The 71,639-nt window shown below is 32.2% G+C and overlaps 10 protein-coding genes across 13 annotated transcripts in view; 3 read left to right on the top strand and 7 right to left on the bottom strand.

The window, feature by feature from the left end:
* Positions 1-2,962, bottom strand: part of LOC115723302 (caffeic acid 3-O-methyltransferase) — a 4,101-nt gene extending 1,139 nt beyond the window's left edge. For all 4 annotated transcript variants that reach the window (XR_009684593.1, XR_009684594.1, XR_009684592.1 and 1 more), the window contains exons 1-2: positions 2,498-2,962; positions 365-675 (exon numbers count right to left, since the gene is read on the bottom strand). Coding sequence is in view for 1 of the 4 variants with exons in the window: in XM_030652742.2 (XP_030508602.2) it covers positions 365-675; positions 2,498-2,910 (724 nt within the window). In the remaining 3 variants the exon portion in view is untranslated. The remainder of the gene's footprint in view (positions 1-364; positions 676-2,497) is intronic.
* A 3,439-nt stretch (positions 2,963-6,401) lies between these two features.
* On the bottom strand, positions 6,402-7,205 carry LOC133031572 (uncharacterized). The gene is made up of 2 exons (XM_061105105.1): positions 6,567-7,205; positions 6,402-6,476 (listed from the first exon to the last, which is right to left on the bottom strand). The coding sequence occupies exons 1-2, from the start codon at positions 7,203-7,205 to the stop codon at positions 6,402-6,404; spliced, it is 714 nt and encodes a 237-aa protein (XP_060961088.1).
* Positions 7,206-12,745: 5,540 nt separating this feature from the next.
* LOC133031573 (uncharacterized) lies at positions 12,746-13,924 on the bottom strand. Its single transcript, XM_061105106.1, has 2 exons — positions 12,911-13,924; positions 12,746-12,826 (listed from the first exon to the last, which is right to left on the bottom strand). The coding sequence occupies exons 1-2, from the start codon at positions 13,769-13,771 to the stop codon at positions 12,746-12,748; spliced, it is 942 nt and encodes a 313-aa protein (XP_060961089.1). The 5' UTR covers positions 13,772-13,924.
* A 4,854-nt stretch (positions 13,925-18,778) lies between these two features.
* Positions 18,779-19,943, bottom strand: LOC133031574 (caffeic acid 3-O-methyltransferase-like). The gene is made up of 2 exons (XM_061105107.1): positions 19,555-19,943; positions 18,779-18,818 (listed from the first exon to the last, which is right to left on the bottom strand). Exons 1-2 carry the CDS (start codon positions 19,941-19,943, stop codon positions 18,779-18,781), a joined length of 429 nt encoding a protein of 142 aa, XP_060961090.1.
* A 7,002-nt stretch (positions 19,944-26,945) lies between these two features.
* On the top strand, positions 26,946-28,789 carry LOC133031097 (uncharacterized). The gene is made up of 2 exons (XM_061104401.1): positions 26,946-27,888; positions 27,965-28,789. Exons 1-2 carry the CDS (start codon positions 27,017-27,019, stop codon positions 28,770-28,772), a joined length of 1,680 nt encoding a protein of 559 aa, XP_060960384.1. The 5' UTR covers positions 26,946-27,016; the 3' UTR covers positions 28,773-28,789.
* A 157-nt stretch (positions 28,790-28,946) lies between these two features.
* Positions 28,947-32,224, top strand: LOC133031096 (uncharacterized). The gene is made up of 11 exons (XM_061104400.1): positions 28,947-29,079; positions 29,166-29,384; positions 29,463-29,555; positions 29,639-29,749; positions 29,854-29,966; positions 30,044-30,575; positions 30,844-31,151; positions 31,232-31,420; positions 31,522-31,623; positions 31,703-31,877; positions 31,977-32,224. Exons 2-11 carry the CDS (start codon positions 29,226-29,228, stop codon positions 32,073-32,075), a joined length of 1,881 nt encoding a protein of 626 aa, XP_060960383.1. The 5' UTR covers positions 28,947-29,079; positions 29,166-29,225; the 3' UTR covers positions 32,076-32,224.
* An 8,744-nt stretch (positions 32,225-40,968) lies between these two features.
* LOC133031098 (caffeic acid 3-O-methyltransferase-like) lies at positions 40,969-44,951 on the bottom strand. Its single transcript, XM_061104403.1, has 4 exons — positions 44,499-44,951; positions 42,382-42,692; positions 41,908-41,972; positions 40,969-41,747 (listed from the first exon to the last, which is right to left on the bottom strand). The coding sequence occupies exons 1-4, from the start codon at positions 44,906-44,908 to the stop codon at positions 41,448-41,450; spliced, it is 1,086 nt and encodes a 361-aa protein (XP_060960386.1). The 5' UTR covers positions 44,909-44,951; the 3' UTR covers positions 40,969-41,447.
* A 2,819-nt stretch (positions 44,952-47,770) lies between these two features.
* LOC115724038 (uncharacterized) lies at positions 47,771-48,574 on the bottom strand. Its single transcript, XM_030653492.2, has 2 exons — positions 47,933-48,574; positions 47,771-47,845 (listed from the first exon to the last, which is right to left on the bottom strand). The coding sequence occupies exons 1-2, from the start codon at positions 48,572-48,574 to the stop codon at positions 47,771-47,773; spliced, it is 717 nt and encodes a 238-aa protein (XP_030509352.2).
* A 7,619-nt stretch (positions 48,575-56,193) lies between these two features.
* LOC115724041 (uncharacterized) lies at positions 56,194-57,076 on the bottom strand. The gene is made up of 2 exons (XM_030653495.2): positions 56,367-57,076; positions 56,194-56,262 (listed from the first exon to the last, which is right to left on the bottom strand). Exons 1-2 carry the CDS (start codon positions 57,054-57,056, stop codon positions 56,194-56,196), a joined length of 759 nt encoding a protein of 252 aa, XP_030509355.2. The 5' UTR covers positions 57,057-57,076.
* Positions 57,077-64,463: 7,387 nt separating this feature from the next.
* On the top strand, positions 64,464-65,715 carry LOC115724042 (uncharacterized). The gene is made up of 2 exons (XM_030653496.2): positions 64,464-65,337; positions 65,463-65,715. Exons 1-2 carry the CDS (start codon positions 64,531-64,533, stop codon positions 65,529-65,531), a joined length of 876 nt encoding a protein of 291 aa, XP_030509356.2. The 5' UTR covers positions 64,464-64,530; the 3' UTR covers positions 65,532-65,715.
* The last annotated feature ends 5,924 nt before the right edge of the window (positions 65,716-71,639 follow it).

Here is a 71,639-nt window from a genome sequence, read left to right on the forward strand (position 1 = left end):
TATTACCACTATTGTTGTAACTATTTTACAACCTAGAAGTATAATATTACTACAAAGTCGTGCCCTTGAATTGTTATTGAATTGATGACTTGCATATATAATAATTACCAATAATATTATCAAATCCTGCCCTCCAAGATGTGCATAATTTGGTAGTTATAACAGTTGAGGAAAATGTAAAATGTAGTAGAAATTTGGGGACACAGTTTAGTAGTACGTAGTTATGGTTAGGGGAAACTCAAAATCATAAATTCAAGTGCAAAATCAATTGGTAAAAAAAATCTTACATGACAACTTCATAAATATATTGATATTCTATTTTTTTTTTTTATTGAAATGGTGAGGCTCTTATAGTTGTACGTACCGGGAAATGGAGGCGCGTCTTCGATAACATGATGCAAATCGAAGTTAATGCCTTTAATAGAAGGGTACTTAGTGACAATCATGCTAAGAACAGCTCCACTGCCACCCCCAACATCGACCATCGAGTTAAGACCCTCGAAACCCTTGTAGGTTTCGAGGATTTTTTTCATGGTAATGCTAGAGTGGTCAAACATTCCTTTGTTGAAGATCTTATTGAATCTTTTATCTATTTGATTGTACTTAAATGCTGGCATTCCATGAGCCTTGTCGAAAGCTATTCCTCCATCAAGTATTGCATCCTTCAAGTGGTACCTATATAATACATATTACCAAATAAATAAAGTATATATAGTAACTTTTTTACACTTTTACTTTTAACTTTTTTTTTTAATTATTATAGTATTTTATAAAATAATAATAAAAAAAAAATAAGAAAACCACGTGAAAGTAATAAAAATATAAACAGCATAAAAAATAATATACATATAAAAAAACTACAAAATAATAAGAATACAATATAAAAATACATCAAAAGACTTTATTTTCTGTAAATAAAATCTTAAAAATTGTAAAATATTTAAAATTCTGTACAACTGTATTTTTATAATTTTTTTTAGTTGTTTTCGAATATTTTTGAAATAATCCCAATATTATTAGAGTAATGGTACTAGACACTATTAATATTCAGTACCATTTAGGATTGACTTAGGGGTGTTCATTGGATCACATCCAATGGATTTGGACCCATCCGATCCAATCTAATTATTTATTGGATATTGAATATGTCATCCAATCCAATCCAATTGAATTGAGTCATCCGATCCGATCCGATCCAATGGATGTATTCGATTGGATCGGTTCCATCCATTGGATGCTTTAACTGGTTTTTTATTGGATTGGATTGGATTCATCCAATGGATCCAATGGATGAATCCAATCAATTTTAGCCACTATTTAGGGTGACTTCATTAAAAAGAAAAAATATATGAAAAAATATAATTTAAAATCTAACAATCCAATAATAAACAATAGTTTAATTCAAATCCAACCTAATTTTCATGATCCCATAATAAAAATATAACACAAATCTAATTTAATAAGCAAAAGTCATAACAAACAAGTCCAATACATCAAATGCAAATATTATATAAAATATTAAATTAATGTGTGCGGGTGCACAATAAAACCTATTAATAATTAATATATTTTTTTAAAACAAAATAATTAAATGTATAAAATTATAAATATTAAATATAATTGGATAGACATTAGATGATATTGGATTGGATCGGTTTGGTTATCCATTGGATCGGATGTGTCATCCAACATCCGCTCCGATCCAATTATGATTGGATATCCGATTCTATGGGATTGGTTCGGATTGGATCGGTCGGTTGGGATTGGATCGGATGACTTTCTGCATACCTCTAGGATTGACTGTGTACTTTAGTTAGCCTTAGAAAAAAGTAAAATTCTATTTAAAGAAATGCTAAGGGACACCGCAAGAAGTGACATATTGTTATTAATAAATTTTAATATCATGTCTCGTACGTTTTAATTTAATAAATGATATAAAAAATCGTAAATTTATTTTAATAATGTATATACTTTACAAAGCAATTTCAATTGGTTTCTCAAAGAACATATATAGTATAACCAAGTAGCATATATATGGGTAAATACTATTTTGGGTCTTATGTTTTGTAAAAATTATTAATTGGACTCTTTATTTTGTTAAATAATAAAATAGACCCTATATTTTCTAAAATAGTAAAAATAGGACCATGAGCTCATTTTTCAACAATTTTATTTTTTAATATAACCAATTTTAAGATAATTTCTAACACGAACAGATACAGAAAATATAATCAGTGTTGTCATATTAACATCTCTAGATCAGATTATTATTAAGTTTTAATTTGACAAAATAAAATCAGTTTAGGGTCATATTTGTACAATTTTAAAAAATATATGATCTATTTTGTCATTTAACAAAACAGAAGGTCTAATTAATAACATTTTCAAAACACATGATCCAAATATTTACCCAATGTATTATATATAATCTTAAACATCAAACTAAATGTAATATTTTCACAAATTAATTTCTCATTAATTAATTATGTATACGTACCAACTCTCCATAAATACTTTATCTTGGACCATGAGACAAAGAGGAGCAATGGAGGCTCCATCTTCATTCTTGGTCAAGAATTTGCTGAGTGGAGCCAGACCATACAGTCTCTCCACTAGTACTTTCCCATTGCTTGTGACTTTATCACGAAGCAAGTAAGTAAGCACGTTGTAGCTTGCCAATAGTCTCAACATTCGGTCTAGCATCATCGACGCATTAGGGTTATTTGTTGGAAGTTGTGCAGCGATGTCCGAAGGGGAAAGGAACGCGTTGGGACCTGCCATAGCTATGATCTCCAAGAGGTCGAGCTCCAAGGCGGTTTTGAGAACCATGGGGAGTATTGAAGAAGTACCAGCTAATTGCATGGCAAATAGGCTGGCTTCTAATTCCTCAGAAATTTGGGTTGGTGCCATCTTTAATTTTATCTAATCTTGTAGTTGAGTAGAGAATATGGGATTTAGCTATACATATATATAGTTGTTACCTAACCATTTTACTTAATTTAATGATATCATCTAATTATAAATTTCAGTTAGTTCAAAATATAGCTATTTAATTATTGAGAATTTTTTAAAAATACATTTCTTTATGTTTTATTATAATTTTACAACCTAAAATTTTTATTTATAAAAATATGGTTGTAAAATTACAAAACTTCATTTTACTTAGCAAAAGATAAAAAAAAAAAAACTAAAAAACAATGAAAAATTAACCTCACGACAACTATATAAATAAACTATAAACAACAAAAAATAACCTCATGATAATTATAATAATAACACAACTATAAATAAACTATAAAATAATAAAAAGATTGTTTATTTTTTTTTATTAAAGAGGTATTTTTATAAATAAAAAAATTCAAAGCGTAGCAATAAATTTTTTTCGGTGTTGATGTATTTTTTTAATTTTTTTTTTAAATTTTTAGTTTATTATGTAATTTTTTTTTATTATATATTGATCATTTGGTAATATAACGTGATTGTTTAAAAACTTATAACGTTGTGTAAAGAAATATTAAGATTGAATATATTGTTAATATTTCAATAACATTAACATTTTTTATCAAAAAATAATATTAACATTTTTGTGAAATATTAAGATAAATTATTGTGAATATGTTAAATTAATTGTATTATGATTGAAGAAAATACTTAAAACTCATTTTTTTTCAAAAAGAATTAAGATTATTTCTCTCATGGCCGTAATTTTATCTCGAAGGTAATAATTTTTTCTTACTTCAAAAAAAAAAAAAAAAACTCATAAAAATATAAAAAGATTTTTTTTTGGTAAGGATAAAAAAATAAAAAGATTGAAGATTATAGGATTAGAATATAGTATCTTAAATTCTTATATTATTTTATTGCTACAAGAAAATATGATCTTTACGAGTATTATAAATATTTAAAGACTATTTTTGTCCTTGATTGGACTAATTAAAGAATATTTTATTGTATGTGCCTAACTTGAATGTATAATTAGTTGTTACGAGAAGTATTACCGTTAATCTCTTGTTACAATCTCTTAGTCAATCTTTATGCCCAAAAATACATGTTAGAATATTTTTTTTCAATTATTCTTTTTCACTGTGGTGTTCGTTATATATGCATGCTTACAATATCATCACGATATTTTTGAAATATTTCGAATAGTTTACCGTATCGAAAATACGTTTGAAGTTTTAATTTGAACACGCGTGGTAAACTGGAATATCAGGAATTCTGTTTTCGGTACTGTAAACTATTCAGAACTTTTCAAAAATTTACAGGAATGATACTGTAACTATAACGAATAACGCTATGGAAAAAAATATTTCGGTGCGCATGTGATTTCGGATGTGGAGGTTGACAGTAGGGCTGTACAGAAATTTTCGTAAACCGCCCAACCCGAATAACCCGACTAAACCAAACCGACAAAACCGAAAAAAAATACAAACCGACATAACTTGACAAAATTCTAAACCGCCCAATCTGTAAATTGGGCGGGTTGAATTTTGACCCAAACCGCCCAATGAACCCGCCCAAACCGATTTAACCCGATTAAGAGTATTTTTTTTTTTATATATATTATATATTATATAATATATAATAATATATAATATATATTAAAAAAAACCCAATCCCTAAATTGAATTTAGATTTGGAATATTATGTATTTAATGTTATTAATTTTTATTTTAGTTGAATCTGAAAAAAAAAAAAAAAAAAAAAAAAAAAAATCCTAATTCGGTTTGGGCGGGTTAACCGCGCCCGGCTTAACGTCCGGTCGGAGTCCCGAGAATTTTTTTTTTTTTAAATTGGGCAGTTTGCATGCAGAATTTTATAACCCGATCTTTATGTCGGGTTGGAAAATATATAGTATAAACCGACTAAACCGACCGATGTACAGCCCTAGTTGACAGTGCACACCTAAAACTAAAAGTATTCCAATGATACACTCCTTATTTATTTTGATATCGGAAAAATTTATTTTCTTTTATAGTCGTATATATGTTATAATTTTTTTAAGATATCTTGTAAAATTTTAATAAATTTGAAAAAATTTAACATGAAAATATTATTAACAAAATTCTTATAAATTCTAAAACATATTGAGGTGTATTGATGCACAAACAAATTTTAGAGGGTAGATGGTAAAATTTTCAAATATTATATATATTGTTCCTAATGTATCATAAAATTTCTTAAGCCTTCTTAGAAAAAAAATCTTAAGTTTTGTTGTTGTAAATTAAATTAAATTATTTAAAAAAGATTAAATAAAAAGTTTAATATGCAAAAAAAGTCAATAAACAATTAAGATGATAGTAAATGTTTATATAGAAGAAGCTAGTACCCTGAAGACTATTTAATTTATTTGAAAGCCTATATAGTTCTAAATCTATCTTTGGAACTTGGAAGTTGGTAGGAAAAAGAAAAGTAAAAATCAATTACTCATGTTTGGTATGGAAAGAAAAATTAATTAATTAACAAAAGTTTTCATACCAAATACCAAAAAATGATTTTTTTTGCACACTTTTTTTTTTTCGAGCATTGCTACTAGGCACCAGTGGTACCTAACACTTTTGCGATATGTCGCGTTGCGATTAGCTAGCGATACTCCCTAAAAATTATTATATTAAATTATATAGGACCCGATACTTAGTTGGACCAATAACAATATTGACACATAAGAGGGTGCTAGGCACCACTGGTGCCCTTTAGCATTCTTTGACTGCTATTTAATCAGACAAAAGATATAGGAAGAAAGATTGATCAAAACTTCACATATTAGCCACCAAATTAGATCACCTTGCAGACATGCATGTTAACAAAAGGTACTCCCACCCTAATTAACGAGTTCGTGACTTAATTTAAAGGACAAGATTGGACAAGATTGGATTTGAGGGAGAGTGTCAAGATGAGCTACTGAACTGTGTTAGTTAGAGTTAGTTAGGCAAGTTGTTGTTAGTTGTTAGTTGCTGGTTATGGTAACTAACTTGTAACTTGTATCTTCAAGCTATATAAAGCTTCTACACTATACTATGTACTACTCTTAATGATTCATTTATGAAAAACAGAGTATAATTCTGTTATTTTCCTTTTCTCTCTAAATCTAATATAGTTTTGTTATGAATAAAAGTGACAATGATCAGTAAAGGCTTTTATTTGTAGTTTGTTAATATTGGAGACAAGTAAATCTTGTAAATATAATAATATATATGCATGCAACGAGAATAATTAGAAAGAAATGAGATCATCAAAGTCTTTAACAGAACATCTAATATATAACCGATCAAAAGCCAAAGAAACATACTTGAAAAGCATTAATTAATACTAAAGGAAATATATTAAAACACTTGAAAACTAAACTCAAAAGATTGATGATAATGATAAAGACTCCATGAACTTGTTCCCTTTGATAGATACTATTTATTATTCCCCAAGAAGACATGAGTAAGAACTCTTTTGGTTTGTAGAGATGCCTTCAAAATATTCAATCCCTATTCATTAAAAACAAAATAACAAAATTAATAAACATACATATAATTAAAATAATGTAATTATAATTAAACTCTAAATTAAAAACAAACCTCATTGATACCAACAGTAACAGTCTTCTCCTGAAGAGCACCAACCTCCTTAACATTGAAAGTGTTGAGCATAGCAATGCTTGAGATAGTAGACATGGGCTTCACTTGAAGATCGTCCATAATCATATAAGTAACCACTCCTTTCACAAACCCACCTTCAACCTCAGCCCCAAAAGATGAAGATCCTCCAACTTGGGTAGCCATAGGTAGCACATAATTTACAACCCTCCCAATAGTACAACAGCAACTAGGGCAAGTAGCATTTGAAACATCACTCCCATAATTATAACAGCGGTCACATAAGTATAGGGTTTGTTTGGAGGTGGTATCATCATTAGTCAAGGAGAAAAGTGTTGAAGAGCCTCCAAGGGTAGCACACTTTGGCTTAAGAAGGATATTTTTATCCACATTAGTTTGGATGTAAGTATCACCAAGATTTTGTAAGCTTTGATAAAGGTTACCTAATGTACCAACCATGCCTTTGGTAGAGAGAAGCCTTATAACAGTCCCAACTGGTATTGATAGAAGTGAGAAGAGGAAATCTGTGAAGTCCTTTCCTGCTTCGGCAAAGAGAACCATTTTCTCCTTTGAATCTATCAGAAGTTTGAGAGTAATAACTTTTGGAGTAGTAGTTGCCATTTTTAATTTGCTATAGGTTTTTTTTTTCTTGATAGGTATGAACGTAATATATGAGTTGTAAGAATTGAAAGTTTATTATATATATAGGGAGATTTATATATGGGGAATAATAGCTATTTTGAAATTTTAATTAATTGGAGTTTCCACGTACTTTTGGAAGCGGCTAATAATATCACATGCATGCACGCATGCACGTCTTTTCGTTTTTCAATATTAATTTGTGGATATATGATGCGATGTATTTTCAAGATATATTTGCTTAATGTATACATCATTCCCCATAAAATATTATCACAATGATCGAAAAGAAATTAATGTTAACGTTTGATAATATTAATGTTACACATGATAGTATATTTATGAGTATTAAAATAATAAAAAAAAAGAGATATTTAGTTTTTACCTATTTTTTTTTCTTCATATTTTTAAATTAATATTTAAATTTAGGTGTTTAATTGAATATTAAATTAAACAAACCGATTCAATCTAATTAGTAATTGGATTGAATTTTGGGGTCTAATTAAATTAGATCGGATGATAATTTTTCAAATTTAATTACTGATTGGATTGAATCGAATGATCATTTTTGTGACATTCAGTAGTCCCGTGGACGTTTGGGTCCTTACACCCACAGAATAATGACTCTTATACACGAGTACGTCACTCTGGCTGCTTCATGGACTGATGACTGGCCCTACAGACCAACAGGAGTGTTTCCAGCATGCTTTGTCCTCACTCGCACGCTTCCTGGGAAAACTTTCTAGGAGGTCACTCATCCTGAAATTGCCCCAGGTCAAGCACGCTTAACTGTGGAGTTCTTTCATGATGGACTCCCGAAAAACAAGATACACATTGTTGATATAGGTAGTACCAATCAATCTATCTTCAACTGTGCAGTCCCATACCTACACAGCCTTAGAATCATCCCACTTGACTTTCCCCAGGCGATGTGAGATTGTACAACTTACCCGGTATTTCCCCTTATGGATCACGGGACTACTGACTGTCACAATCACCCCCCTCACGGGGATTCAAGCCTCTATTGGGTCCTTACACCCACGAAATAATTGCTCTTATACATGAGTACGCCACTCTGGCTGCTTCCTGGACTGACGACTGACCCTACAGACCAACACGAGTGTTTCTAGTGTGCTTTGTCCTCACTCGCACGCTTTCTGGGAAAATTTCCCAGGAGGTCAACCATCCTGAAATTGCCCCAGGTCAAGCACGCTTAAATGTGGAGTTCTTTTGAGATGGGCTGCCGAAAAACAAGATGCACCTTGTTGATATAGGTAGTACCAATCAATCCATTTAAGCCCTCTCCAATTGTGTAGTCACATACCTACACAGTCTCAGAATCATCACACATGACCTTCCCCAAGCGATGTGAGATTGCACAGCTTACTTGGTATTTCCCCTTATGGATCACGGGACTACTGACTGTCACAATCACCCCCCTTACGGGGTCCGACGTCCTCGTCAACCACACTTCTGGCTGGGTCAAGGCTCTGATACCATTTTGTAACGCCCCGATTTCCCGAGACGTCACACTTATTAGTCAGTTTAAAACTATTTAAGATAAAGACAATAAATAAATAGTTTTAAACGGACTAATAAGTGTGACGTCTCGGGAAATCAGAGCGTTACAATAAGCGTAAGGGGGGGGGGGTGATTGTTTTAGTGACAAAAATGAGTCTATTAAAATAGTAATATTAGTGAGGTTAGAGTGTAGCTATTGTACTTTTTATTCTTAATATTGATATTGATTCTTTTGTGCTTCATGTCCATATCTCATTTATTAAATTGTTCTTCATCTTCTAATTTTTCTTCCAAATTTAATAGTATCTTTTATATAAGTACAGTCATGCTTTTCTTATGTAAGTTAGGCTATTAATATTTTGGTATATTTATTATATTGTATGTCGTTTACTGCATTCTGCCAACACTGGTATTTTGTCGATTTAGGATATATAATATGATATGCTGTTAAGTTAGAGGTGAGATTCAATTTATTTAAGATTATTTAATTTGTGCTCATAATATATATATATATCTTCCAGTTGTAATTAATGGTGTAGAATTGCAACTGTGTTTTGAATTAATATCGGTATTAGAATAAGATTTGCATAACTACATTTTTACCTTACTAAGCTCTTTATCTGATCAACTTTCTCATCTCATCATTTTTCTTATTTTTAATTCATTCACATTTTTATCATTTTCTATTTACTTAATTAATTTTTAGTGGTAATTTGCCTCCCTGTGGATACGACATATAGCCCGTTTACTACCGCGACCGCAGTGTACGTAACTAATTGGGCGACATCAAACACATTCCTTTTTTATTTTCTAGAAAATTTGGCAACATAACAGCTGTATTTTGAATTAACACGAAAATCATAACCTGCATAAATATTTGCACACAAAAAATATGTTTGGCACTCAGTGCCCTAGAACAGTCCAAAAAAATATGCAGATTAAGTTTTCAACTTTTCAAACAATTTGTAAATCATAAAAATTGGAATATGTCCAATGTTATACAACCCATATAAAAATCAAGTTCAATAATTAAGTTGAGTCCTTACCTCTCCCGAGTCGTTAAACTTTTTCCAAAAGACAATCTTAAGCTCTTAAGTCCCGAGCTCCAATTGTTTAGTCCAATCTTACATATTACTCTCACCTATACCACCAAATGGTTAGATAATTATCATTATCGCATTCTACATTCAAAATCGAGTCCAACAACATATAATATGACTATATTTGAAATTTGTGGTTCCGAAACCTCACCTAAGCGGTCCACATTAACAATCGGTGGCGGTAAAAATTGGAGTACCGGAAATGTCACTGAAAATAGGGGTAGTGTATATTAAAACAACCACCTCGACGAGTAGATCACACCCATGCCAACCGTTTGTCAAAACGGTACACGATGTCACCCGAAAGTCGCCGAAAAGGGGCGTAGCTATAAAAATATCACCGGAAAAAGTAGCGAACCGGGGAAAATGGTTTAGTGTAGGTTGTTCTCCTCGACGAGCTGAGTTTAGTGGTGAAAACGTCTCGTTAAACGGACGCTGGAGGTGACCGAAAAATCTGTTCAAAGTTTGAACTCCCAAACTTTGACTTGCGATCCCAAGCTAACGACGGCGAGAGAAGCGGCGCCGCTTGGACGGTGCGGTCGCCGACACTTGGGCTTTCGATTTGTCGGGTGCGTGGGGTCGGGCGGTGGCCGGAGGTGGGTCGCCAGAGTGTGGTGGTGATGGTGGTTTGTGGGTTTTCTTGCTTTGCGTTTGAAGAGAGAGAAAAGGAGAGATATAGATAGGTAAAGAGAGAGGGGGACGAAGGGTTCAACTTTATTGTATATATATATATATTTTACATATATATATTATTATATTTATTTATTTATTATATATATATATATACTCGGTTTGACTCAGTCAAACCGAGTCTTCACAGTGCTTGACTTGGAGCAATTTCAGGATGGGTGACCTCCTGGTAAATTTTCTCAGGAAGTGTGCGAGTGAGGACAAAGCACGCTAGAAATACTCGTGTTGGTCTGTAGGGTCAGTCATCAGTCCATGAAGCAGCCAGAGTAACGAACTCGTGTATAAGAGTCATTAGTCCGTGAGTGTAAGGGCCTAATGGAGGCTTGACGCGGGGACGTTACAATTTTCAACTATCCTCTCTAAACAGACTTCTTAATTAAATTATAGAATTAGATTTGAAAAAATAACTTCTAACCATACAAAAAATGACTCTATAATAGAAAATTGAGTAATTTGCGGCAAAACCCCCTCAACTATCAATTTACTTACAAAAAACCATCCAACCTCATATTTTGGTGGGAAAACCCTCCAAAGTACTGTTTCGTTTACATTTTTAAGGTGCCGTCTATTCAGTCTCCTTAAGTCCTAATTTTGCCCACGTGGCAATGACACGTCACTAAAAAATTATCCTTCGTGGCCATATTTTACAAAATAAAAATTAAAATAAAAACACAAAATTTAAGAGTAATTTGCGGCAAAACTCCTCCAACTATCAATTTACTTGCAAAAAACCATCCAACCTTAAAGATTTTTGGATGGTTTTTTGCAAGTAAATTGATAGTTGGGGGAGTTTTGCCACAAATTACTCTTAAAGTTTTGTTTTTATTTTGTAAAATATGGCCACATAGGATAATTTTTTAGTGACTTGTCATTGCCACGTGGGCAAAATTAGGACTTAACGAGGCTGGACAGACGACACCTTAAAAATGTAAACGGAACAGTACTTTGGATGGTTTTCCCACCAAAATATGAGGTTGGATGGTTTTTTGCAAGTAAATTGATAGTTGAGGGGGTTTTGCCGCAAATTACTCTAGAAAATTCATAAGGAGCTTCCTATTTTTTGGAAAAAAAAGTTGATAGTATTTTAAACAAATTCAGTATTCTTTTTTTATTATTTTATAAAATTAATTTGTATTTGACAAATTCAAATTATAAAATATTATTAAAACAATCAAATACTAACCAAACAATAAAAGTGATTCTATTTTTAGCTAAAAAAATGAGAATTTCTAAAAAAAAACCACTAGTGTCTAGCAACCTCCTCAGTGTCATACCGCTATCGGTATGTAATTAAGTATTGAGTTTCATATAACTCAAACAAATAGCTTGTAGAGGGTATCGCTTACCAATCGTAAGACATCACCTATAAAAAGTGCTAGACACCAATAAAGTCAATCCTCTAAATAGAATACTATATATTGGAGATGATCTATTAACTCTAGTCAAATCTGTATCATTGTTTTTATTCATTTTTTAGCTTAGTATTGTTTAGAACGATTGTGATGACAATGGCTTGTGTAACTTGATTTATTAGTCTACTGGTTTTGTTTGTTGTCATTTGTTGGCTCTTTTTATAAAGAATGAATATTTTTTATTTTAGCTTATATATGAATGATTGTTTGTAATGAAGATTATCTGTAGTCTATTTGAGATAAAATATTTTTGTAGTTTCATTGTTATTAAGATAATAATATTCATGCATAATTAATTTAAATTTACATTACTTTTGTAACGTTGTCACTATATAAATACGAATTCCATATTACTTTTAAATTAAAAATATGACGTCTAAAAGGAAATTTGTATGTTATCTATTTTTCTAATTTCTTTCTTTTGTTTTTTTGAAAGAAAACTTTTTTTTAATGACGTGGAAATAAAGCCCAATTAAATTTGTTTTTCTGATAATGTACTTACTATCTTTATAATTAGTGCAAATAATATTATAAACTGAAAACTGTTGAAAATAAAATTATGTTGAATAACAGTACTGGAAGAAATTATCTTAAATTAAGATATATATATATATATATATATATATATAATATTAAGTTGAAGCTCAACCATTTTAAATAGTTAATTAAACAAAAATATCTTATAACTAAGAACATACAGAATTAAAAACATAAAACAAAAATATATAGTTCAGCGAATATTAATATTCAAGAAATGGGTGAACAAAAACGTAGACTTTGACTTGAGTTTTAGATTTAGCTAGATCCTTCCTTCTCCTCCAAGAAACACATGAGTAAGAACTGTTTTAGTATGCAGAGATGCGTTCAACATATTCAATCCCTGCATATGTACATAAATATATATTAATTAAAATCAATTTATTAATTATAAATAATATTACTGATTTATCATTTAGATAATTACCTCTTTAACGCCAACAAAAACAGTCTTGTTGTGAAGAGCACCAACCTCCTTAACATTGAAGGTATTAAGTAAAGATACCATGGAGATATTAGACATGGGCTTCACTTCCAGATCGTCCATTATCATATAAGTAACCACTCCTTTCACAATACCATTTTCTTTCTCAACAGCTCCAGGTGGCAGCAGTGGTGGCGGAGGAGGCGGCGGTGGCGGTGGAGGTGGCGGTGGCTGAAGGCCTAAATCAAAATATTTGCCACAATTATGGCAAATGTCATTTATTGACCACAGATGTTCAATTATACAGGAAGATTCGTGGCCTCTTTCTGGATGATAATAATAATGGCCACAATTACGGCAAATGTTATCTATTGGGCGCGGATATTGAACTGAAGAGTCGTGGAGTCTTTTGCTAAGTCGACCTGATGATGATGATGATGATGATGATGATGATGATCTTGTTTTGGTACCAACAACGGCCGGTCTAGGAAGGGCATCATCATTAACGTTATTAGTATAAGATTGGCTTAGGTTGCATTTGGTTAAGGAGGAAAGGGTCATGGTTTGATCATCATCACCAATATGATAATTTTTATTGGTGTTAAGAAGGGCATCTTTATTGCGATTGGATTGTATATAAGTAGGGTTAAGATTGTGTAAGCTTTGATGGAGTTTGGCTAAGCTACCTACCATACCAATATCATTGGAGGATAAGAGTCTTATCGTTGTACCAATTGGCAATGAGAGAAGAGAGAAGAGGAAATCTGCCAAGTCTTTTCCTGCCTCCGCAAATACAACCTTTTTCTTCTTTGTATCGATAAGAAGTTTGAGCTTAAACTCATTATTTTGTGTTGTTGTTGCCATTGCTGCAAATTTTGATTTTTAATTTGGAGATGAGCAGCTTGTTGTGCATTTATATATATATATATATCTAAAATATAAAATAAATTGGATAATAAAGAAACAGTTGCTTTATCAATAAATGTTAATTATTTATATGCATGCATACGCGTTTTGATCTCGTCTTTCAATATATTGTTGATTAATTATATGATCATTTTCGAAATATTACTTTACATGCATATTAATTACCAGTGTCGATTATGCTACTACGTACCTGGGGAAAAAATAAATTAATTAATTTTGCATGGTGAAAATATATAGATTTCAATTTGATAGAAAATGAAAAACCGTGTTTTTGCAAATGTCAGTTGTATATACGAAAATATAAAAACTGTAAGTGTTTGCAGCAGCAGAAAGTAATTCTGCTATAGCAAAATTGAACAGGCAGAATATAAAATATTTGCAGAAAAATAAATAACTTGACACAAGAGATTTATACGTGGTATCAGTGTTCTCACGAACACTCCTAGTCCACGGGGCCACGCCCAGAGAATGAAATCAATTAATAAAGTATCAAAATTACAAAGACAATTGACTTAAACAAGTTTAGACTCCCTCTAAAGTATTGCCGCAATCCTTTGTAATCCACTTTATGAATCTGACTTCTTGAAACACCTTCAAGCCCGAACTCCCTTCGTCTTTGAAGTGTGAGTGCTTACTTCCTCCCGAAGTAAGGCTTTAGCAAGTCTTCTCCCGAAGACCAAGTGCTTACTTCCTCCCGAAGTAAGGCTTTATCAAGTCTTCTCCCGAAGACCAATCTCTTGTTCAGTCAAGTAGTTCTTCACAACCTCTAGGATAGAGTAAGAACAGAAATAGAACAACTAGAACCTAGGTGAACAACTAGGCTCTCACAAAACAAAGAAACACTCTCTTCTCACAAAAGATAAATGCAAAAAATGAATAATGGAAGAGGTAATCCGAATGGTTGCTCTCTAGGCTCTATTTATAGATCATAGAAACCAAAGAGGCAACCACAAGTTCGAATTAGCAGCTGTACAAAAACTTTCCAAAAACAAACACGATCTGCTACAACAGATTCGGTTGCTGACGAAGCAGATCTGCCCAGAAACGGGAAACTTACTAAAATCGGGTCCGATCTTCTTTCAAAGCTTGATTCCTGCCAAAAACAGATTATACATTCTGATTGTATCAAGATACAATCGAAATTAAAAAGGAAAAGGCAATAATCAAAGTTTCCCTTAAAAGGACAACTTTCCAAAAGAGAATTTCTTCTCTTTTGAGAAGTTTTCAACAAAGGAAAGTTCAGCTGAAAGTGCAACTTTCCAAACAAGGAAAATGGCAACTTATAACCGAATAAAAGAGGTAAGATTTCGAAAATGAATGCATAGCAATCTTACCATAAAAAGGAAAAATTATTTTGTCACCTAACTTACCAAAAAAGGACTTTACAGAAAAATTAAATATTTCCCAAACTTTTCTTCTTCTTCTTTTTTAAATGGATATTTCCTCAAAACATTAAAATAAAATATTATACCCTTTAATGATAATCTTTGAGAATTATTTACAAGCATTACGTACTTTTAGGCACATTGCAAATTCTGCCTTGCAAACAGTTAACAAAATTCAATAATATGTATTAATTAAAATAAAATTTGTGGTCAAGCTACCATATTTGATTGTACTAATAGCAGTATAATCAATTAGAGCATTGCTGTTAGGTACCAGTGGTGCCTAGCACCTTCTCGACATGTCGCATTGCAATTGGCTAGCGATACTCTTTAAAAGTTATTATATTAAATTATATGGGACCCGAAACGTAGTTGAACCAATAGCGATATTGACACATAGGAGGGTGCTAGGCACCACTGGTGCCCTTTAGCATTTCTCAATCAATTAATAGTTGATCGGCCTCGGAAGATGGCTGAAACCTATTGTTAGGTTATTTACTATTATTTATGTTATTTTTAGAGTTAATTTTCTTCTTTATTGTCACTTTTTAGAATAGAATTACACTTGTTTTTTGTTTTTTTTTTATATATGCGGTACAGGGGGTACTCGCACTCTGTACTTAGACAAATTTACATTTTATTTTGGACAAATTCATATCCTCGCGGGGATATTTAATGTTTAACATTTTCGCAGTACACGGGTACTCGCGTTTTAATATCTATTCGACTTTAATTACAGCCTGGTGTACTAAGTAGAAAATCTTACCAGACTTGAAAAAATTTGTTTTTTAAACTTGAAGAATTAACAAGAATGAAGCATTTCCTTTATATAATCAATAGTACATTATGGTATATATACCCCCTATACTTAGGATTTTTTTTAATATATATAAAATGACTAAGTATAAGTACAAGACGTACACAATTTAGATAATGCGAGTACTATTGATAATAAAACTTTAGGCTTTCGCCATTCCAAGCTCGTGGAATCGCAGTACCATCGAGTGCTGCGAGTCGGTATGTAGCGTCACTGATCTTTTCTGCGATGAGATACGGTCCTTCCTAATTATCCCCGAAGACCCCATGCGCTGGGTTCTTGGTATTTGGTATTACTCTTCGAAGGACCAAGTCTCCTGTTCGCAGGACTTTTGCCTTGACCTTGGAATTGAAGTATCTTGCAGTTCGCCGCTGGTAAGCCGTATTTTTTAAGTATGCATGATCGCGTTTTTCTTCCAGAAGATCGAGGTAGAGTGACTGTTTTTCTTCATTCTGCGAGATGTTGAAAACATCTCTTCGAAAGTGTTAGATATATGGTCGGTTATTCTGTTAAGTCTTACCCTTGACAGTTAAGTTTGTTAACTGTCAGTTTTGACACCAAATGACAAAGCTATCAATACCTTTGTCTAACTCAGTTGTAACTAGTTTTTTCAGTGAAGACACATATTGTAAATACAAGATAATTCATTCAATAAAGGAGCATTACTGCTCAAGGTTTTTCTAAGTGTTCGAAACTGGTTTGTGATTGTTCTTGGATCAGTGTGTTTGATTGCATAGGAATCGACTCATTTCTTACAAACTGGTATCAGAGCTGGACGGGTTCTTGAGTCTTGAAGAGATAAGCTCAGCGTGATAGAACGTGAAGAACATCCAGGGCAACAATGGGGAATGCGAAGTTCGATTTGGAGAAGTTTACAGGCAAGAATGATTTCGGATTGTGGAGGGTGAAGATGAGAGCTTTGTTAGTGCAGCAAGGGATTCAGGAGGCTTTACTTGGTGAAGAAAATATCAAGGAAAGAACAGAGAAGGAGAAGACTGAGATTCTTGATAAGGCACACAGTGCCATTATACTCCGTTTGGGTGATAAAGTCCTGAGAGAAGTGTCGAAGGAGACAACTGCTGCTGGCCTATGGAACAAGCTGGAAAGTCTGTACATGACAAAGTCCCTAGCCAATCGACTGTTCTTTAAACAAAAGTTGTATGCATTTAAGATGCAATCTGGAAAATCAGTTGAAGATCATACGGATGATTTCAACAAGATAATCCTTGATCTTGAAAACATAGGCATCAAGATTGAAAATGAAGATCAGGCCATAATTGTCTTGAATTCTTTACCTTCAGATAATTATGAACATTTCTTTGATATGATGAAGTTTGGGAGGGACTCTCTGACATTGGAAGAAGTGCAGAGTGCTTTAATGTCCAAGGAGTTGAAAAAGAAACAAGAACTGAAGGAAGAGAATTCTGCAGATGGCTTACTGGTATCTCGAGGAAGATTTGATCAAAGAGAGAACAAGAACCATGGGAACATGAACAAGGGAAAGACTCAGTCAAAATTCAAGAAAAGATGTTACATATGCCACAAAACTTCTCATCTAAAGAAAGACTATCCAGAATTGAAAAAGGGAGATCAAAGAAGGTATGGAAATGCAGATGTGGCTTCAGATGAAGGATATGAAAGTGCTGATGTAATGGTAGTAACTAATGGCTCTGTGAAGTCAAATTGGGTGATCGATTCTGGATGCTCTTTTCATATATGTCCAGATAAAGAACACTTCCTTAATTATAAGAAAATTTATGGTGGAACTGTAAGGCTTGGGGATAATAGATCATGCTCAATAGTTGGGATTGGATCTATACAATTGCAATTATCAGGGGGAGCCACTATGAAAATTCATCAAGTTAGACATGTGCCAGACATTAAGAGAAATCTGATTTCTGTGGCAATGTTAGACAATGAAGGGTGTTCTATAAGGGTTGAAGGTGGAATTCTCAAGGTACTAAGAGGATCAATGGTAATGATGAAAGGTTCAATGATCAATGGAGTTTATGTACTACAAGGAATCACCTCAAGCAACCTGGCTTCAGTTGCTTCAAAAGAAATAACCAATTCAATGTCTCTATGGCATAAAAGACTAGGACATGTCAGTTTAAAGGGATTGGAAGTGTTGAACAAGAAAGGACTGTTGGGAAAAGATGCCATACAAGATTTGGATTTCTGTGAGCAGTGCATTTTGGGTAAGTCTACCAAGGTTAAGTTTGGGACAGGGAGACATACAACAAAGGGCACTCTGGACTATGTTCATTCAGATCTCTGGGGAGCTTCCAGGATTGTGTCTCGAGGTGGAGCCAGGTACTTCCTAACCATAATTGATGACTATTCTAGATATGTCTGGGTATCAATTTTGAAACATAAGCATGAAGCCTTGAGTACATTTAAGGAATGGAAGACACTGGTAGAGACTCAAACAGGGAAGAAAGTTAAAAAGCTCAGGACTGATAATGGACTTGAATACTGTTCTGAGTTGTTTAACTCATTCTGCAAATAAAATGGGATTGCTAGACACAAAACTGTGCCAAGAAATCCACAGCAGAATGGTCTAGCTGAAAGACTAAACAAGACCATCTTGGAAAGAGTAAGATGCATGATAATCTACTCTGGTGTGCCTAAAAAATTTTGGGCTGAAGCTGTTGTGACAGCCTGTTACTTGATTAACAGATGTCCTTCAGCTGTAATCCAAGCAAACACACCTATAGAATTATGGTCTGGACACCCTGCAAACTATGGTACTGCATCAAGTACTGCATCTTTCATGTGGTACCTAATACATATTACCAAACACAACAATTATTATTATTGTAATAAATATTAATGACTCTAAAAACTCTATATGATATTAATTTTATGGTTGGTTATGTTTCTCTTTTTTCATAGTAAAATATATAAAAATACTACTTATATATAAATATATATTAATAATAAAAAGAGTAAATTGTGATATATGAAAATCTCTTTTTTAAATCCGTGTTCTATTAGCAGTTTGTTATTTCCATTTAAATTTGACTTTTATTAGCCAAGTTGTATTGTCCAAGTGTGTACAGTTGATTGTCTACGTAGACATAGTATACACATGTTATATTTTTATTATTTTACGTAAATAAATATTTTAAAAAATAAAATTTAAGTAAATTAGATTAAAATAAATAATACAAAAATTAAAGGAATTGTTTTTTCTTTATTTTTCTTTTGTACTATTTTTTTTCAATTTTTTATTTCTTCAAACTATTAACACCACCGAGCCGGCCACCACCTCCTATGATCACCACCACTGAAACCACCACATACCGTTGCAAAAGAAGATGGCTAAAATAAATGTAATTTTAAATTTATATTACTTTTGTTGACAAAAAAAAAAAATTAAGTTCAATTTTCCAATTAAAATGTATTTTGTTGAATGGTATGCATTCTAAATAAGCTTAATTATACATTAATATATAAATCAATTCAATAGGAAAATGAAAATAATAATAATAAAAAAAGGGTATGTAGGTACGTACCAACAGTCTATAATAACTTTATCTTGATCCATGTGACACAAAGGAGCAATGGACAATCCACCTTCATTCTTGGTTAAGAATTTGCTAAGTGGAGTCATTCCATAGAGCCTTTCCCCATCACGAATCGAGTAAGTGAGCACGTTGTAGCTCGCCAGTAATCTCAGCATCCGGTCCAACATCACCGGGGCGTTAGGGTTCTTTGTCGGAAGTTGTGCTACAATGTTGGAAGGTGAAAGGAACGCGACAGGACCCGCCATAACTATGATCTCCAAGAGGCCGAGCTCCAACGCGGTTTTGAGAACCATAGGCAGTACTGTAGCACTAGCTAATCTCATCGCAAAAAGGTAATTGGCTTCTAATTCCTCAGACATTTGGGTTGGTGTAGTCATTTGTCTTTGTAATTTAGCTAGGTTTAGCTAAATATGTATATATATATATAGTTAGTTGTTACCTAACTATTTTTCTTAGCTACTGACATCATCTAGTTATTAGTTTAATTTAGCTATTTAAATTATTTCCATTCATAATTATTATAGTTGATTTTTTTTATTCAATTACCGTTTTAGGGTTTAATATAGGGGAATTATTCCATATACTGTTTTTTTAACTTTTTTTTTTTTTCAAATTTACGGTTTGAGTTTCTAAAGTGTGGTTGCAGCGCTAGTTGCAATAGGGGTTTCTATACGATTTTTTGTTGCAATTTAGGTTGCAGCGCTAGTTGCAATATGAGTTTCTATGTCGAATTCCGTAAAAATGTAAAAAAAAAAATTATTTTGAAGTGTAAAAATAAAAATGACCCTTTAATATTTTATTTTTTCGTATTAATTTTTAATAAATTATCAGTTTTATTATGTATCTTATTAATTATTGTTTTTTATTTGTTTGTTGTGTTATTATTCTATATAGGTTATAATTTAGGAGTGCATTTTCTATTTTTCCATTTTTTTTTGGGAAATCAGCAGTGTTTTTCATTACTCCAAAAGACTTTTTACAATCCATTCAACACCTTTTATAAAATAAGGTCTGATCTTTTCCTTCTAAGTAATTACATTTGGTTACAATTCATTAAACCATGTAGTATCCTCTATAGAAACCTTCCTAGGCCATACACTTTGTATCCTAGTTTTACAAATATTTTTAATCCTCTGTACAATAGACTTCGGGTCTTCCTTTGTTTGCAGCCACAATACATTGTTCCTTGCTCTCCAAATAAGGTAAAGTAGAGCTGCACAAGCAGTAGTATATACCTGTCTTCAGAAAGCAGAGATGGATCTCTTCTCTATGACTCGCACCAGATCAGTTAAGTTAGCTGCTGGGGTCTTCCATCCCAACCAACTCTTAACTTGATTTAGACATTCAATAGAGAAAGGGCATAGAAAAAACAGATGCTCACAAGTTTCTGCACTCCCTAAACAGAGCAAACATGAGGGATCAGTTGCAATTTGAAATCTGAGCAAACAGTCTTTGGTTTTCAATCTATTTTTGATAGCAAGCCAAAACACAAAACTGTGTTTGGGAGTATTTAGCCGATTCCAGACTTCCTTGCTCCAGTTGACCCTATTTACCGTAGGACACAGCCACTTATAGCCATCTGCTACTTTATATTTCGTTTGAGTGAATGTGATAGGGTCAACTAAGTTCAGCAACGTACCTTTTAGAGCTACGATCTTCCTCCAATACCAGCTGCCTGTTTGGGGTATCTCATAGCTCCACCAATCCTTGCCTTTGATGTATACACTATGTATACACTATTTTTCCATTTTTACGTTCATTTTGGTCTGTTTAGTATTAAAGTGGACTGTAAGGGTTCGTTTGGTATGTCGTATTACACCGTATTGTATTGTACTATAGTATTATATTGAATTGTATTTTATGCAATATTTTTAAGTAAAACTATATGTAGTATTAACTTTTATGGGCACCTAAATATATAATATGTTAGTATAAATTAAAATTTAACTTAGTATTATATAAAAATATGATATAATCCAATTTAATATAACATAATATAATACAATACGACCTAATACGACGTTCTAAATAAGCCCTAAGTCTATAATTGTATATACAAGTGTACAGGTGACAGATTTTTATTGATCCAACTAATATTAATAAGAAAAATTTACATAATAAGCCAAAAATTTGAAAGAAATCAATTTTAATTTTTGAACTTATTTATTTATAAAACTATCTTTTTAGTAAAAATAATAAATCAGTTTTTATGTTATAATTTATTAATAGTTGTATTATAGTTGGAGACTATTTTTCTAATTATTTTATAGTTGATTTATAGTTGTAGTAAGGTTGATTTCTCATTGTTTTTAACCCTTTTACTAAACAAAATGTACTTTTGTAATTTTAAAACTTTTCAAGAGTATTTTTGTAATTAAAAATTTTAGGCTTTTAAATTGTAAAGAAAACATAGAAAAAGATTTTTTTTTTAAAATTCCTCTATTAATAACTTAAATAGTATAAAAATATTTAATATTTTAATATTTAAAAATAAAAAAAAATAATTTTGTTGTCTTTTTTTTCCTTCTTCATTTCTTCACAAATAACTGAAATTTTCAAACCGGAGTTGTTAATAGTTTCTTTGATTGTAGATTTTGTTTCAATTTAGGGGTTTAGATTTGTGAAGAAAATTTAAGATCTATAGTATTTTTTTTTTCTGGATTTTGTTTGATTTAGGATAATAGTGGTGGTAACAGTGAGATGATAGTGGTTCGATGGTGGACACACTATAAGTATTGTGACTAAAAATACGTTTAGTCACAATACATTGTGATTTTATTGTGATTTTTATGACTAATAATTTTAGTCACGGACTTTTTAATTAGTCACAACTTACGTAGGAATGACAATTTATAATTAGTCACAATTTTTTTACTTTTAGTTACAAATTTCGTTGTGATTATGAAAAGTAAGATTGTTTGTGGAAAAGTAAGATTGTTTGTAGTTACAATATTTGTTGTGACTAAATGTTGTTTTAGTCATAATATTTGCTGTGACTTAAAACTAAATTAGTGATAACTTATATCTAAATGTTATGTTTTAGTCATAATTAATTTTTTGTTGTAACTAAAAATCACATTTAGTTACAAAATTAAAAAATTATGTTGCGACTAAAAAATTATCAGTAAAGGTAACTAGTGTACGATCTTTATGAGTATTATAAATATTTAAAAGATTATTTTTGTTTTTGATTGGACTAATTAAACTATTAAGAATAATTTATTGTACGCACCTAACTTTGATGTATTGTATAATTATTGGAATATTTGCTATGGATTTTCAGTGTAGGTGCTTTTACAGTGCACCCATAAAACTAAAAGGGCTCGTTTGGAATGTCGTATTAGATCGTATTGTATTGTATTATATTGAATTGGATTATACATTATATTTTTATATAATACTATGTCAAACTTTAAGTTATACTAAAATATTATATATTTAGGTGTCCATAAAAGTTAATACCACATATAGTTTTACATAAAAATATTGCATAAAATACAATTCAATATAATACGATACAATACAATACGACCTAATACGATGTTCCAAACGAGCCCAAAGTGTTCAAATGGTGCACTCCTTATTTATTTTGGTGCCTATTTGAGAAATTTTTTAATATAATATTTTTATAGTCATATATGTTGTAATTATTTGAGACATCTTGTTAAATTTTAAGAAATTCAAAAAATTTAACATGCCAAAAATATATTATTAAGAAAATTTTCATAAATTTTGAAACAGATAGAGTTGAGTCACTACTACAATGTTAGCCTTTAGAGGCAGTTTTTTCAACCCCATTTATAATAAGGGAAGCTAAAGGGTGTGAAAATACCCGCTATGTTCGAAATTGACATTTAGAGGCGGTTTTTTGATAAAAACCGTAGGTATAAAATTGCATTATACCATTTAGAGGCGGTTGGAAATTATTTATTTTTTTTTTTCTGAATTACCCTATGCCGTCGGTTCCTTCATAGGAACCGACGGCATAGGTACACGAGATCATGACACGTGTACCCTATGCCGTCGGTTCCTATGAAGGAACCGACGGCATAGGGTCGATCAGAGTATATACTCTTCGACCCTTCTTCTTCCTTCCCACTTCACTCAGCCAAACCAGAGAGCTTCGACCAACAAACCCAGAAAAACCCTCGCCGCAGCCCCCTTCTCCCCACCCTATCTCCCCCATTTCTTAACCTTTTTAGCCCATTTTTTTTTTAAAATCCTCCATTTTCGATACTTAATAACATACACCTAAAAAGTTTTAATTTTTTAGCCTCTTTAAGTGTCATCCGAACCCAAATAGTAAACTTTGGGTGTGAAATCCGGCCACCCATTTTTGTTGAGAAATTGTTCAATCTCAACCTCGTTTAAGGTATAAATATTGCTTCTATTCTTATTGTATTATGTATATTGTTTTATTTTATGTTTTTGTAAATTATTATTTGAGTTTTTTTATTTTATTAGTAATATTATTGTGTTTTATGTGTATAGTGTCGGGATTTTTTACGGTGGTCGTCGGATTGCGGTTATTAGGTAATAATTTATACCACAATGTATAGTATATATATGTATTTGTATATTTTATTGAATATTTGTATATAATGTGTGTATATATTGTGTGTGTATATAGTGTGTGTATATTTTTTATGAAAATAAATTTTGTAATTGTATTTTATATATTTTTTGCAATGTATATTTATTGTGAATAAAATGACATTGGAGGGATTTTATTAGTTTCAAAAAAAAAAAATTAGTTTAGAAATAAAAATTTTAAAATGGAATTAGTGTGTGATATAATTTTATTTTTTTGAGATAATAGTGTGAGATATAATTGATTATATATATGTATGTATAATTTAGTAACTAAGTAACTTGTTACAATTTTTTATAACTAGTTATAAGTTATGAAATAATTAATTTTGTAATTTCGTTGTATTTCTTTATATTATAGGGGTTCGGCATAATTTTGTGTGTAGCGTATTTGGGCTTGCAATTATAGGTATATACTTTTACTAACTTTTTCTTAATATATAATTAATTATCAATGCATGTTAGTTGAGTTTGAATATCTTAAATATTCATCCGTAGTGAAGTAGGTTCTGCGAATACATGTAGTCGAATGGGTGGATTAATTTTGTATTGTTTATCTGTTTTGTTTGTTATTTTAGGCACTTGTAAAATTTTTGGGAACGTCCAATTACAGCCGTTATGCTGCCGAAATTTCGGTAGAATTAGGATAAATCTTACTAAAACCATTCATAATATAGTTAATTATAACATAGTAATAAGAAGTTAGGTCACATAAAAAATAATAATATTCACATTTATGAAAACTTTTTAATTTTACCAACATTATAATCAACTAAACAACCTAATAACATGAACTAATGTAAAACGAAAATTTGAGTAATTTTTAGATTAATATGAATAAATTGTGTGAGAGACTTAGTTAGTTACATTGTGTAATTAGTAACTAGATATAATTAGTTACTAAATAAATTAACAAAATAAACATATAAAATCCTTCTTTTTTTATTTTTTTTTCTTTCATTTGAGAGGTTCAATGTGAATTTTTATTTTTCAAAGAAAATAAAGAGCAAAAGTTAATTAAAAGGGGAAAATATTAGTTAATACCTTTATTGCTTTACCAAAAATTTTTCCCCTCAATTTTATTTATTAGAAATATTTAACATTTTAATAACATTCTAATCAACAAAACAACCTAATAATATGAACTAATCTAAAACGAGAATTTAAGTAATTTATAAATTAATATGAATAAATTGTGAGAAACTTAGTTAGTTACATTGTGTAATTAGTAACTAGCTATAAGTAGTTACTAAATACTGAATTTTTTTGGATAGGATTTTTGTTATGGATAAATCATGGATGCGTGAGGAGAGAGACACATTGCGATTTCAAGTAGGGTTCGATGCATTTTTAGAGTTTGCCTTAAAGAATTCTACAAATCACGATCGTATTCATTGTCCGTGTGTAGATTGTTGTAATGTATCTAAAGGGAATATTACAATGATTAAGGACCATGTGTATTTACGAGGTTTCAATAGAAGTTATACTAATTGGTATTACCATGGCGAACATTTACCTAATGATCCATATCCATTAGGAAAGCGGGGGGTAGATGATATCGAGGGTAATGATTTGGATGATTATCCATTGGACTTGCTTAACGAAGCTACGGTGAGGAATTTCTTAATGATCCCGAGAAATTCGATAATTTTCTTAGTGATCTTGATAAACCTCTGTTCGATGGTTGTAAAAAACTAAGATTACCAACAATGGTAAAGTTTTACAACATAAAAGCAGAAAATGGAGTGAGCGATAAATGTTTTACTCAATTTTTAGCTGCTTTTAAAGATATCTTACCATTTGCCAACTCGCTTTCCGAATCTACTTATGAAGTGAAAAAAACGTTAAATTCTATAGGATTGAAGTATGAAAAAAATTCATGCATGTCCGAACGATTGCATTTTATATCGTAAGGAATATGCAGACATGAATTATTGCCGAGCTTGCGGTTTATCCCGCCATAAAGTAAACAAGAGTAAGGAGAATAGGAAACTTATCCCCCAAAAAGTGATGTGGTACATGCCTTTGATTCCGCGACTGAAACGATTATATCGTAGTGCAGAACATTCTGAAAATTTGATTTGGCATGAGACCAAGAGAGTGAAAGATGGAAAACTTAGACATCCTGCATTCCCAAGCTTGGAAAAAAGTGAACTACATAAACCACGAATTCAAATGCGAACCAAGACACATTCGTCTCGGTACGTACGCGGATGGAGTAAATCCACATAGATCTCTAAGTAGTCGTCATAGTTCATGGCTGTCTTCCTAGTTATGTACAATCTACCTCCCTGGTTAGTGATGAAGAGGAAATTTAACATGCTTTCTTTAATGATATCGTGCCCGCAACAACCTGGACATAATATCGATGTATATTTGGAACCATTGATTGACGATTTAATAGAATTGTATGAGAACGGGGTTCAGGTCTATGATGGTTTTAAAAAAGAATTTTTTAATCTGAAAGCTGTGTTGTTGTGGACTGTCAGTGATTTCCCTGCTTATAGTAATTTATCAGGCTTAAGCACAAAAGGTTACGAAGGTTGTCCGATTTGTTGCACTAACACATCGGCTCGTCGCTTGGCAAATGGACACAAGATGTGTTATATGGGTCACAGACGGTACTTGCCTGCAAATCATCCTGATAGACGGAAGAAGAAAGCATTCGATGGTACTGAAGAGGGTGATATGGCTCCTTTGCCACCGTACGGGGAACAAATTCTCCAACAAGTTTAACTTGTAGATTTTAAGTATGGAAAGACGCAAAAAAAAAAAAACTAATGGTTGTTTTCAAAGAAAGTCAATCTTCTTTCGTCTTCCATATTGGAAAAGTCTACTAGTTCGACATTGTTTGGATGTCATGCATATTGAAAAAAATGTGTGTGAGAGTATTATTGGTACCTTACTTGATATTCCCGGCAAAACTAAGGACGGTGTAAATAGTCATTTAGATCTCGTTGAAATGGGTATACGACAATCTCTGGCACCTGAGAAGAAAGGTGAACGTTTATATTTGCCTCCTGCTTGTTTCACTTTATCCAAAAAAGAGAAACAAACAGTTTGCAAATCACTTGCAAATATGAAAGTACCCGATGGTTACTCGTCTAACATCAAAAACTTGGTGAATGAGACTGAATTGAAACTAATGGGTCTGAAATCACATGATTGTCATGCGTTAATGCAACATCTACTTCCAATTGCCATTAGATCAGTCTTGCCAAAAAATGTTCGAGAGTGTTTGACACATGTTTGCATTTTCTTTAATAAGTTGTGCGGGAAGGAATTAGAATTGGATAAGTTAGATGCATTACATGAACATGTAGTCAAAACATTGTGCAACTTGGAAAAGTTTTTTCCGCCATCTTTTTTCGACATCATGATCCATTTAATGGTTCATCTAGTGAGAGAAGCAAGGCTGTGTGGGCCGGTGTGGGCGAGATGGATGTATCCATTTGAAAGAAATATGAAGGTACTTAAAAGTTATGTGCGTAACCACTATCGGCCAGAAGCATGTATGGTTGAGTGCTACATATCTGAAGAGGTTGTGGAATTTTGTTCAGAGTACATGGCTGGAGTTGAGGCAATAGGAATTAGCAAACCAAGAACTGACCCAGATGATGTTGATAGAGGATTAAGGGGCAAAGGGACAATGGTGACAGTGTCCAAGCTTGAACTAGATCAAGCTCAATTAGTCGTGATGAACAATAACGCAGAGGTTCAACCATATATAACGTAAGTACCTTTTGTTTGATTAACATTACTTAAGTCACGATGAACAATAACTTGATTTATCTTACTTGTTTTACAGTGACCATATGGAGCTGTTACAATCAATGGTTCCAAGAAATCAAAAAAATAAACAAAAATGGGTTGCAGACCAACATCGTCAAACTTTCATTGGGTGGTTAAGGAATACCATTATAGCAAAGTTGAACGAACCGAATCATGGAGTATCTGATGTGTTGAGTCGTATTGCCCTTGGACCAACTTTTGCGGTTGCAAAGCATGAAGCGTACATTGTAAGGGGTAAACGTTTTCATACAAAGTCAAGAGATGATGCTCGAGAGGTTCAAAATAGTGGTATACGTATCGTCGCAGAAACTATGCACTTTGCAAGTGCAAAAGATAGAAACCCTGTTTTAGGTACTATGACGTATTACGGGGTCATTGAAGAAATATGGGAGCTCAATTATTTTGCGTTCCGAATTCCACTTTTTAAGTGTTCTTGGGTTGACAACAACGTTGGAGTAAAAACTGACGAGCTTGGTTTTACTTTGGTTGATTTAAGTAAGAGAGGAAGCAAGAATGATCCATTCATCATGGCTAGCCAAGCAGCTCAAGTTTTTTACATTTCTGATCCGGCTAATGATAAATGGTCTATTGTTTTATCGACACCCGAGAGGAGGTTCTTAGAGACTGAAGAGGATGAGGAGAATGCTGACTTATGTTACGATGACTTCATTGTTGGACAACCAATTCATGAGCAACTCATGGGAATTGATCGTAACATTGAGGAAGACGACGCTGAATACATTAGAAACGATATCAATGAGGGAATATGGGTCAATTGTGATTCAGGCAAACATAAACAAAAAAAGAAAAGAAAACGTGTCTAATTGGTAACTTGATATATGGTGTAGACATGGCGAACTCAGAATCAGGATCTGATTCGGGAGCAGAAAATGAGTGTCCAACCACAATACCTACACGAGGGCCGACGCAAATGAATGAAATATCCAAACTAATGGATCAGGGCAAAAGAGTGGCCCTCGAAGTTAATGATAAAGGTCAATACGTGGAAAAAGCTACGCGAAGCTCGTATCCACTGCGGGAGTCGGATGTCGGCAGACAATAGGGTTGGCTTATAAAAATTGGAAAGAAGTCAACCAGACTCTGAAAAATAAAGTTTGGAAAGACATTCAGGTAAGCTATTATTTGTTAGAATTTTGATTTGTTTTTCTATTACTCCAAATGTTGACTCTAACCGTGTTTGTTTTCCTTCAAAATAGACGGGGTTCATTGTGCCGGACACCTTCAAACATGATTGTCTCATCCTAGCTGGGAAGTTAATGAAAGACTTCAAGAATAGGATGACAAAAGACATCATAATGCCCGCGTTGAAAGAGAATGATCTGGGACGACTGGCACAAGTCCCTGAAAAGCACCCGGAGATCGACGCTGCTGATTGGTGCAAATTTGTTGAAAGTAGACTAACTCCTGAATTTCTGGTACGCTAATTATATTAACACTAAGATAAACTCTTAAATACAAGTACATGTATCTAATGTATTTTATTGGCATTGTAGGAATTGAGTAAGGTGCAACGTGAACGTTCCTCAAAAATTCAATCCAGACATCGAAGTGGTCGGAGTGGGATGGTGAACGTACGGGAAGCTGTGGTAAGTAATACTAAAAATTTAATGTGCTATAATGTGCTATACAATTTAATTGGTACTCATTTCAATGTTATAACGTTATGTAGAAAAAGGACCTCGAAGTTGCAGATCCTCCCCGCCACCGTGTTTGGATTAAATCTCGCACCAAGAGTAGAAAACTTGTCACTGATTACGACAAGGAAATTGCCGAGAAGATAGTAAGTATATATTAATTCATATACTAATTGCTTGAATATATAATTCAATTAGAGTTAGTGTATATAATTCATATACTAATTGCTTGAATATATGCGTGCATTAGGCTCAATTAGAGGAGAAGCTTAGTCAGGGACAACTTCAGGTCCAGGGCCAAAACGATATCCTCACGCAGGCGCTTGGGACACCAGAGCATCCTGGACGTGTCAGGGCTGCTGGGTATGCTATTACTTCAAATGTTATTTATTTAGTTACACAAATGAAATCGTTGCTAATTTGCATTTTATGATTTGTAGGTTCCTGACCAGGGCATCTCAACTGTTCGGCAGGAAGAAAAGGGAAGTGTCTGATGTTGTGGCTCGGCAAGCGAAGGAGATTGAACAATTAAAAGCCGAAGTCCAATCCCTTAAGCAGCAGAGGAACGCTGCCGAACAAGAGGAAGAAGGAGAGGTGGCTGGTGAGGCGTATGTTCCACAACCATACGCTCCTCAGGATGAGGTACAACCACAAATTTATGCTGAGGAGTTCATTTCCCTCAACGACCAAGGTATCCTATACAATTTTGATGACCAAGCGGCCCTTACTCAGCAAGTACATCTCTGCTCTGACAACATCGACAATATTGTGGCCCGAGGGTATTTGTACGAGCATGTGGGTGTGGTCAAAGTTCACTGCCAGGATTACGATGATTCACATGCTCGGATCATGGTTTCAGAAATCCTGCAAGAGGACGCTGAAATCCCAGTCCCACTTGAAGAGTTCAGATATGTTAGGGACGTGTACCAGATGTTCCTTCCTTGGCCTAAACACTTAATTTTAACAACCGAGGTAACTTCTCAACTGAAATTAATTATTAATGATTAGTGGAGTTTGAATATCTTCAATATTCATCCGTAGTGAAGTAGGTTCTGCGAATATATGTGCTGCGGTGGGATGGATGAACAAACTACTGTTATATATGTGTTATTTGTCGTTATACAGCCATGTTCAAAATTTTTGGGATCATTCAATTACAATAGTTATCTTCTTGAGAAATTTCGGTAGAAATTAGATAAAATTTGATATATATATATATATTATGTTATGTTTTGTTTAGGGTCCACTCGCTCAACCGCCCTCAAGACGTGATGCGTCAAAGGGGAAAGCTCCGATGCTTTCTCCACAAAGCCGTGGTGCACGGGAAGATGAGTTGTTCACGGAAGAGAAGATGGCGTTGATCCCTAATTCGCTGAAATGGATGATTCATGAATTCCTAAGGCTCAAAGATAAACGTGATATAATCACAATTCCTGTCCCCCGAGGATTCATTGCACCGCGTACCCAGATCACGTTATCTGGAGAGGATTTGCAGCAGGTTGCTACGTGTGACTACATCGGCAACCAGGGAATGCTGTTTGGAATGATGTATACTCTTCTTTAATCTAATTAACCTTATCTCAAATTATAGTTAAATTATTATAAGACACTAACACTTTTTTTGGCAGGCACATATGGGAGAGCATCAACGGTCTGAGAAAAATTTTCAAGTTTTACGACCCAGAGCTTCTCACAGTGCATGGGATCAGCGATGAAGAACAGAGTCAGTCTTTTGACGATGCGGCAAGACGATTGGCTAATTGGTTATCATTAATGAACAGCAACCACCAAATGTTCTTTATTCCTTGGAATATCGGGTAAACTTTATTAAATTCTTTAGTGCTAATTGTTCATTTCTATATTATGTCTTCAAATTATTTTTATACTATCTTACTTATATTCCAATATAATTTTCTAGGATGCATTGGACGCTAGTGGTGGTTGCGCCAAAGAAAATTATCCATTTAAACCCTCTAAAAGGCCGCCCAATTCCCGAAGAAATAGAACAAATGATCGGAAGGTAATTATTTAATGACTTCTTATGTAACGAATTTAAATTAACTAACGAATTGAAATGCTAATATAATTTTTCCAAACAGGGCATTCATGTATATAGGGGACGCACATCAGTATCTTGGCCCGTGGCAAGGAATTGCACAAGCAAACTGTCCAAGACAACCTAAAAGCCAAGAATGCGGTTTTTATGTTTTGAAATATATGACTGACATCGTCGCACGTGCCAACCCCAACCGTTACATAGAAGATCAAAAAGCTGTAAGTTTTAATTATTGATCATAGTATATAAATTTTATAATAACAAATATATAATATACATATACATAAACTAATATAAATTTTTAATTTTTTTAACAGTTTGGGGGTAAGAAGCAATACGATCCAAAAACAGAAATTTTACCACTACAGCGAAAGTGGATCGAACAATTGATGGCGGTGATTCACGGTGACGATTGAGGTTCAAAGGTCGAAGAATTTTTCTTCATTATGTAATTTTTATAGATTAACTTGTAATTAGATTTATTAACTTATTAATATTTTTAACTAATTTTACATGTTTGTGTAATATTTAATTATTTTTATGAAATCAAATTATGTTTTTACCCAAATTTAATTACTATTTAATTTAAAATGTAATTAATATATAATTAAATTAAATAAATATGTAATTTAAAATTTAAATAAATATGTAATTTAAATTAAATAAATATGTATATAAATTAATAAATATAAAATTAAAATAATATAATTAAATTAAAAAAAAATGAAAAAAACTGAAATCTGAGGAGTTTTGGCGTCGGTTCCTACGCCACATATGGCGTCGGTTATTGGCTAGGAACCGACGCCATATGTGCCCCTATGGCGTCGGTTCTTAGCTAAGAACCGACGCCATAGGGGTATATATGGCGTCGGTTCAAATAAACCCTTTAGCGTCGCCCTGATAGGCGTCGGTTGCGAATTTCGCGAAAACCGACGCCTAAAGGGCTTAAAAACCGCCTCTAAAGGGTGTTTTTGTAGTAGTGAGTGCACCATTCTAAGGGGTGGATCGTTAAATTTTCATATATTATATATATTGTTAATGTTTGTAATGTATCATAAAATTTCTTAAGTTTCCGTAGAAAAAAAAATCAAGTTTGTTATTGTAAATTATTAAATTATTTAAAATATTTTGAATAAAAAGTTTAATATTGAAAAAAGTCCATAAACAATTAAGATCATAATAAATGTTTATATAGAAGAAGCTAGTACCATGAAGACTATTTATTTGAAAGCCTATATATAGTTCTAATAAATCTCTATCTTTGAAACTTGGAATTTGGTAGGAAAAGAAAAAAGTAAAGATAATTACTCATGTTTGGTAAGAATAGAAAAATTATGAGAAAAAAAATTAATTAATCAACAAAAATTTTCATACCAAATACAAAAAAATGATTTTTTTTGCACAATTTTTTCCCAACATTTTCATTATCTCTTTGTTTTTTCACAAAAAAATCCAATCTTCAAACATTACCCCGTTAAAAAAAAAAACCCTAAGAATTGCATTTTAATTAGTTTTTTTTTTTTTTTGAAAGAGAACATCAGTTCAAGATTAAACCAGAAAACTAGGATTGACAGGGGGCAATCCTTCCCCAATACAAAAGGTCTTACATAGCCTTTCATTCCTGGCTTGAACAGCCAAGCTATTAACAAAAGTCAGGAAATCTCTCTTAACAAACACTAATTTGCAGTCCCTGCATTTCGACATCTGGTCCAGAATATGCAGAAATTTATCAGTCAATTTCCAATCCGGACATTTCCTTTTATCAAAAGCCGTGACTGCTACTTGGCAATCCGAGAGAATCACTGCACCAACCCACTCCTTCTGAACGATTACCTCCACAGCTAGACCAATAGCACTCATCTCTGCCTCAAGGCTTGAGGAACCTTCCTTACTGAAGTACCCGTAATCCCAAGTCCAATCGAATTTGTCAATCATTGTACAAGCCATTCCGCACCAGCTTTCTTTATACGCACCATCCACCATAACCATTTTATTAAATTGATACGGAACCAAAGGCCTTGTCACCACATGACTCCTGGAATCCGAGACCTCTCCTGCCTTGTCCCCTCCAAATTCAACAAATTTCCTCCACACTTCCTTTAGCAGACTAGGAATATCCCCACACTTCCCCCCATGAATGATTGCGTTTCTCTGATTCCACACCGTGTCGCACACTGCCGCGAAACTCACCATGGCCTGAAGACGCAGGTCCTTAGACAGACCCTTCACTAGAGTTAGCACCTTCATCGTCAAATTCTCGCCAGAGACCTCATTCGATTTTACAGGCAGAGGGGCACCAAGCCATAAAGCTCTCGACAAAGGACACTGCATAAATAAATGGTCAGCCGACTCGCAACAAAAGCCACACAACACACACTCCTGATTACTCTCCCCTGCATATTTATCTTTAGTCGGCAAGGCCCCTACACACAATCTCCACAAGAAAATACTCTGTCTCGGATGCATCTTCCCATCCCATATCAATCTCCAAATCTCATTGTTGCTATTGAATCTTCCCTGCTGCTCAAACCAATAAGCCCCTTTTACACTAAACTTTCCATCCCGAGCCTCCTTCCAAATTAAAGTATCTCTCCCCAACCGATTAGACAAAGAAATTGAAAGTATTCTTCCTCCCTCCTCTCGACCAAACAAGTACAAAACGTACTCCTTTTTCCATTCCAAGGGTGATCCTCGAAGGAGGTCAGCTACAGTCCTTAGATTTGGCGCCCGGACACGGACTTCTTCCATGACAGTCCTAAATTCAACATAGTCCATCACGGTATCCACGGTTGATACCAAATATCCACCTCCTGACCGTTAGCCAACATCATGCAAGCTCCTTCTCTAACCACTTGCCGCACCTCAAGAATATCTTTCCAAACCATTGAATCCGACTCTCTTGGCTGCACACTCCAAAAGGAAAGCCAAGAGCAATACTTCTCCCTTAAGACCTTAACCCATGGTTTATCCTCATTGCACGCCACTTCCCAAGCCAACTTCGCCACTAACGCCTTATTCATGTCTCCGAACCTCCTAAATCCCAGCCCCCCTCTCTACTTCGGCTGGCACAAGGTATCCCAACATTTAGTTGCAAGGAAATGGTCTTTTTGAGATACAAATTGATGATGAAGTGCTAAAATATAGTTCATTTTGTAAAAAAATTACTTCAATATGTTATGCTAAGAGTTGTGTGAAATCATGTGCCAAATTTAGTTGGGTTAACAAATCATGTAATTGTTGACATGTTTTTTTGACACATTTATGATCAATACATACACAACATGATTATTATATTAATTATGTTAAGACCCCTAACACGATTACGCTCACATTTTTAACATATGATACAACACGATAATAAGCAGGGTCGGTTCTAAGATATATGGGGTCTAAGGCGAAATCAAAGTTTGGGGCCCCTATGTATATAATTTAACTATTATAAAAATGATAGTTTTAGTGCTTAGTTTAATGGTAAAGCTTTTAAAAATTCTTAAGAGCTCCAAGGTTGAATCCCTTATAACTACAGATTAAATATTTAAAAAAAAATTAAAATGTAAAGGTTAGGAATTGATCTCATTACCTCTTAGATTAAAGTAAAACATTTTACCATTACACCAAACAAATTTTATTATATCTACTTCTTATTTAATATTTTATTAGCAATATTAATATATTTTTTTACAATTTCGGAGCCCTGAGCGTTCGGGGGCCCGAGGTGCACGCCTAGCCTGCCTACACTCATGGGTCAGCCCTGATAATATGTTTAATATATGTGTCATGTTGACACAAATACGAAACATGTTTAACCATAACAATAAAAAAATGCTTTTTACGACTCCATTTCGTGTCTTACAGACAATTAGTTTAAGACACTAAGGTAGTGTTTGGTTTACATGAATGAGTGTAGGAATGGGATTGCTATTCCTAAAGAAAAATCATTCAAGTGTTTGGTTTATTTATTGTCAATGGAAAACTCATTCCATAGGAATTGTAATTCATGTAAACTAAGGAATTACTTTTCCTAAATAAAATGACTTGAAAAGCTATTCCATACCAACCAAAAATTATTTTTCCTTATCTACCATTCTCATAAATAAATGATTAAAGTTATAATTATATGGGTAATATTTTTTATTTTAAAATATATATCTACAACATTTAATATTACAATAATATGTTTATTATATTTTTTTGTACAAAATTATAGGGAAAAAAATATTATTACCATTATAATTACATGGATAAACGATGTGTGATGATTAAATTATATGAATAACATTTATGTTGATACTTAAATATTTAATATAAAATAGACTATATTAAATTAAATATTTATTTATATTTTATTATTTGATAATTAAATCTAAAAAATACAATTTGAGAGTGATACATAAATATATACTATTTTTTTTATTTGTACCATAATGGTAATTTTATAAAACAAAAATTATTTTAAAAGAGTAAATGACATTTTAGTCAAAATAATAAAAAATATATTTCATTCTATACTATACAAATCATCACAATACTTATTTAGTTATTGATTCCATAGTCTTTACCAAACAAAAGAATAGAAATTCCATTCTATTCTATTCTATTCCTATTCCATTTTTATTTTGTAACCAATGCCACAATAGTTGGAGACAATTTCTATTGACTTAAAGGTGGTAAACAAGAAAAGTTTTCGTTTTTCATGAATTGGAAAAACATTAAAAGAGGTGGGAGACATTTATATCATAAGGGTTGAGGCCTCTCCTATTAGAGTTTCTAATGATTTAATAAGGTGATTTTTTAAGATGATTAAAAATTTGTTTTTCAATTATTATATGTCGCACTTAAATTAAAAACTATCTCAAAATGAAAAAAATACAAAAATTATTTAAAATTTTACTATCACTATAATTTTCATGATCACTATTATTAATAATCTATAATTGATCACTATTTGAATATTATTATAATTTTAATTCAAGATTGAGATAATAATTGAATATATGCTGTAATGATCTAGATTTAAATTATATATTGGACGAGAATATCTGTATAATTTAATGCTACACAAGTTATACGTAAAATAGTTTGCATATAGAGATTAAGGTCTTAGAGAAATAGGAAGAAGAAGTTGTAGGATGGGTTAGTGAAATAAATAAATTGCAAAATTAATGAAATTAATACTCTAAGTTTATCCATTGATATATTCATAATCATTATTGTTTTTTTTTTTTTTATGAATGAGTGAGTTTTATTGCTCAAAGAATACTATTTACAACTCCAAAAAACTCTAAACTCAAATATTAACGTAACCAGACAAATTAAATTTTAATGTATGAACTATATATATAATTTTATTAGTAAATTGTGGCATTAACTCATAATAGTGTCCCATTGCTAGCGATTAACTCCCGAATTCATTTTTTTGATTGTAAAACCCTCTAAACTTAAATTCTGTTAGCACTTATAGTCTCTTATACATGTATTTTTGGCATGTCCATGTGAACACAGGGTATTGTCCACGAACACAATGTACACACGACACCATGTACTCTGACCCACCTTATCTCCGACGAGAAGAGCGAGGAGGAGAGGAAGATGTTCGTTCACTTTTGGGTCGCCCGCAATGGAGAAGGAAGGTCAGTGTGTCAACTGTCGGCGGTGTGTGTGATGACTTAGACTAAAATTTAGTCATGGTTTTAGTCTTAGTAGGGCCGGAGTAGGGAGCGACGAGGAGGGAAGTGATTTGCCATGGGGAAGGGAAGGGGTAAGTCATGATTTTAGTCTTATTTTTCTTTTTTTTTAGCATTTTTTATATGTGTGTGTGAAATTGTGAATAATGAAAATAGTTAAAGAAATATATTAATGTATACGGGTTACTATGTGGATGGGCTTCGCCTGAACTCGTGACTCCTTCAAAAATATCCCTGCGCCCGCGCCCATTTATGCCATGGGTTTAACATGCCCATCCTCTCCTATCCAAGCTCCTCAATATTTCCAATCCACTTTTTCTAGCTATGGATCTTGTGGCAAATTGTTGTGCATAAAGGTACTCCAGATCTCCGCCGACATTCCACAATTAATCATATGACCAAGCATATTATCATACAAAGAATTCATTAATTAGCCAATGCATCAAGAACTGATCAAATTTTCTTCATTGTTGGTGGTCTGGATTAGGGATATTACCTGCAAGAGAGTTTGATATACCATGACATAATCTAAGGATGTAGCCATCAAGATCATACACTCGCACAACAACAAGAACCAGGGATCTTCAAATTGTGTAATTTGTTTGATCTAATCTTAGATTTAGTAGGAGGAGATTATCATTCAGAACTGCCACTTGAGCTTGAACATTTTGTTGTTGTGGAGCTCTTTCTGTTGGAAATTATTTTACCAGGATCTTAGATCTACTCACAAGTATGTTGATTAACACCCTAAATATGAACTTTCTAAAACGAAGAAATAAACACATATAAAGTTTAGGAAACCTTACATTGGGTGCAGCGGAATTAAATGAGTCCTTCCGTTCAGATCTCTAACTCTTGTATCCTTTCTGTCGCAGAGTATTATCAAGATCTGAACCTGGATCTCTTTCTCTGATTCTTTAGTGCTGAAACTCCTTCTTGCTCAAAGTCTTTCTTCACGATCTTCCTCACTATGATTGAGGTATCACTTGCTGTGTGTGGGCACTACTCTAACACTAAGAAATTTCGAAATTGAAGAGGGAAGAAAGAGAAGAAGGTGGCGGCTAGGTATAGAGAGAGAAGGCTCAGGTTTTTCTCTGAAGGAAAAAGTAGAAAATTTAAGTGTAAATTTCCTGAAGCCTTCACTATCTATTTATAGCATTCCACTAGGGTTAGGTTTGAATTATTTGGCATTAAAATAATGAAAATATCAGTTTGAAAAATCATTCCAAGTGGCCGGCCATGTAGTGTAATGGGCCTTACTTGGATTTTGCAGTTTTATCTTTTCTGCATCTGATTTTCTCAAAAACGCCAATTTTCTAATTCAACCATTTAATGTCAATTCTAATTATTTAATAACTGTAAATAATTATTAAATAATATTGTCATTTATCATATTTATTAATTGAACCATACAAAGTATCATAATTAACAAATATGCCCCTAAAACTCTTTCTTTACAATTTTGCCCTTATTTAGTGAAAAATTCACAAATAGACATAGTCTAATTTGAGAATTATAATTGATTAATCAAAACCAATTATATGAGTCTTACAAGCAATATTATCTCAACTAGTGGGGGGACCATTGGTATATAACCGAGCTTCCAATAAGCAGATCAAGAATTTATTATCTAAATTCACTGACTTATTAATTCTTCGTTGAATCCACGCATAGAACTTAGAATTGTACTCTCAGTATATAGAATGCTCTATATGTTCCACCATATAGACACATCATTAGTTATCCATTGTTATAATCCTAATTTGATCAATGATCCTCTATATGAATGATCTACACTGTAAAGGGATTAGATTACTGTTACACCCTACAATGTATTTAATCCTTAAAATACTTAACCCCGTATAAATGATATTTCATCTTATGTGAAATGAGATCTCCACCATTTATTTTCGTTTGGTCAAGCTCGAAGGAGATCATCCTTTACTTACTATTCGCCAGATAGAAGCTATAGATTCCATGTTTATGTTAGCGCTCCCACTCAATTGCACTACCGTGTTCCCAAAATGTATGTATCACCCTGACCCAAAAGTAGGCTTAACTAACAAATCAAAGAACACGAATAGCCTCTTGAGATCGAGCCTAATCATAACAGGATTAAGATCATTTGATCTAGGATCAACTAGGCGATATTGACTTGAATAGATATTACGGTAAGTTTAATAAATATAAGTCAAAGTTCAATATCGGTCCCTTCCGATGCATACTCCATGCATCCAACCTGAGCTTTACTTTAACCAATGCTCTGGAAAGAGCATAGCATTTCTCCAAATGCAAGTAAACTCTTGTTGTAGATTATCATATCAGTAAAACCCTGTGTCAGATAAATCTAGGAAACTTTATTCACATAGTCATGTTTACTTTCCAATGTGTTGACAGAACAATAAACATGATCAGGTATGTGAAAATGGTTTCAGATGAATTTATACATTATGTACATATAATCATGAAATAAATCATGTGAACCATGCAACATTAAATGTTATTTCTGATCTATATTAATAAGTAAATCTGATTATATTGAAATGAGTTTTATTTAGGGCATAAAACCCAACACTTTCTTGCTCTGCAGATTTACTCTTTGACCCGACATGGCTCTGATACCATGAAGAACTCTGTAAAACTAGCTAGAGTTGTGTTTGAACTTTAAGGAAATACAAGAGAGAGAAGCGATTAGATGGAAATGAGTTGCTCAATCAAATCTTGATTGCTTTGTTTTATTTATACTTAAAAACAATACACAAAGAAAACAAGAGTAGAAACGGTATAACTATATTGATAAAAAAAAAAGGAAAATAACTTAACAAACTAATTAACTGTTATAGCTCTTAACTAACCATTTTTTGAGTAGTTGTCTATTCTAATAATATTAAAAATCGATAACTAATCATAAGGTGTATTAGTGTGAAATAATAAGAATATAAAAACAATAAGGTGTCACACCGGACACCTTAAGGTGCCAAATAATAATGCTATTTGAGAATATAGAATAATAAGAAAAACATTGTTTGTTTCAATTGTGGAGAAAGATAGTACGTAGTAGCTCACTGTCAAATCAGTTGGAAGAATCTTGCAACCTTTATGAGTTAGTTCCTAGATGTTAGTCTTTGCCATTTGTACTTTTCAAGATTCAACTTTCCATTCTAATTTGCTAATTAAGTACTCCAAACTTTCTTAAGAATTTTTAACACATCTTTCTTCCTCTTAGGACATGTTAAGTTAAAAGGTTTAAAAAAAGAAGAGAGCAACTTACTTGTCATTTTTGCGCTTTTTGTTTTTTGTTCAGCATTCTTTGGTGTCAGAGCATCATACTCAGTATCACAAAAGAATATTCTTCAGCATCACCGACCACATTGATCTATCGTGATCATGATACAATATCAGGAAGTAGTGTTCAAGTCAGTGCCAAATTTCAATAGAAAAACTCTTAATTTTTATTAATAATCCTTTTGTGAAAATAACCTTACATATAATTTTTAAGCAATTTGTACAATTAATAAATTGATAATAAGCTCCTATATTATTTCAAAGTGTAATAGTAGAACAAGTGGTATAAAATTATCTAATTTCCACTAATCCATCTTATTTGATAGATAAGACCTCATTGTTTGTTTTATTCGCAAAGTGAACTGATTTTTCATTCTTCCTTTTCAAGGGTATTATTAATAATAACATACATTAAATATAGCACTACAACTAATATGTAAGAAAATTCTTAAGCAGGGTCATCATTTTAGCTTACCAAAGACGCATTTCTTATTTTCGGTATATAGAAAAATTATAATCTATAATTTTTATATGTAGTAGGCATTATGCCCGCTTTCAATAATTCAAAATAATTTAAGATGTCGAAATATAACTCAAATAGTCAGTTGTATGCATGTTTGTTTTATTTTATACGCGTACAACTAACTATTTTGAGATTTCGATCAATACTGTAAATTATTCAGAATTTTTTAAAAACGCACAAAATATCTACTATAACTAATATATAATTTTTCTAGGTATCGAAAACAAACAACGACCCTCCGGTAAGGAAAAAAGTGATGTGACCACACTTAAGATGCTCCCTAGCTATGTTAAAAATCAATTGGTCTTGAGAAACTCCATGATATAGGTATTGAAAGCATTGCAAACGACTTTGAAGCCTTTAAAGCCAGCTGCTTTGGCCAATTCCTCAAACTCTTTCTGTGTTCTCTCTTTGCCACCATGACCAACCAACATGATCATATCACTATGGGCTGTACACTTAGAGGCCAAGCTCGAGTCTGGTGCAACCGAAAGAATGAACTCGGCTACGATCACTTTTCCATGACGAGGCACTGCGTCGTAGCAGTTCTTTAATAATTTTAAGCAGTCTTCGTCGCTCCAATCATGGCAAATCCACTGTAATTAATTTCAATATATTCATTAATACAGATAATAATTTTCTACAATGTGACACCCTTTGTGTAGGTTATAAAAATTAATAATTTGATATATATTTTTGAAAAATAAATCATAATTTTTGAAAGAGAGAAATTGTATCTTTTTTTAAAAGACGCACCTTGATGAAAATTGCATCACCTTTTGGCACACTTACAAACATGTCTCCTCCAACATGGGCTACACCTATTAATAACAATTAATAATATTAATTACGTACAATAAATATGATTTTTGTCTCCAAAACTATTACCACTATTTGTTGTAACTATTTTACAACCTAGAAGTATATTATTACTACAAAGTTGTGCCCTTGAATTGTTATTGAATTGATGAGTTGCATATATATGTGCCCTGAATAATTAAGATGTATGCATAATTTGGTAGTTATAACAGTTGAGGAAAATGTAAAATGAAGTAGAAATTTGGGGACACACAATTTAGTAGTAATTATGGTTAGGGGAAACTCAAAATCATAAATTCAAGTGCAAAATCAATTGGTAAAAAAAATCTTACATGACAACTTCATAAATATATTGATATTCTATTTTTTTTTTTTTTATTGAAATGGTGAGACTCTTATAGTTGTACATACCGGGAAATGGAGGCGCGTCTTCGATAACATGATGCAAATCGAAGTTAATGCCTTTAATAGAAGGGTACTTAGTGACAATCATGCTAAGAACAGCTCCACTGCCACCACCAACATCGACCATCGAGTTAAGACCCTCGAAACCCTTGTAGGTTTCGAGGATTTTTTTCATGGTAATGCTAGAGTGGTCAAACATTCCTTTGTTGAAGATCTTATTGAATCTTTTATCTATTTGATTGTACTTAAATGCTGGCATTCCATGAGCCTTGTCGAAAGCTATTCCTCCATCAAGTATTGCATCCTTCAAGTGGTACCTATATAATACATATTACCAAATAAATAAAGTATATATAGTAAATTTTTTACACTTTTACTTTTAACTTTTTTTTTCTTAATTATTATAGTATTTTATAAAATAATAATAAAAAAATTAAGAAAACCACGTGAAAATAATAAAAATATAAACAACATAAAAAATAATATACATATAAAAAAACTACAAAATAATAAGAGTACAATATAAAAATACATCAAAAGACTTTATTTTCTGTAAATAAAATCTTAAAAATTATAAAATGTTTAAAATTCTGTACAACTGTATTTTTATAATTTTTTTAGTTGTTTTCGAATATTTTTGAAATAACCCCAATATTATTAGAGTAATGGTACTAGACACTATTAATATTCAGTACCATTTAGGATTGACTTAGGGGTGTTCATTGGATCACATCTAATGGATTTGGACCCATCCGATCCAATCTTATTATTTATTGGACATTGAATTTTGTCATCCAATCCAATCCAATTGAATTGAGTCACCCGATCCGATCCGATCCAATGAATGTATTCGATTGGATCGGTTTCATCCATTGGATGCTTTAACTGGTTTTTTATTGGATTGGATTGGATTGGATCCATCCAATGGATCCAATGGATGAATCCAATCAATTTTAGCCACTATTTAGGGTGATTTCATTAAAAAAAATATATGAAAAAATATAATTTAAAACCTAATAATCCAATAATAAACAATAGTTTAATTCAAATCCAACCTAATTTTCATGATCTCATAATAAAAATATAACACAAATCTAATTTAATAAGCAAAAATCATAACAAACAAGTCCAATACATCAAATGCAAATATTAAATTAATGTGTGCAGGTGCACAATAAAACCTATTAATAATTAATATATTTTTTTAAAACAAAATAATTAAATATATAAAATTATAAATATTAAATATAATTGGATAGACATTAGATGATATTGGATTGGATCGTTTTGGTTATCTATTGGATCGGATGTGTCATCCAACATCCGCTCCGATCCAATTATGATTGGATATCCGATTCTATGGGATTGGTTGGAATTGGATCGGTCGGTTGAGATTGGATCGGATGACTTTCTGCATACCTCTAGGATTGACTGTGTACTTTAGTTAGCCTTAGGAAAAAGTGAAATTCTATTTAAAGAAATGCTAAGGGACACCGCAAGAAGTGACATATTGTTATTAATAAATTTTAATATTGTGTCTCGTACGTTTTAATTTAATAAATGATATAAAAAATCGCAAATTTATTTTAATGATGTATATACTTTACAAAGCAATTTCAATTGGTTTCTCAAAGAACATATATAGTATAACCAAGTAGCATATATATGGGTAAATATTATTTTGGGTCTTATGTTTTGTAAAAGTTATTAATTAGACCCCTTGTTTTGTTAAATAATAAAATAGACCCTATATTTTCTAAAATAGTAAAAATAGGACCATGAGCTCATTTTTCAACAATTTTATTTTTTGATATAACCAATTTTAAGACAATTTCTAACACGAACAGATATAGAAAATATAATCAGTGTTGTCATATTAACATCTCTAGACCAGATTATTATTAAGTTTTATTTTGACAAAATAAAATCAGTTTAGGGTCATATTTGTACAATTTTAAAAAATATATGATTTATTTTGTCATTTAACAAAACATCCAATTAATAACTTTTCCAAAACACATGATCCAAATATTTACCCAATGTATTATATATAATCTTAAACATCAAACTAAATGTAATATTTTCACAAATTAATTTCTCATTAATTAGTTATGTATACGTACCAACTCTCCATAAATACTTTATCTTGGACCATGAGACAAAGAGGAGCAATGGAGGCTCCATCTTCATTCTTGGTCAAGAATTTGCTGAGTGGAGCCAGACCATACAGTCTCTCCACTAGTACTTTCCCATCGCTTGTGACTTTATCACGAAGCAAGTAAGTAAGCACGTTGTAGCTTGCCAATAGTCTCAACATTCGGTCTAGCATCATCGACGCATTAGGGTTATTTGTTGGAAGTTGTGCAGCAATGTCCGAAGGGGAAAGGAACGCGTTGGGACCTGCCATAGCTATGATCTCCAAGAGGTCGAGCTCCAAGGCGGTTTTGAGAACCATGGGGAGTATTGAAGTACCAGCTAATTGCATGGCAAATAGGCTGGCTTCTAATTCCTCAGAAATTTGGGTTGGTGCCATCTTTAATTTTATCTAATCTTGTAGTTGAGTAGAGATTATGGGATTTAGCTATACATATATATAGTTGTTACCTAACCATTTTACTTAATTTAATGATATCATCTAATTATAAATTTCAGTTAGTTCAAAATATAGCTATTTAATTATTGAGAAATTTTTAAAAATACATTTCTTTATGTTTTATTATAATTTTACAACCTAAAATTTTTATTTATAAAAATATGATTGTAAAATTACAAAAATACATTTTACTTAGCAAAAGGTAAAAAAAAAACTAAAAAACAATGAAAAATTAACCTCACGACAACTATAAATAAACTATAAACAACAAAAAAATAACCTCATGATAATTATAATAATAACACAACTATAAATAAACTATAAAATAATAAAAAGATTGTTTATTTTTTTTATTAAAGAGGTATTTTTATAAATAAAAAAATTCAAAGCGTAACAATAAATTTTTTTCGGTGTTGATGTATTTTTTTAATTTTTTTTTTAAAATTTTTAGTTTATTATGTATTTTTTTTTGATTATATATTGAACATTTGGTAATATAACGTGATTGTTTAAAAACTTATAACGTTGTGTAAAGAAATATTAAGATTGAATATATTGTTAATATTTCAATAACATTAACATTTTTTTATCAAAAAATAATATTAACATTTTTGTGAAATATTAAGATAAATTATTGTGAATATGTTAAATTAATTGTATTATGATTGAAGAAAATACTTAAAAACTCATTTTTTTTTCAAAAAGAATTAAGATTATTTCTCTCATGGCCGTAATTTTATCTCGAAGGTAATAATTTTTTCTTACTTCAAAAAAAAAAAAAAACTCACAAAAATATAAAAAGATTTTTTTTGGTAAGGATAAAAAAATAAAAAAATTGAAGATTATAGGATTAGAATAGTATCTTAAATTCTTATATTCTTTTATTGCTACAAGAAAATATGATCTTTACGAGTATTATAAATATTTAAAGACTATTTTTGTCCTTGATTGGACTAATTAAAGAATATTTTATTGTATGTGCCTAACTTGAATGTATAATTAGTTGTTACGGGAAGTATTACCGTTAATCTCTTGTTACAATCTGTTAGTCAATCTTTATGCCCAAAAATACATGTGAGAATATTTTTTTTCAATTATTCTTTTTCACTGTGGTGTTCGTTATATATGCATGCTTACAACGTATTTTTGAAAAATTTCGAACAGTTTACCGTGCCGAAAATACGTTTGAAGTTTTAATTTGAACACACGTGGTAAACTGAAATATCAGGAATTCTGTTTTCGGTACTGTAAACTATTCAGAATTTTTCAAAAATTTACAGGAATGATACTGTAACTATAACGAATAACGCTATGGAAAAAAATATTTCGGTGCGCATGTGATTTCGGATGTGGAGGTTGATAGTGCACACCTAAAACTAAAAATATTCAAATGATACACCCCTTATTTATTTTGGTATCGGAAAAATTTATTTTCTTTTATAGTCGTATATATGTTATAATTTTTTTAAGATATTTTGTAAAATTTTAATAAATTTGAAAAAATTTAACATGAATATATTATTAACAAAATTCTTATAAATTCTAAAACATATAGAGGTGTATTGATGCACAAACAAATTTTAGAGGGTGGACGGGTAAAATTTTCAAATATTATATATATTGTTCCTAATGTATCATAAAATTTCTTAAGCCTCCTTAGAAAAAAAATCTTAAGTTTTGTTGTTGTAAATTAAATTAAATTATTTAAAAAAAGATTAAATAAAAAGTTTAATATGAAAAAAAGTCAATAAACAATTAAGATGATAGTAAATGTTTATATAGAAGAAGCTAGTACCCTGAAGACTATTTATTTGAAAGCCTATATAGTTCCAAATCTATCTTTGGAACTTGGAATTTGGTAGGAAAAAGAAAAGTAAAAATCAATTACTCATGTTTGGTATGGAAAGAATAATTAATTAATTAACAAAAGTTTTCATACCAAATACCATAAAATGATTTTTTTGTACACTTTTTTTTCGAGCATTGCTATTAGGCATCAGTGGTGCTTAGCACCTTTGTGATATGTCGAGTTGCGATTAGCTAGCGATACACCCTAAAAATTATTATATTAAATTATATAGGACCCGATACTTAGTTGGACCAATAACGATATTGACACATAAGAGGGTGCTAGGCACCACTGGTGTCCTTTAGCATTCTTTGACTGCCATTTAATCAGACAAAAGATATAGGAAGAAAGATTGATCAAAACTTCACATATTAGCCACCAAATTAGATCACCTTGCAGACATGCATGTTAACAAAAGGTACTCCCACCCTAATTAACGAGTTCATGACTTAATTTAAAGGACAAGATTGGACAAGATTGGATTTGAGGGGGAGTGTCAAGATGAGCTACTGAACTGTGTTAGTTAGAGTTAGTTAGGCAAGTTGTTGTTAGTTGTTAGTTGCTGGTTATGGTAACTAACTTGTAACTTGTATCTTCAAGCTATATAAAGCTTGTACACTATACTATGTACTACTCTTAATGATTCATTTATGAAAAACAGAGTATAATTCTGTTATTTTCCTTTTCTCTCTAAATCTAATATAGTTTTGTTATGAATAAAAGTGACAATGATCAGTAAAGGCTTTTATTTGTAGTGTGTTAATATTGGAGACAAGTAAATCTTGTAAATATAATAATATATATGCATGCAACGAGAATAATTAGAAAGAAATGAGATCATCAAAGTCTTTAACAGAACATCTAAAGGAAATATATTAAAACACTTGAAAACTAAACTCAAAAGATTGATGATAATGATAAAGACTCCATGAACTTGTTTCCTTTGATAGATACTATTTATTATTCCCCAAGAAGACACGAGTAAGAACTGTTCTGGTCTGTAGAGATGCCTTCAAAATATTCAATCCCTATTCATTAAAACAAAATAACAAAATTAATAAACATACATAATTAAAATAATGTAATTATAATTAAACTCTAAATTAAAAACAAACCTCATTAATACCAACAGTAACAGTCTTTTCCTGAAGAGCACCAACCTCCTTAACATTGAAAGTGTTGAGCATAGCAATGCTTGAGATAGTAGACATGGGCTTCACTTGAAGATCGTCCATAATCATATAAGTAACCACTCCTTTCACAAACCCACCTTCCACCTCAGCCTCAGAAGATGAAGATCCTCCAACTTGGGTAGCCTTAGGTAGCACATAATTTACAACACTCTCAATAGTAAGACCGCAACTAGGGCAAGTAGCATTTGAAACATCACTCCCATAATTATAACAGCGGTTACATAAGTATAGGGTTTGTTTGGAGGTGGTATCATCATTAGTCAAAGAGAAAAGTGTTGAAGAGCCTCCAAGGGTAGAACACTTTGGCTTAAGAAGGATATTTTTATCCACATTAGTTTGGATGTAAGTATCACCAAGATTTTGTAAGCTTTGATAAAGGTTACCTAATGTACCAACCATGCCTTTGGTAGAGAGAAGCCTTATAACAGTCCCAACTGGTATTGATAGAAGTGAGAAGAGGAAATCTGTGAAGTCCTTTCCTGCTTCGGCAAAGAGAACCCTTTTCTCCTTTGAATCTATCAGAAGTTTGAGAGTAACAACTTTTGGGGGAGTAGTAGTTGCCATTTTTGCTATAGGTTTTTTTTTCTTGATAGGTATGAACGTAATATATATGATTTGTAAGAGTTGAAATATATATAGGGAGATTTATATATGGGGAATAATAGCTATTTTGAAATTTTAATTAATTGGAGTTTCCACGTACTTTTGGAAGCGGCTAATAATATCGCATGCATGCACGCATGCACGTCTTTTCGTTTTTCAATATTAATTTGTGGATATATGATGAGATGTATTTTCGAGATATATTTGCTTAATGTATACATCATTCCCCATAAAATATTATCACAATGACCGAAAAGAAATTAATGTTAACGTTTGATAATAATAGTAAAAGAAATGCTAAAGAGCACCAGTTGTGCTTAGCACCCTCTTATGTCTTAATATCGTTATTGGTCCAACTAAGTATTGGGTTCCATATAATTTAATATAATAGCTTTTAGGAAGTATCACTACCCAATCGCAACGCGACATGTCGAGAAAGTGCTAGGTGTTACGTGCAGTCTATGATGGCACGTTACAAGCTAAGTGATGCCCACAAGTTGGCCAAGTGGTGGCGCATGTTGTGGTGCATGCAGGTGGCATGCTGATGCTTAGTTTGTATACAGTGGCATTTTCGTAAATATCTTCAATATTGTCCGGATCGGGACGGGACTTGGTATTCACCATTTATTTGGGTCTACAAATAGAATGGTGCAATCGGTTTGGCGAAACTAGGTGATTTGGTATATGGTGCTTCCCATATGTCTACAGAGCAAAAATCATCTATGTTCCTGGTAGAAGGCTAAAAGCTCAGAATGCTCTTTAAGGGGGTACCCTGGTGTCAGCTCTCCACCACCCCTTGCACCTTGGTGCTAAGTGAGCTACTACTAGCCAGTGGGGACTAGTAGGGCGGGCATATGAGGACCACCAGGGGACTCATATGTCTCCATGAGTTGGAGTACTCATGGACATTATCGGGCCGACCCGGTAGTGCGTCGAAGAAGGCCGCCAGAGGTTCAATGGTACGTTTCCCTTGGCTTGCCGGTATGCCGCTTGCACGAGACGTGGCCTAGATCCTCCAAGAGACGTCGTGGTGCGCCTAGGCCACGAGTCTCAACACCAGATGACACGGGTAGTCATTCGTGGACTAGTTTGCATACGCGCATGGGACGGATGCACCATGTTGGAAAGGGGCAAAGGTCTAATGTATGCAACTGGTTTGGTGGCTTGTCTTGAGGGCCTGCCAACATGCGTGGAGGCATGGCGCCTTGAGGATTGGTCCATGGACGTATGGGAGTCCTTGGGCGACGAGGGAGACTATTCGGACAGTATCGAATGGGGCATGATAGAGGCGTTGGCACGTTGGCTTGGTGTTGGCATCTTGTCACACATGCTACCTTGGTCACGAGTGATCAGGTGAGCGTCGGTGTTGGGATTTGTCTAACCATGGTGGGAACCTATGGACAGTGCGAGTATCTTGGCTAGAGAGTCTCGGTACATGAATGCACTCATGGATGCTTGCGAGCATGACTCGGCGGGAGTTGTTCGAGAGACGGGAGTGTGCCCGAGGCACACGGTCGCGCGAAAAATGAGCTCATTGTTACTCGGATGGTTGGAAGGCTGACCTTGGCTTAGAGAAGTCAAGGTGCCGCACGGGTGTTCCGCTGCCTGAAAAGGTGAGCCCGTGACAGTAGGCACCACTGATGCCTAATAGCAATGCTCTAATATTAATGTTACATATGATAGTAAGTTATGAGTACTAAAATTAAATAAAAGGAGTACTTAATTTTTACGTATTTTACTTCATATTTTTAAGTTAATATTTAAATTTAGGTGGTTAATTGGATATTCAATTAAAAGACTGATCCAATCGGATTTTAAAGTCTAATTGGATTAATGGATCGGATGACGATTTTCCAAATCCAATTAGTGATTAGATTGAATCAGGAGGATTGTAAATTACAACCTCTTAGTCAACCTCCACGTCCGAAATCATATGCTGAAATAATCTTTTTTTAATTTTTTTTCATAGGAGTATTCGTTATAGTTACAGTATCATCTCTGTAAATTTTTAAAAAATTCTGAATAGTTTACAATACCAAAATCAGAGTTCCTGATATTATAGTTTACAACGCGCGTTCAAAAAACTTCAAACGTATTTTCGACATTGTAAGCTATTCGAAAATTTTCAAAAATTTACAGATGTAAGCATAACGAACACCCCCGTGAAACAAATATTCCGACATATGTTTTCGGGCGTAGAGGTTGACTAAGACGTTGTAACAGGAGGTTGACGGTAACACTCCTCTTGAATCGGATGAGGAAAAAAAAGTTGGATTGGAACAGATGCCCGCCCTAATCCCACTAATATTGAGATAAATAAACCACAAAATTAAATTTAATAGCCTAAATATAATGATCATTTTCAACTATCCTCTCTAAACAGACTTCTTAATCAAATTATAGAATTAGATTTAAAAAAATAAGTTCTAACCATATAAAAAATGACTCTCTATAATAAAAAATTGGTAAGGAGCTTCCTATTTTTTGGAAAAAAAAAATTAATAGTATTTTAAATAAATTCACTATTCTTTTTTAATTATTTTATAAAATTAATTTATATTTTTTACAAATTCAAATTATAAAATATTATTAAAACAATGATCAAATACTAACCGAACAATAAAAATGATTCTATTTTTAGCTAAAAAATGAAAATTGCTAAAAACCATCACTAGTGTCTAGCAACCTCCTCGGTGTCATACTGCTATTGGTGTGTAATATTGAATATTGAGTCTCATATAACTTAAAAAAAATAACTTTTAAGGAATATCGCTTACCAATCGTAAGACACGCATATAAAAAATGCTAGACATCAATAATGCTCTATAAATAGAGAATTATTGGAGATGATCTATTAAAATAAAGAGAAATACTAAAAAACGCTACTTATAGAAAGTATTAGATACTATTAGTGCTTAATATCAATGCTCTAATGCTCCGAAATAAAAGAAGGTTAGTACTGCTGCTCAAATAAGGATATTAACTCTAAGTCAGATCTGTATCGTTGTTTTAATTCAATTTTTAGCTTAGTATCTTGTTAATAACGATTGTGACAATGGCTTGTGTAACATGATTTATTAGTCTACTGGTTTTGTTTGTTGTCATTTGTTTGCTCTTTTTATATAAAGAATATATATATTTTTTTATTTCAGCTTATATATATGAATGATTGTTTTTGTAATGAACATTATCTGTAGTCTATTTGTGATAAAATATTCTTGTAGTTTCATTTAAGTTGTTACTTGTTAGAATTGGAAAATTGACGTTTTTTAGAAAATAGAAATAAAAATTGTGAAAACTGCAAAAACCAAGTGAGGCCCCTTACACACCTTGGCCGGCCACTTAAGTATGTTTTTCCAATTAATATTTTCATTATTTTAATGCCAAATAATTACTAACCTAAACCTAGTAGTTGCCTATAAATGGAAAGTGATGGCTCAGTCAAAAATAAGCTTTTTGTCACATAATCAGAAATTGATTTTTTTTCAGAAAACTAAGCCTTCCCTCTCTCTATATAGCCGAACTTAACCCTCTCTCTTTTCCTCTTCATAATTTCGAAACCGTCAGTGATAGAGTAGTGCCCACACACAGCAAGTGGTACCTCAATCATAGATTGAAGACTGTGAAGGATCACACACTAAGAGAAGGACATTCGGGCTCAGATCTTGATAATACTCTACGACAGAAAGGATACAAGGGTTAGAGATCTGAGTGGAAGGAGACATTATTCCGCTGTAACCAATGTAAGGTTTTCTTAACTTTATATGTGTTTAATTATCGTTTTAGAAAGTTCATATTTAGGGTGTTAAACAACATACTTGTGAGTAGATCTAAGATCCTGGTAAAATAAATTCCAACAGTAATGTCCACTACACCTAAATTTTTTCCAACTGCTACATTCTCTACTGATTTCCCACAATCACATATTAATACTTGCCATTCTACTGCCTCTGAGGTTCTCAATATGAGATCCTCACATAGATCTTGCAGCTCTTCTCAACATACCACTACTGCTGGTGTCCATATGAATCAAGGGAATAATGACACAGCTGCTATTCCTACTGCAGCAACAAGAAATACTCTTGCTTCCACATCTGCTGACCCTACTACTGTTCCCCTACCATATCCACCTGATACACATCCCTTCCCATCTAATTCTTAACCCGATTTACCTACTGCTACAGATGTCCCAACTGTACCACTCACCACACAGCCTACTCCCACAGCCAACACACATCCCATGACAACCCGATCCAAAGCAGGCATTTCTAAACCAAAAGCTTATATTGCCACCAAGTATCCCCTGCTTGAATCACTATTAATTACCAACCGAGCCAAAAACTCTCAAACAGGCCCTTGCTGATCCCATATCGAATGCTTCTATGACATCTGAATTTCAGGCTCTCAAAAGAAATGGCACATGGACACTTGTTCCATATCAGTCCTACATGAATTTGGTTGGCAATAAATGGGTTCATAGGGTCAAACTCAATGCAGATGGAAGCCTAGATCGATGCAAGTCCCGACTAGTTGCTAAAGGATATCATCAAACTCCAGGAATTGATTTTCAAGAGACTTTTAGCCCTGTTGTTCGCCCTGCTACAGTTCGCATCATATTAACTTTAGCAGTCTCTTATAACTGGGTTATCAAGCAACTGGATGTCTCTAATGCATTCCTTAATGGAACTCTTGAGGAGACAGTATTCATGGCTCAACCACCGGGGTTTGAAGACCCTGTACATCCTCAATATGTGTGTAAATTACACAAAGCCATCTATGGCTTGAAGCAGGCTCCACGGGCTTGGAATGACAAGTTGAAGGCCACACTTTTCTCTAGGGGTTTCAAGTCTTCTAAATTCGATCCGTCTCTGTTTGTTCATGGCACTGCCAACTCTCTCATCATTTTATTAGTATACGTAGATGATATACTTGTGACTGGACCAAACTGCAAGCTCATCAATGACTTAATCACCTCCTTAAATACTAAATTCTCACTAAAAGATCTCGGCAGTCTTTACTACTTTCTTGGAGTTGAGGTTCTACGCAATCATACTGGTTTATACCTTTCTCAGTCCAAGTATATTACGGATCTGCTCACTAAACTCAACTTCGAAGGAGCCAAACCAAGCCCAAGTCCCACTACTTCCGCTCATACATTGTCTTTAAAGATTGGTGAACCATTTTCTGACCACACCTTGTACAGAAGTACCTTGGGCGCCTTACAATATCTCTCACTCACACGGCCTGATGTTGCCTTCATTGTCAACAAATTAGGTCAATTCATCCACGCTCCTACTACGGTTCACTGGGAGGCTTGCAAGCGCCTCTTTCGATACTTGAAGGGCACAATTCATGAAGGGTTACATATCAAACCGAGTCTGCACATGAGTCTCCAAGCTTACTCGGACGCGGACTGGGCAAGCTGTCCCGATGACAGAAAATCCACAGGCGGCTATGCTGTGTTTTTTGGTGGTAATCTAGTTTCATGGTCAGCTAAGAAACAGGCCGTGGTTGCTCGAAGTAGCACAGAGAGTGAATTCAGATCCTTGGCCAACACAGCTGCTAAGATTCGGTGGTTATGTTCTTTGCTCTCTGAATTGCACATGTCTCAACCAGCCCCACCAATCATTTGGGTCGACAATCAGGGAGCTGCTTCTCTTGCAGCAAACCCCGTTTTCCATGCGCGGTCCAAGCATATTGAAATAGATCTCCACTTTGTTCGGGATCAAATACTTGCAAAAGAAATTGAAGTCAGATACGTGCCATCACTAGACCAAACTGCTGATATCTTAACTAAAGCACTCAGCAAAGACAGATTCCTATATTTAAAGAACAAACTCAATGTGTGTACCACACCTTTTCGTTTGAGGGGGGATGATAAAGCAAAACCTGTAACAGAAGTTAGTTAGTCTGTTGTTAACTCTGTCCAACTGTATTCTGTCCAAGTTGGTTATTTGTCTGTTTTCTTTTCTTTATTCTGTTTTGCTTTTCTGGTGTAAGATTCTTTGCCTATAAATACAATATCAGCCTCCAAGCTCTGCATCTTTTGCAAGCTTGAGTTCTTTACTGCTTGTATTGATAAGATCGTTCACTATTGGAGAACATTGTCCCACATGGATTAAATGTAAAAGTATTGAGCCATATATAAGAACATGGGCTACTCCACTCATTGCCAATTGGTTTTGAGATGGAACCCCATGATTCTCAACATGGTATCAGGGCCATATTCCTAGCGGGCTTTCGATCCATACCTATCCAGATGGTTAGCCAGCCGCACGAGATCCCTGAGATCCGAACAAATATAAGCGAGCAAATGGCAGGGCCTGTGATAAGGACTACTACAAAAAGTATAATTCACGTCGGTTTTTAAGTGTCACTTAAAGAATTTACGTCGGTCTATAAAACCGACGTATATACCGTAGTCGCAAATAGTTTTTTATTAGCGTCATTTTCAAAACGACGCTAAATACTTACTTTTTATTTTATTTTATGCGTCGGTTAAAAAATGACGCTAAATATTTCATGGGATTTTAAAACTATGTCACAAAAAATTTATTATATCGGTTCAAAAATACCATATCAATTACGAAAGTACTTTTTTTTTACCTATTGCGTCGCTTGTTATAAAGTCATGTTGGAGAAAAGATATCTTTTTGTCTTCTTGGGAATAAGAAGAAAAAGATGATCATATCAAGTCTTCTTGCTCATGTTTCTAGATATTATTTAATTTTTATTTATAATTATTATTGTTCCCTGCATCTTCTCTTTTTGGTTCTTCTTATCGGTTAAGGTATGTGTTTTGTTAAGAGACTATGTTAGTACTTGAGAGTTGAAAGTGGAATTTTCAATTAATTAAGAACTTTTCTTTCACATGTAATTTGCAAATTATTATTATTTTCATAGTTTTACTTCATTTTTCTTGGATTTAGTGTACTACTAGTGTGTGATAGAAAATTTTGGGGCCGGGTAAGATTATATGCTTCTTAAAAATAATTTTCACTTGTATTAATGGTTAATTATATTATATATACCAAAGAAACAGATATAATAAAATAAAATATCACGAAAATAAATAAACGATACATTTAAACTAAATTAATTGGAACTGTTGTCGATTGGGTTCAATTGACTGTTACCCATCCCTTCAAAAAAAAAAAAAAAAAAAAAATTGAAATTGAATAATGTCTAAGTTAAAGGTAACCTTTTTAAAATCCAATTATCTGTGACTCCTATGTACAAATTTTCATATAATTGTAATTGCAGATAACTGGATATTTGAAAAAATATTAAGAAAACAGAAAGCGCGCGCAATGTTAATTCTGAAATTAAATGACATTATATATATATATATATCATAATTTAGTATACTACTTTGAACCCTAAGTCCTTATACAAAATATCTTGAGAGAGATACAAAATACATATAAGAGAACATATAATATGTACATGTGAAACATTTCACCAAAACATTCCATATATAAAACTAATTATGTAACAAACCCCACCCCTAAAACACAAAAGATGATCATCCATAATGTTTCCCATTAATTCAAGAGTTGAGCATATTAAATATTTGATGATCATTTCTTCAAGAACACATCAGTAAGAACCATTTTAGTCTGAAGAGAAGCCTTCAACAACTTCAAACCCTGTTCAATCAAAACAAGAACAATAACAATAATAAACAAACCCCACCAAAATATACATATATATAAATATAATAACACTTCTAAACATATATAGGCACACAAACCTCATTGATGCCAACAGAAACGGTCTTCTCCTGAAGAGCACCAACCTCTTTCACATTGAAAGTGTTAAGCATAGCAATGCTAGAGATAGTAGACATTGGCTTCACTTCAAGATCGTCCATAATCATATAAGTAACCACTCCTTTCACAAACCCACCTTCCACCTCAGCCCCAGAAGATGATGATCCTCCCACTTTGGCATATTTTGGGGGTGGCACAAAAGTGAGAACCTTATTGACCAAACTTCCACAACTAGGGCAAATGGTTGTCGGATCATCAGATACATACTTGTTATGACAAGGACATGTACTAGATGAGTAATAATTACTACCAAAAGTTTTACCACAAGAGTAAAACACTTTCACATGAGAAGTGGTATCTTCATTAGTCAACAAGAGATGAGTTGAAGATTGTCCTAGGGCAGAAGACTTTGGCTTAAGAAGGATATCCTTATCCACATTAGTTTGGATGTAAGTCTCACTTAGGTTCTCTAAGCTTTGATAGAGTTTTCCCAAGGTACCAACCATGCCCTTAGTAGACAAGAGCCTTATGATGGTACCAACAGGCATAGACAGAAGAGAGAAGAGAAAATCAGTGAAATCCTTTCCAGCTTCAGCAAACAAAACCCTTTTCTCTTTTGTATCAATTAGAAGCTTTAGTGGGATAACATTTTTTGATCTAGTAGTTGCCATATAGTTGATTGAGATTTTTTTCTTTTGTTTCTTTAGAACTCAGTGAACCTATCTTAATTTATTTTTTTCACTTTTATAATGATTTTAGCTCTCCCTTTGGTGAGTTATGAGCTGTGACTGTGTTAAATCATAAATGTGGTATAGTCATTATTATTTTTAATTAAATTGGAATGACATGTTATAGACAGCCTTTTCTCAGTGTAAGTTTATTGATTTGATTTGATTAGAAAAGAATCTGAATCATGTACGTAGCATAGTGCCATAATTAACTTTCTTCTGTAGTACAATATTTCATGAGTTTTAACATTACATAAATAAGTAGTATACTACAGTATACTCCCTATTTGTGATCGAGTTTTAACTTTATATGAATAAGAAGTATTTTCCGCATTATGAAGAGTTGTTTAATTTGTTTTTTTTTTCTCATGATTTAAAAAAAAATGATAATTATTTTATAAATTTCAAATAATTATTTATTATGCACAAATAAAAAAAATATAATCACAACTACAATAAAATATTTATGTCTTATATTTTAATGTGTCTCATAGCCTAATCACCCTAAATCGCAAAAACTCTAAAGAAACACCCCCTTCTCTCTTTTTCCACTACAAGAAATGTCACTTTTATCATTACAGTTCGCTACTGCGTTGGTAAAAGTAACTTTTACCAGCATATTTCGCAAACTGCACTGGCAAAGAGGTCAAAGTTTTAACAGTGTACATATGCAGTGGCTAAAATCTAACTTTTACCATCGCATTTACGCGCTGGGAAAAGTCATTTTTGCCAGCGCTTTTTATTTTATGCTGGTAAAAGTTCTAATACCAATATTGATTTGCCAACCCCCTTTTGCCAACACATCACAAGTGAAATCTATTTTGCCAGCACAATACCAACTTTTGCCAGCACAAAAATGTGTTGACAAAAGTGACATTTCTTGTAGTGTTCCTCTCTATTTTAATGTGTCTCATAGCCTAATCACCGCTGGCGCCTCAGTCACGACGGTCCCATCTCCTTTTTTTCCTTTTTGTTTTACTTTTTGCGTTTTCTTTTATCATTTTATTTTTGTTATTTAGAGGTTCTTGCGGTTAACTCATATTTGTGGTGTATTTTTTTTTAAGAAAAAAAGTATCATTTTACGTTTGAATTTATGATTTCTTGGTTAAATCAGACTCTCTCACTCTGTTCATCATTCTCTGTTTTCAAATTGTCATTAAAAAATAATAAATAAACACATTTGGTGACGATTATTTGCTACTAGCTGCCTCTAAAGGATTATTAATTAGCAAATAACAACCACCATGGTGTTCCTTCAGAGGCAGTTAGCAAATAACTACCACCATATGATCTTTTTAGAGGCGTTTTTTTTTTAGGGTTAATTGCGGCAAACCCCCCCCCCCCCCCCAATAGTTTCATTTTACTTGCAATTAACCCCCAACATTCAAATTTTGGCGGTAAAACCCCCAAAACCAGCATTCTGTTAGCAAAAACACACTTCCGTTCTGTTGACTCCGTTATTTGCCAGCGTGGCTCAATTCAGTTCAGCTAACGTGGACACAGTGTACACGTGGCACAATATTATTGGTCCACGTAAATATTTTTTTTAAAAAAATAAAATAAAAAATTAATTAATTTTTTTAAAACATAAAAAAAAATCATTAAATAATTTTTTTTTCTTGCCTTTTTTTTTCCTTTCTTCACTCTCTCTCTCTCTCTCTCTCTCTCTCTCTCTCTCTCTCTCTCTCTCTCTCTCTCTCTCTCTCTCTCTCTCTCTCTCTCTCTCTCTCTCTCTCTCTCTCTCTCTCTCTCCAGACCACACTACCACCACCCATTACCTTCTTCTTCATCCGAAATAGTCAACCCAATCATGGAAATGGTTGAAATCAAATGTCCCTTTTACCAAAGCAGTTTCATCGAAGAAATGAACAACAACGAAGAGGGTTCAGATAATCCCTCTCAAAGTTCTGATCTTGGATCTGATCGAGCTCTTTCTCTTTGGGCTCCAATCTTACTAGGAATGATGGGTAATCCCTGTCACAGGAGAAGATTCAGAGCTATGGATTTCGATAATTAAGAAGAAGATGAAATCCCGTCTGCGCACACACCAGCGCTGGAAGGAGATTCAAAATCTCAAATCCCGTTCATCCAAAGCCACCGAACTCCAAAAACCAACCCCGATGCGGAGCTCCTAGATCTTGTTTTGGTATTTTATTTAGCTTTAGTAAGATGTTTATCATTTCTTTCTTTTTCTCTTTTTGTTTATTGATTTTCTTGGGGATTTTTTTCTGGATCTGAGAATTGAGGAGAGAGAATCATGTAAAATCAAAATTATTTTCTGGATTTGAGATTGCTTATGGATTTAATTTTTATTTTGTGTTTTTACGTTGATTTGGATCTAATAAACACAATGGTTTGGTTGTGGTGTTGGTTGCAGTGGTTGCGATGGTAGGGTAGTGGTTGTTTTGGTGGTGGCGGTGCTGTTGGTTGAAGGAATGAAGAAGAAGAAATGAGAACTGGAAAAAAAGAGTAGAATAAAAAAAATTGTTTTCCTTTTAATTTTGGTGGTGGCGGTGCTGGTCTTGGACGCTTGCTGCAGAGGTTGAAGATGGTGGTGGGCTTGTGTACCTACGAGAGAGAGAAAGAGAAGAGGGTACATGTGTGTGAGAAAAGACAAAAAAGAAGGAAAAAGAAAAGGAAAGAAAGAAAAAAAAAATATTTTTTTTATTTATATATATTTTTTAAAATTTTAAATTAATTTTATTTTATTTTTTAAATTTTTTTTAAATAATTTTATACGTTGACCAATAAAATTGTGCCACGTGTTTATTGTGTCCACGTGGACAATCCAACCTGGCAGTTAACAGCTAAATTTGGACGGAAGTGTTAAATTGCTAATAGTTTCCTGGTTTTGGGGGTTTACCGGCAAAAATTTGGGTTTTGGGGTTTAATGAAACTAAAATAAAAGTATTGATAGTTTTGCCGCCATTTACCCTTTTTTTTTATCCCCTTAGTGACCCCTAAAACGCCTACCATTGTAAACTTTGCCAAATCCTCCTTTAAGACATACTCAATCATAAAAACGAAAATTAATTTAAAAAATTCTCCTAAATATGTCAAACTGGATATAAAGGTTTACTGAAACACCTATTTAAGAGGTTAGACTAAGACTTTTTCAATAAGATATTAGGTACGTAATTTTATAATACCTCCTAAAATTAATTTCTATATTTTTGAAAGTTATTTTTTTTTTATAATCACACACGTATGTTTTGCTTATTTTAGACCAAATATAAATTTTTAAAAATTTCTAAATAGATATTAACATTGTAAATCATTTCAAATTTTCTCAAAATCTTAAATATTAACAAGATGCATCTTATAAAAAAACAAAACTAAAATTAGAAACCTATTAAATAACAAAACAAGTAAAAGAAAAATTGTATCAGGTCATCTCCAATGGGACACTAAAACACCAAATATAGTGTAGTTTCACACCATATTTACTCCAATGGGACACTAAACTTATCCTTATAAATGGCATTGTCTACAGTGTCCCACTAAATTTGGTGGGACACTGTAGACCACACTATTTTTTTTAAAAAAAAGTTTTTAATAATTAAATAATACTTTAAAGAAGAAAAAATAAATAATTATATATATTTAGTATTAAAATACTCTTATTATATTAATAAAATAATAAAATAATAAAGAATATAAAATTTAGTGTAATTTTTAGTGTTGTGGTTGGAATTAAAAAAAAATAGTGTTAAAATAGTAATTTTTTGGTACTGATTTAACTCTAAATTTGGGTTTCCATTAGAGATGCCCTCAGAACCACCCTTTTGAATAGTGTAAATTTGTACGTTTTCTAACTAGTTTTTATGTGGTGATTTTATATATAATTATAAATCAACTTGAAATGACTTGTTACAGCTTTTTCACAAATCACTGCAAGTATATTGATTTAATTTGATTAGAAGAGCATCTAATAATTATTTTCCTTTCTTGAGTATATAGGTAACATTTATAGTCCTTATATCTCTTCACACATATCAAAAAGAGAGAGAGAGTACAGTATCGACTCATTAAGTATAATATTATAAGAGGAAAAAAGAGAGAAAGTTTCAGAGAAAGCAAAGCTTTTTGTTTTATTATTTTTGAACAAAGATTTATATAGTCAAGCTAATTTAGTTGAGGAATAACTAACTTAACTGAAACTCTTATAAAACCCGCCAAGAAAAACAATCCTAAGAGAATAACTAACACCTAGTCTTGATAGTCCCCTCAAGGTGATGTGTAGATGTTGAATACACTTATCTTGGAAACTATATTGTTGAAAGACGAGGGTAACAGAGCTTTGGTGAAGATGTCTGCTAGGTTTTGTTGAGATTGAACATAGAGGAGTTTGAGGATGCCTTGCTGAATTTTTTCTCGGATAAAGTGGCAATCTGTTTCAACATGTTTGGTGCGCTTATGATAGACAGGATTTTCACTGATGTAGATGGCAACAGTGTTGTCACAGTATAGAGACGCAGGTTGTTGAGGAGGATGCCAAAATCCTTGAGAAGAGCAATGATCCAAAGTGACTTCAGAGGTGGCATTTGCCATGGCTCGGTACTCGGCTTCAGCTGAAGAGCGAGAGAGGACTTGCTATTTTTTTGATTTCCAGGAGACAAGATCAGGGCCTAAGAAGACACAGTAGCCAAAAATTGAACGTCGAGTGTCCTGGCATGCCCCCCAATATGCATCAGCAAAGAAAGATAGCTGAACGTTGGAGGGGGACAGGCTTGTTTCAGCATAAGCTGAGATGTTGGGAGATGAGTTTGATGGGAAAAAAAGGCATTGGCCAGGAGTGCGTTTTAGATATTGTAGGACACGATGTGTGGCCTGAAGATGAGGCACCCGAGGACAAGTGAGAAATTGGCTAAGGTGATTGACGGCATAAGAGATGTCCGGTCGAGTGATGGTGAGGTAAATTAGTTTGCCAATAAGGCTTCTATAGGTGGTTAACTGTTACAAACCGTAAAGTTCAAGTGGTTTAGCCGCCAATATCCTTATTTAATAAATTTAAATTATAAAATATTATTAAAATAATTAAGTGCTAACTAAAATATAAGGAGCATAGTTGTAGCAAGAATAATAAAAATGACACTCTATTTTAACTTTTTAACTTTTTTAACTAAAATTTAATTAGATAAAAAAAAATAGAGACCATCATTATTGGAGATGCTCTAAAAATTTTATTAAACCAATAGTCATTTGATATTAGTTGTTTTCCTAATTGGTTTACATTTTCTCCCATTTTAGGAACTCAATTTAATGCTAGTGTTTGCAGTGGCAAACGTCTGACTTTTACTAGCGCATTTATGTGTTGAGAAAAGTTATTTTTGCCCGCGCATTTCATTTTGTACCAGCAAACGTTATAATACTAACGTTGATTTGCCAACCCCTTTTGCAAACACATCAAAATTAGATTTTATTTTGCCAGCACATTACCAAACATTTGCCAACGCAAAAATGTGCTGTCAAAATAATATTTCTTGTAGTAACTATAGGGATATTATTATTCTTATATATTAATGAATGATCTTAATTTTGTTACTAATTTTTTATAATTATGAGCTATTTTATTATTTTTAAATTTTGTAATTAAATCAAAGGATCATTTATAAATAAGCATTATATTCTTGCAAGAGTTTAAGTGTGACACCTTTGACCACTTTAATTATGGATATTATATATATCTATCGCAGCGGCAGCCTACTGAGAATGTTACACACCCATTCAACAAGCTACCGTGTTTGCTTGTTTTTTTTTTCTTCTACCATTAATGTAAAATATTGCAACAATTCAGTCAACCAGTATAAGAATTTTCATTAATCCTCAAAATAAATTTCAATTCCATCTTTAACACAATTCTTGTACAAAATTACCTAAACAAAGAGGAGCAACAAAAGATAAAAAACATGCATAAAGAAAAGTGAAACATAATAATTCAGTGGCCATAATCAAAAAATTCTCCCATTAATCCAAAATAACATTCCATAACTAATTATTAAGGAATCCAAAGAAGAAAAAAAACACCCCCTTGAACTATCAAAAGGTGATAACATTATTTCCCCTTGAAGCCTTGGCATCTACAATGAAACATTGAGTAAGAGCTGTTTTAGTGTGCAGAGAAGCCTTCAACAACCTCAAACCCTGTACATACATATATAAACAAAATCAATTAAACCCTAAGCAATAATGTATAATATATAGTTATACAACATAAATATGAATAAACACACCTCATGAATGCCAACTGAAACAGTCTTTTCTAGAAGAGCATGCTCCTCAACATTCGTAAGGGAATTAAGCACAGCATTGGTTGAGATAGGCTTGACTTGAAGATCATCCATTATCATATAAGTAACCACATCTTTCACAATACCACATGCATCACATGATGACAATGATCCCACTTCTGTTCGAGCTTGGCGATACACATAAGTCAATGGTCTTGCCATGTATTGATTGCATCTAGGGCAAATGACAGTTGGATCATCCGATACAAACGTATTAACACATCGACGGACAACTACCTCTATGGCTGGACCACAAGAGTATAGTTGTTTTGAATTTTTGGAAGATGTGTTGACAACATTGGTTAAGGAGAGAAGACCACCTGGGAGTGAGGGCATGGACCTAAGAAGGGTGTCTTTGTTGAGATTAGATTGGAGATAAGATGGGCTTAGTTTTTCTAGGCTTTGATAGAGATTGCCTATGCTACCAACCATGTCAATACCATCACTGGCCAATAGAGTTGTGATTGTACCAACTGGCATGGATAGAAGAGAGAAGAGGAGATCGGTAAAGTCCTTACCTGCCTCACCATACAACACTCTTCTTCTACTTGTATCGATCAGAAGCTTCAGTTTAATAACACTTTGACCAAAATTTGCCATTTTTTAGAAAAGTTATTTCTTCTCTGTTCTTCCTTTATTAATTATAGGCCTTATTGTGACTTCGTGATGGTACTATATATATGCATATTAATTGTAAGAATTTGAAATTTTCTAATTAGAGTTTCGAGAAGTATTTGTTTTGATTGGAAACAAGGAAGCGGCTATAATTATAATTCTTAATTCACGCGCGCGTATTAATTAATTATCAAATGCATGCATATGCATGTATGCACGTCGTTTCGTTTTTCAATATTAATTTGTGGATATGTGAGACTCTATATCTATATATATGAATGATCTCTTCACTTTTTCGAGATACTTAATTTGCTTAATGTATACATCATTTCCCATAAAGCTAATTAATTAGGGTTTCTTTATTTTTTTTAGAAAAATAGTAAAAATAATTAATTAGTCGATCCATGATTAACCATATATCTCCAATATTCAAATAAATAATTATAATAAACCACAAATTTGATAGCCCTATATATTAGTCTCAACTCTGACTCACATAGAGAGTAAACAAAATGAAGCCATCTACAATCATAAAAAAAAATAAAAGTGTAAACAAATTGAGATTCGGTCACAGAAAGAGAAAATCAAGAAAAGCAGCCATTGCAAACACAAGTAATAATCAAAATGTTATTACACTCAAGTTGTTAATCGATACAAAGAAGAAAAGGGTTTTATTTGCTGAAGGAGGAAAATACTTCACTGATTTTCTCTTCTCTCTTCTCTCCATGCCAGTTGGTACCATCATAAGGCTCTTGTCCACCGATATTGGCATGGTTGGTACCTTAGGAAAACTCTATCAAAGCTTAGAGAATCTAAGTGATACTTACATCCAATCTAATGTCGATAAGGATATTCTTCTTAAGCCAAAGTCTTCTGCCCTAGGACAATCTTCAAATCTTCTCTCATTGACTAATGATGATCATGATATCACATCTCATGAGCTCTACTCTTGTGGTAAAAAATCTAATAATTATTCTAGCGGACTTGGTTCTCATCGTTCAACCAAAAAATATTCTTGTCCTAACAAGTATGTAGCTGATGATCCAAAAGCCACTTGCCCTGATTGTGGAAGTTTGCTCAATAAGGTTCTGAATTTTGTGCCACCCCCTAATTCTACCGAAGTGGGATCATCATCATCATCATCTTCTAGGTCTAATGATGATGTAGGTATTGTGAAAGGATTGGTTACTTATATGATTATGGATGATCTTGAAGTGAAACCTATGTCTTCTATATCAAGCATTGCTTTACTTAACACTTTCAATGTTAAGGAGATTGGTGCTCTTCAGGAGAAGATTGTTTCGGTTGGTATCAATGAGGTTTGTGTTGAAACTCTTATTATAAAGTGTTATTGTTATTGTTGTATGTACTTTGTTTTTCTTTGGGGTTTTATTTATTATTTATTATTGTTGTTGTTGTTGTTTGTTTTGATATATATGAACAGGGTTTGAGATTGTTGAAGGCTTCCCTGTTGACTAAAACGGTTCTTACTCATGTGTTCTTGGGGAATTAGCTACATATAAGTCTTCAATGGGAAACTTATATATATCCATCATTATTGATGATCATATCTATTGAGTTTAATTAAGAGTTTTTATTTGTTGCTGTTTATGGAATGTTGGTGAAATGTAATTTATACATATGTTCTCTTTTCTTTTTGTATTTCTCCCTTAAGATATATTTTCGAATATTGCTAGTATTAGAATATTTCTAATTAAGGAAATAAAATAATATTATTGATTCTGATAAATGAATATTTTATATTCATTGAATCTGGACAGAATCAATTACGTAATATTCTATATATGGTCAGATTTCTATATTCATTACCTGATTTGATTTCCTGAATTAATTGTCAAAATATTCTGACAATTAATGTGGCACGTATATCGATGGAGTATCTCACCTATAAATATAGGGTCTCGGTCCCCGAGCTCCTCACTCATTCTGTTCATAACAGCAAATTCCATCTAAAGAGAGTTGAGAGAGCGAGGAAGCCCGATTACCCATGGTAGTCAATTTCCTTTGCAGATCAAAGCTTATGTGGGTTTGAAGCTCAAGATTCAATGGCTGGAGGTATTTCGATCCTTATTCATAGTGTATATATGTTTGATTTAATTCCGCATTTTATACATAAACATATATATTTCAGTTTATACATATAAATTGTCTTACAGTTGGTATCAGAGCGGTTTTTATCTCTGCCTTGATTTTAGTTTGAGTTTCATATATATATATATATACTCGTATATACAGTGTTTATATATATATATATTTAATTCAGTGTTGATATATATATATTTATTTTCGTTGGGGTATATATTTATATATTCATATTCATTCAATCCCAATTATATATATACATATATATTTTCATACATATATACTTGTTTATTCATTCAGTTCATATATATATATATATTCATATACATATATATATATATTTTCTTCATTTCATTACGTATATATGTTGTATATATATATATATTATTTATATATCTAAATGCTATATACAAATATATACATATATACATTTCATGTTTATATATATACATACAGTATTTTTATTTTTCTGTATATATATGTATATATATTTATATATATTGTATATGTATTAATACATTCATATATTAATATAGATTGTTTAAAGCATGAAAATCCACTTTGAAAAAACAAAGAAATCTCAAAATTATTTTTCAGAAAATTTTGGTGATTTTTAAAGTCTTTGTTTTATGTATTTTCGATGCATAAAATCTATATGAATGTCTTAATTTTTGCATTTAGATTCATTTGGAATTGATTTCATGATTTTTGGAAGTTTAAGGAAATTTTATCATTTCGATTTTTTTTTTATATATTTTTTATTTATTTGGAAATATAAATTATTCTCCTATTGTTAATTTAGTCAATAAATTACATTCATTAATTTCCATTTTTAATTTAATACATATATTTAGAATTAATATGTTATTTAGTATAACCTGAAAATGGAAATTTGTTTTAATATGGTAATTAATTACATGATTTATTTAGGCATGTAATAATTGTGCAATTTGTATAATTGTGCATTTAATTATTTATTACCAAATTTATGTAATTTATTGTTTAAATTAATAAAATTTGAAAAATCTGCCATTAAATATAGTCTTTAATTTTGCATTTAATTCATTCCATATAATTAATTGTACTAATTTGTATAATTACCTTATTTATACAAATTAATTATTAGTATAAATATTTAAGATATTATATGGTCATAAATGCATAATTAATTATATATTATGGAATTAAGCATTTAATTTATTATCATACAATAATTGTATTAATTTGTATTTATTTGGCAAATTTATGTTTAATGCAATTAATTTAGATTTGTATGATTTAATGCTATACATAAATTCCTTTTATAGTGCTAGATATATTTAGAAATATTCAAACATTAAGATAGGTTGAATATTTTATATAGCACATTAAGTTTCATAAAATTTCATAAAATATTCATAAAACTTCCTAAAATGAATAAAATATGAATAAAATGTAAGTAATTTTGTGGTTTGACATAAGAAAACATGAATTTGGGACAAATGCTCATATCTAGAACGGTTTTTAATGATCTTCGGACGACCACACTAGGAGCATTAATCTCAGTGATTGTCTACTATGTTAATAACGAAATTACTTTTAGGTAGAGCCCAATACCTAATGTCAAAGTGAAAATATAATTTTATATAATTAGGGAGTAGCCACAGCATCCTTATTTGTATAAAATTATATATTAATTAAAATTCACCTTAATGGACATAACTTGTAATTAATTATATAGGTATAATAATTTTACCCCACAGGGATTTTATTATATTTGTATAATTAATTAGGATAATATGTTAAATTAAATTCTCTTAATTTACCCCACAGGGAGTTATGGGGATTTAATTTAATAGTGTTATCACAAATTTAATAAAGATAGATAATAAACTTCATTTTCCTAAACTAATTGTTTAATTAAATCTATCATAAAGTTCATATAATTTTTATTAAATTTAAAATTTAGCCCACAGGCAATTTTGGATTTAATAAAATTTTAATCTTCAGTTTATACTTTGGTGTCAAGTGAACCACATAATTTTAAATAATTAGGGAGTAGCCACAACATCCTTAATTATATAAAATTATATACATTAAGTGGATTAAGATCACATAATGGACATGAATTATGTGAACATAATAATCTTACCCTACAGGGATTTTATTATATTTACATAATTAATATATTAAATTAAATTCTCTTAATTTATCCCACAGGGAATTATGTAGATTTAATTTTAATAATTTTATAATAAAGTATAAAATTTTGAAACATTTATAAATAATTAAGTGTTTCATATATTTCATTAAGATAGAAATATTAAACTTTAAGTTTTTCATAAATTGTGTAAATCTATCATAATCTACATCTAAATCTAATCTTATTAAATTAAAAATTTAGCCCACAGGCAATTTTTGTTTAATAAGATTTCATATTTAAGTATGTTTATTCATTGGTAAAAACATGATTCATTTAAACCTCAAAACTATATATGTAATTTTATTACATCACTATTCATAAATTTCTTCCATACCAGTAGAAATTTCCAAAAAATTTATTCTGATAACTTAATCTAAAATGTACAGTTTTTACTGTATAATTAAGAAAAATAAATCACACTTTATTATCACCAATAAATTTTAATTTATTGTGTATGAATTCATTCTAATATAGTTAATGTGATTATTAACACATAGTGGATTATTTTAGATTGTTATTCCACATTCATAAATTTCTTGCAAGGTTTACAAATAAACCTAAGAAAGTCAGTAACTGTGAGCAAATCTTATCCACAGACAAGATAAGTTCTCACATTTAGAAGTTTAAGGAACAAGCAATATAGTAGTGGCTTTGTTTTAAAATTGGCAAAGACCTTTATGTTCCAAGATTCTATTGAAACTTGATTTAGACACATTAAGAGGTCTTTACTACAAATGATGTCACTCATAAAGATATGCAAGTTCAATCTGACAATAAGAAATGTGTTATTAATAAAGAGTTCTTCTACATTATAGCACCAAAAATTATGGAACATATCTCCATAAATAGAATAAATGTTAGTAAATGGTGGGGATCTTCATTACACTAGATTTTACTAACTTTATTTAGAACTTGTGTGAATTTCATTAAGAATATGTATTCCAACAAGTCAAAATCGGTGCATACTAGAATTCTATCACATTAGAAATCATACAAGTCAATTAATTTTGAAGACATGGACTCAAATTTTGCATCTCTTTTTTAACGATTACTCACATAAATAATTTTTCTACAAAAGTATAGATTTATATGTTTCAAAGACATTTAAATCTTAAGTAGAGAAATGATGCATTTTGCATATTAAGATAGTGAGATCAAATATAAAATGGAGAATACTACATTAAAATTCGTGAGTATGGATAAACTCCCGTCTATTTGCAAAGTTTCTTTAAAAGCATGGGTTCATTGCCCGATACATATGCTTGGTACACCTAAATTATAGTGTGTATGATTTAAGAAACTAAGCATTTTTTGGACATGGGGTGGAGCCTACATAGCAAACTCCAATCTTTCCTAAATCTTTGTCTATTGATACTCAACAATGGGGTGTACATATCGAATCGTGTTCTAACCAAAGTTGTTTCTCAAACATATTTTGAGTTGTGATAAGGTTGAAAACCGACTTGATAACATGTACACATTTTATAAATACCCATATATAGTTAGAGTACAATTGTCAAAGAAAAGATCTGGGCCCTAAACCATAAATGAGCATATTTCATTTGAAAAGCTATAAGGTTTAAGGGTTACATATTTTATTATCCATCTCACAACACTAGAATTGTGGAATTAAGAATTGACTTGATCAGTGGGAGTGATCAATCTAGGAACCTAGTTTCCGAGAAAGATCATTCATATTTTCTCAAACTTCCACCTCAAGTGTTAGATTAATTATGATTCACAACAACCCTTAAGATTACTGGTTATTGAGAATTCATAACTAATCATTAATAATATACAAGTCATTGGTAAAATTCTAATAAGTTATGTTATTTAGTAATTGCTTACAATTTCTAAAATAACATGCTATTGAACCATTTGCTCTTTTAAGAGTTTGTTGGTCCATCCTTAAGATGACTTATTAGAACAGTAAGATCAATGTATTCTAGTGATCACATTTTGTACAATAAGAGTTCAACTACAATATTAATTTGAGACACAAATTAAATTATAGAATGATAAAGAATTGAAGTTGTAGTACAATATGCCATGAATGAAGAAATGAATATCTTAAATAGCAATAAAGTTTATCTTTAGTAAAGTTGCCTAATGGGGTGGAGAACATTAATTAAGCATAGGTTTTTCACCAATAATATTCATTAGGCAACATTGAGAAACATAAAGATATAAAAGAATATTCATTGCTAAGAAGTTCATTTTGAACTAAGAATCAATAACAAAGGAGATTTACATTCTCAATTGTTTTTATAAAAGATTCTATTATAGACCTTGGCATTTGTTGCTTGTTTTAATTCATTAATCAATTCCAAATAGTGAACTAGAGGAGAAGGTATATAGACTGCCATAAAGATTTTCCTCTAATAGTGGTGAACATATGCAAGCTTAAAGTGTCTACCTATAGATTAAAACAAACATCTCACAAATTGGTATTATATCATCTTTTCCTTTAGGTTTGAAAAGAGAATTATGGAAATAATTATATACCAGAAGGATAGTGGGAGTAATATTTGTTTTATACGTAGACAATATGTTACTTGCAAATGATGATAAAAGTTTTCTATATAAGTTAAAATAATTCATATCTCAAATTATTATTTTGAGATAAGGAATATAAATAATATATATAATTTTAATTAATTAGAGAGTAGCCACAGCATCTCTGATTAAATAAAATTATGTATTATTCATCTGATATAACTTTTATCTTTAAGTGTGATAAATATAACTCGAACCAGCATCTGAAAAATGATGTGGAGTGAGAATAAATTAAGAACATTCATTTGCTTCTATTTTAGAAGCCTAATGTATGCCTAAGAGTCTGAATAAGACTTTGCATTACATTTGTTTCAGGATCGTTAAGTAGTATCAGAATAACTAAAGTTAAGACCACTTTATTTTTCATACAAAGTGATGAGGTATCTTTAAAATACTAAAAATTATATTCATACATATTTTAAGATGAATTGACCATCTGGAAATATAGTTAACCAATTAGATTCTAACATACTTTACTGGTTGTATTGATTCAGGTAAATCAATATTTTATTACGTCCTTAAGATTACCAGTAAGTTATATTGTAGAGAATCTTGATTGTTATTTCCACTATAGAAGTCAGATTCAATTATTGTTTTGAGGATACATCTCGTATGATGTATTATAGAGTTTCATAGTAGGCCTAGAGTTCAGAATTACAGTTTCATTAGGCCATTAAGAAAATTTTGCGATAAATTCAGCTACAATATTTATGGCTAATAACTCTAAGAGTACTGGTCGAAGCTAGCATATCGACATTAAGTATTTAGCCATAAAAAAAG

This window comes from Cannabis sativa, chromosome 9, assembly GCF_029168945.1.
Source record: "Cannabis sativa cultivar Pink pepper isolate KNU-18-1 chromosome 9, ASM2916894v1, whole genome shotgun sequence".
Classification (NCBI taxonomy): Eukaryota; Viridiplantae; Streptophyta; class Magnoliopsida; order Rosales; family Cannabaceae; genus Cannabis; species Cannabis sativa.

Bases quoted from the DNA above. Each gene is read 5' to 3' on its own strand.
- LOC133031572 (XM_061105105.1), bottom strand. From the start codon at position 7,205: ATGGCAACTACTACTCCAAAAGTTATTACTCTCAAACTTCTGATAGAT. The intron at 6,477-6,566 runs GTTTGTTTTTAA...TTTAATGAATAG, and splicing joins TTACTGTTGGTATCAATGAG to GGATTGAATATTTTGAAGGC.
- LOC133031573 (XM_061105106.1), bottom strand. From the start codon at position 13,771: ATGGCAACAACAACACAAAATAATGAGTTTAAGCTCAAACTTCTTATC. The intron at 12,827-12,910 runs GTAATTATCTAA...GTACATATGCAG, and splicing joins TTTTTGTTGGCGTTAAAGAG to GGATTGAATATGTTGAACGC.
- LOC133031574 (XM_061105107.1), bottom strand. From the start codon at position 19,943: ATGACTACACCAACCCAAATGTCTGAGGAATTAGAAGCCAATTACCTT. The intron at 18,819-19,554 runs GTACGTACCTAC...AATATGTATTAG, and splicing joins AAAGTTATTATAGACTGTTG to GTACCACATGAAAGATGCAG.
- LOC133031097 (XM_061104401.1), top strand. From the start codon at position 27,017: ATGCATATTGAAAAAAATGTGTGTGAGAGTATTATTGGTACCTTACTT. The intron at 27,889-27,964 runs GTAAGTACCTTT...CTTGTTTTACAG, and splicing joins GAGGTTCAACCATATATAAC to TGACCATATGGAGCTGTTAC.
- LOC133031096 (XM_061104400.1), top strand. From the start codon at position 29,226: ATGAAAGACTTCAAGAATAGGATGACAAAAGACATCATAATGCCCGCG. The intron at 29,967-30,043 runs GTATGCTATTAC...TATGATTTGTAG, and splicing joins GGACGTGTCAGGGCTGCTGG to GTTCCTGACCAGGGCATCTC. The intron at 30,576-30,843 runs GTAACTTCTCAA...TGTTTTGTTTAG, and splicing joins ACTTAATTTTAACAACCGAG to GGTCCACTCGCTCAACCGCC.
- LOC133031098 (XM_061104403.1), bottom strand. From the start codon at position 44,908: ATGGCACCAACCCAAATTTCTGAGGAATTAGAAGCCAGCCTATTTGCC. The intron at 41,973-42,381 runs GTATGTACAACT...TGTTATTAATAG, and splicing joins AGACGCGCCTCCATTTCCCG to GTGTAGCCCATGTTGGAGGA. The intron at 41,748-41,907 runs GTGCGTCTTTTA...AATTAATTACAG, and splicing joins GTGATGCAATTTTCATCAAG to TGGATTTGCCATGATTGGAG.
- LOC115724038 (XM_030653492.2), bottom strand. From the start codon at position 48,574: ATGGCAACTACTACTCCCCCAAAAGTTGTTACTCTCAAACTTCTGATA. The intron at 47,846-47,932 runs GTTTGTTTTTAA...TTTAATGAATAG, and splicing joins TTACTGTTGGTATTAATGAG to GGATTGAATATTTTGAAGGC.
- LOC115724041 (XM_030653495.2), bottom strand. From the start codon at position 57,056: ATGGCAACTACTAGATCAAAAAATGTTATCCCACTAAAGCTTCTAATT. The intron at 56,263-56,366 runs GTTTGTGTGCCT...TTGATTGAACAG, and splicing joins TTTCTGTTGGCATCAATGAG to GGTTTGAAGTTGTTGAAGGC.
- LOC115724042 (XM_030653496.2), top strand. From the start codon at position 64,531: ATGAAGCCATCTACAATCATAAAAAAAAATAAAAGTGTAAACAAATTG. The intron at 65,338-65,462 runs GTTTGTGTTGAA...ATATATGAACAG, and splicing joins TTTCGGTTGGTATCAATGAG to GGTTTGAGATTGTTGAAGGC.